We start from the raw sequence: 72089 nt of genomic DNA on the forward strand, positions 1-72089 counted from the left end.
GCAACCCATGCCTTGCCCATGCCTAGCCATCCCTCTCTCCTTCTTTCTCTCCCCATTCTACCCCTCCATCTTCTTTTAATTCCCTCCCTATCTTAAAAGTTCTACCACAAAATCCCCTAACTCCCTCTCATTTCTACCATTTGCTAGTAAGAGTGTAGGAAGAGATTAAGAGAAAGAAAAATATTAGAGAGAATTAGGGACCATCTGATCGTCGATCCAAGCCGATCCGACCGTTCATCCTTCGTTGTGAGTGCATGGGAGGATCAAAACCCTCCCTTTCTTTGTGGTTTTCTCCATTTTGGTGGGCCCACAAGGGTGGGACTCACCTTGATCATGTATGGAGTGTATAGTGGACCTTACAGTGGCGGGGGCCCCACCCCAATGGCTGGATCTCCTTCCCTTACTTCTTCTTTCCATTTCATTTCCCTTTCTTTCTTACTTTGATATTAGAGTGGGGCCCACAAGTGGGCCACGCTGTTGGAGGGCATGCCCCGTATGCTATCACAGCGTTGACCATCTTGTGTGGCCTACCATGATGTTTATTTTTCATCTAACCTGTTCATTAGATCACACAGATTTGGACAATGGAAATGACTCAAAATTATGTTGATCCAAAACTCATTGGCCCCATCATGAGTTGGCCATTCTAATGGATGGAGTGGATTTCCTAGGTGGGCCCCACCACCCCCTTAAAAACACAAGAGAGAGAGGGGCAACTGCACCTGTCGCCGTATGCAACAGCGTCTAGAGATGTTGTTGGGCAACATGCACGTTCCAAGGCCACCTCAGGCCTCTACTCGTAGGTCCCACCATGATGAATATGTTTAATCCATGTCGTCCATCCACTTTCTCATATCATTTTAAGCATTGAACCCAAAAAATGAAGTCAATCCACATATCAGGTGGGCTACACCCTGAGGTGCAAGAGGGTGGAAAGCCCTAGCACCACCATGCGTCATTGCATGGGAAGTTGGGGTGGGTTTCCACTTATGGTGTAAGACCCACATTATGACCCGTACCATTCCGTAGATTCCCACGATCCTCCCTATCGAATTCTGGCAACCCGCGACCTATAATCGGCATTTGCGTACGACCTTGAGTTGTACCCTGTCAACCCGAGTCGACTCAACCTGAGACTTGTACTCTAGCGACTGTGCCCTCACCGCGTCTCCCGCACCGAGGCGATACCCAGGCCAAGAGATGTGGGCCCGCGTTCAATTCGAGAAAAACACCGCGCGTTGCAAAACCCAAGAGAATTTTTATCCAAATGTTACATCAATCCCATCAAGGGTCAAGTACTCAAATCACTCAACCCATCACTCAACACATCACTCAACCCATTACAACCCATACCTCTATTACACAAGCAACCCCAAAAATCAACAAATATCTTACACAACCCATCTCTCTCTCCCATCTATCACTCCATCACCCATCCCTCTCTATCCTTACAACCCACTCTCTCTCTCATTTCTCAAACCCATCTCCCAAGCAACCCAAAAAAATCCCATGTCCAAGCTCTTCAACCCCCATGAGAGAGTTTTGTGTGTGACCCACTCCCTAACCCTCTCATCTCCCATCTCAACCCTTCATTCTTCATCATCTTCTATTGAGATCGAAGCCAAGGAGACTACCTTTCCAAGGAACCAAGAAGAAGTGGACGGTGGGTGACCTTGGACCCACATTTTCATTTTATTTTTTATGATTTAAGGGCCCACATATGGTGGGACCCACCTTGATGTATGCTTGTATCCAAGAGGGGCCCATAGTGGCGGGGCCCCTCCGTCATCACCGATCTCTCTCCTTCTCTCCCTCTCTCTTTCTCTATGATCAATGGCCCACCTATGATGTGTGTATTTTATCCATGTCGTCCAACAAGTGGGCCAACTTGATCCCGGTTTAGGGCCTACATGACCAGACGGTCACACAGGCCCGGATGAAAGGGAAAGATAAATATCAGCTTGATCCAAATCTGGTGGCCTACTACATGGGACCACCATGATGTATATGCATCATCAAGCTGGACGGTGGACGGTGGCTGGATGCTGTATATATATTGTATAAATATATGTATATATATGGTATGTATATGTTATAATATTATATTATATTATAATTATATAATATGATATAATATTATATATATATAAAGGTATGTATATATACATACAGATGTATATCTGTACGTGTGGGCCCCATGTGGGACCCACCTATTTTGGGAAATGGATTGGCTGGTGTAACACTGATCAGCAGCCAGCCATACGGCTGTTATATGCAGTAATTGCAGTGGGCCACCACCTGGCACCCACCTTGATGATGCGTTGCATCCACCGTCCAGCTCATGGACGGTGGGTCCCAACCATGATGCATGTGTATTATCGATGGGGCCATCGATCTGTTGAACTGCCAGCAGCTAGACGCTGCCCCAAGATGTCAACAAGTTCTGTGGGTCCCACGTGATGTGTATGTATATCCAAGCCGTCCAGATAGTGGGACCCACTACTGGACTGACATCAGCAAGTTCTGTGGGTCCCACGTGTGGTATGTGTTAGATCCAAACCGTCCATCCCTTGGTAGACCACCCTGATGTATTTATTCCATCCACACCATCCAGATGGTGCTGGACGGTGCTAGACAATGGCTGGACGGTGCTAATTTACATGGAAAATGTATGGATGGTGCTGATTTACATAGATAACGTTTAGATGGTGTTGATTTACATAGACAATGTTTGGATGGTGCAGAATTACATGGGAACTGTTTGGATGGCGCTGATGTATCTGGACAATGTTTAGGTAGTGTTGATCATCATTAATGGGCCATGTGCCCCATGGAATGATAGTGTACAGTGATACACATGTTACACCTACAACTATTGAAATGATTTTGGTGTGGTCCAAGCCCACTTGAGGACCATTGGTGCGGCCCATCCATGAGGCCGATCATGATGTATTTTGGCCCATGGGCGGGGCCCACCTATTTGTATTGTTAGTCCCATGTCGTGTGGCCTATTTGATGTATTCGAGGCCCAAATATGTGGCCCATTTGTTGTATATGGGGCTCAAGCAGTACAGCCCACTTGTTATATATGAGGCTTACGTATGAGGCCCATGTGATGCATTTACGGCCCATTTGATGAGGCCCATTGCGATAGGTTGGAGACCCATGGGACGAGGCCCATTGTGATATATCTGAGGCCCATGGGTGTGGCTCATTGAGATGTATATAAGGCCTATGGGTGAGACCCAATATGATGTATTCAAGGCCCATGGGCGAGGCCCATTGTGATGTATTCGAGGTCCATGGGCGTGGCCCATTGTAATACATTTGAGGCCCTTGTATGAAGCCCAATGCTATGTATGTGAGGCCCATGAGGGAGGCCCAAGGTAATGTATGAGTGGTCGTTACGTTGTGTATGAATCCCTTATGTGGGCCACTCCTTGATGTCCATATTGATGGGCAATGATGGTTAGATGTCCTCATTGTGACCTTCCCCTAGGCCTTGTTAGGCCCATTCGCATCATTCTCTAAGTGGGTTGACCCTAATTATTGGGCCCCATTTATATGCTCTATTTATTCTCATTGGGCTATCCCAAGATGTTGGGCCCCCATTAGTTGTTAGTGGGATTACTTCTTTTATTTTTGGAGTCCATCTAAGACTCATTTGGGCCCCCTAGGGCATCTAATGGGCCATGCAATAGTATGGTGAAGGAACCCTTTCCGGATCCCTAGGATTGTGGGTAGGCCGCTTAGGCCCAACCTAGATACAAGGGGAGTACATCATCATCATATAATATGCTTAGTATATATCCACGATCCATGCCCATATGCATCATATGTATGCTTAATATGAGGAGTGATTGATCATAGCACATGCCTTTGGGCAGATTATTATGGTACTCCCTAATAGGGGGAGTTGCCCACATGAGCACGTGATACGTGCAGGATTGCTGCATGACTAGATAGTGTGATTCACGCATCTCGCATTGTGTGACATGACTACTGTATGCCCTAACGACATCAAGGCCGTAGCCTTCACAGGTGTATCGTGGTTGGCAGGATTGGACACCGAAAATCTTGTTCTACATGGGGTGCTATAGATGTCCCTAGGTAAAATTCTGTAAACCCTTATAGTACCAGGAGGTTGCTCCAACGTCTAGACCAAGTGGATGCATGAGCGCCGAATGCTGAATACCAGAAGACCGCACTTTTCACTGTGTCGTGGTCGGTTAGAAGGGGGTGTGGCCTTACCCACCCAAGAGGAGGGGGCAAAGCTAGGCTGAGTTTGACCAGCTCAAGGAATGGGTTCGCTATCGACGAGTCGAGCCCGATATTAGCAGGCGGATAGTGATGTTTCTTCCACTCACCTTATTGCGCACGATAAGGCGGCAATCTGGTTTGGAGTGCACTAGACCCTGGTGATATTCCAGAGTTGAGTTGTATTGATAGGTGGACTCAAATGACAATTCATATGCTTGAGTTGCATCTCGCATCACATGGCCTTAGTATGGCCGACATCATTCATGCCTTGCATGGCCTTGGTACGGCCAATAGTATTCATGTATTCATCAGCATATTCTGTATTACTCTGATATTGCATAATTATATTACTACATTGCGCGCACACTTTAACCACCCTCTAAGCTTTTCGTAAGCTTATGCACGACCGTTGCACGTAGGTGACGTTGGATCGCAGCAACGCTGAGGCAGGAGCGTATAGCAGATCATCTTGGAGCTTTTGTCTATCATCATTGTATTTCCCTTTATACACACTGTACTTATAAGTTTTGATCATAGTGAAAATGTGATGGAGTTCTTGGTCATTGTTTGTGGGTTATGCCTTTGGTTATGCTCATTATGAATGAAATTGATGTTGAAAATCCTCCTTACAGGATCCCAGGATCAGAACCTGGTAAATGGGTGCCAGGAGCCAAGAATGGGGTACTACGGAGGCTGTCAGCTCCAGATTCGACGATCGGGAATTTTATGAGCCCGGTTTCTGAGTTTAGGGCGTGACATATGGGACTCACCATGATGTTTTGAATGGATCAACACCATTCATTTGTTTCTCAGCTCATTCTAGATGATGGGGTGAAAAATTAGACCGATTCATCCATTGAGTGGACCACACCACAAGTGACGGGGGGGTTGGGAACACCCCCTCACGTCACTGCATGCAGACATGTGGGGGGTCCCACTCGTGGACCCAACCATGATGTATATGACAAATCCACGCCATCCAATGGTTTCTCCTTATTTTAGGCCATGGGCCGAAATATGAGGTAGAACAGATTTTTTAGTGGACCACACGAAGGGAAACAATTCCCAATTGTTGAAACTTTCTAAGGCCCATCGTGGGCTCCCTGTGCATCCAAATCAGTCCAAATCAGGGCCTATTAGATCTCGTTCAAGCTGGCCAAGATGGTGGATAAAGTAGATCATATGTATGGGGCCCGCTTTTGTAAGTACTATTATGTTTAAAGCACATGTTACACCTGGTTTGTCAGATTTTGTCTTGTTAAAACATCTTAGCAAGTCATGTTCTAGTCAAGCTCAAGTTTAAGTTTAAGCTCAAGTTCAAGTTCAAGCATAAGCTTAAATTCAAGTTCAAGTTCAAGTTTAAGCTCAAGTTCAAGCTCAAGCTTAAGTTGACAACCAAGCTAGATCTACTAAAAGTGCTAATAGAAGATCAATCTCCTTTGTGATGTTCTAGTCCTATGAAATTCAGTCCTTACAGGTATTATAAACCTTAGAAATACCTAGGTGCTTTCAAAACCAATTTAAATTTGTGTTTTTATACTTATTGTAGGTTGAGTTTCAACTAGCCTAAGTTTTGCCTCAACCCGTCTAAGAAATTTTTTGACTAGTCCAAGCAACAGCTAAAGTATAACAGAAATTAAGTTGCACATTCGACCAATCGAAGGTTCCTCGACTCGAAGCAGGTTGAATTCATCTTGTTCAACCAGGCGAAGAGTCTATTTTACCAGTCGAAGACCTCCTTCGACCAGTAGAACAGGTCCCTCGACCAGTCGAAGATCTGTTAGATCTTATCCCACTCGAATTTGAAAATTTGTTGGAACTGAATCCAGTGCTTAGGCCAGTCAAAGACTACCTTAGACCACTCAAAGGAACAAACTTTCTGCCTATAAATAGAGGTTCTTTCTCAATCCAAAAATATGATTCAAGCCTATCAAAGTCCTTATTTTAGAGAGAGAGAGAAGCCTCATTTATTGTCAATCTATCAAGCGGTATTTATAATCTTTTTTTATAGTTTTTTCGTTAATTCCTTCATCTTAAAACTCTATCATTTTGATTCTAAAAGAGTGTTTACTCTTATTGAGATTTAAGGGTATTAATGCAAGTAGCCTTTGGTTTAAACTTAATTAAAATCAAATAGAACCCTGGGCGTTTTCTATTGGACTGAACATTGAACACTCGTCATTCAAGAAAAGCGTTCTACGGCTACAGATTCTTCTACATTGAAGATAAGTATTTTTCTATAATTTGTATTTGGTTTTTTTTTCTGAGATATTCAGAAAATCTTTGTTTTTTTTTTTACATAGCTAGAAAATCTTAGTATGGGTTTTTGTTTGTGATAGCCTAATAAAATCACCATTATATCAGGTTTTAAGGTAACCCTATGAAAACCTTATTCATAGTGAAAGTCGAGATTACTAGGTTTGTAATCTTGGGAGTGGAGTAGGTGTGGTTGTTTGAGAACAATTGTTGACACACCGAACCACTACAATTCTTGGTGTTGTGGTGAATGTTTTTATTACTTTTGTGGTGAATAATTGTAATTTCTTTTATGCAAAAGTTGTGAATGTTTGTAATAGATAGTTTTATTTACTCTTGCTTAGTTTGGAATTTTGATTCTTATTATATTCAAGAAATAAGGTTGTCCTGCCTAACTTGTTTGGGTGAAGGTTGTCTTATGAATCAGTTTGAATCAACGTTTTAATACTAGTGCGATTGAGATACGCCCCCCCACCCCAAGGACTTCTTAGGCTCGCCTTTTCAGCTTTGATGGTGGAAACAAAAATAATAATGATAATAATAAGGGAGCCAAGCACATTGATGTCATGTTAGGCAAATACCATGCTGGCCAAATATGGGTCTCACACGTGGGACCTATCATAATGTTTATGTGTAATCCGCATTGTTCATCTTCTCATCCTGGGCTGAAAAATGAGGCAGATCTGACTTTTGAGTGGGTGCTCTAAGGGAAACAAATGCCCAATTGTTAAAACCTTTCAAGAGCCACTGTGGGCTCCCCGTTCATCCAAACCAGTCCCAATCAGAGCCCATTGGACTTTTAATACATTAGCAATTTTGGGAGTTCTTTTCTTTCTGATTATTTAATCATAATCGATCATCAAGTGAATTATTTTAACCATTTAAATCAAGATCTGTGATAATTCATCTGTTAGATCACCAATCCAAACCATGAATCATCAATCCAAACCATCCAAATTGAATAATAACTAATTAATTTTTCAAATCTACCATTAAAATTATCATCTAATATATGTATCATCAAGATCTTAAGAATTTTTCATTGGACCACATGATCTTTCTATAGACAACCGTTTAATATGATCCTAGACACAATATCAACAATGCCATATAAAAATCTTAACTTAAACAAGGATAAAAAGGTAAGATCTAAGACCAAGAATTCTTGAACCGTTAATTTTAACATATTTTGTGGACCCTAGCAGAGTATAATAGCTTCTTATACTCTAGTAGATCTTCAATGTATGATTTTAAATTATTTTAGAATATTTAAAATCATAATATATATATATATATATATTATAACCATACATTTGAACATGGTCAATAGTATTATACACTTATTTTCTTACATTAAAAATAATTTTTCCCATGATCTTTATAATAAAAGTTTCATTTTGATATAATGATTGGACATAGAAACTTTTGGTATGACCCACACGATCGTGGCAGGTGCATACTCGATTTTTACACCCTACTTCATATGAATGCATGTGTACAATCTTTGATACATTGTCGCTTCTATGAACGCTTGTGATTTTCCTACAATTAACCATGATCATTTTAATCAATAAATCATTTTTACAAGATAGCATAAGATATAAACAATCTAATCATGCGCTTATATCAAGAAGACTAGTTGTGGGACCCACATCTCCATGGAACATACACACATATTATTTGCACCCTCATCCACCCTAAAACCTCTCACCCTTAATATGAGAGTTATATGCACTTAGCATTAGAGCTATACACGAGCAAAGTTAGCTCAATAGCTTGCTCGACTTGACTTGAAAAAGCTCGACTTGACTCCAATCGAAGCTAAGTTCGAACCGAGTTGAGCTGATTTTTGGAGCTGGAAATGAGTTCGAGCCGAGTTCGATCTTGCCCCAGCTCAACTCGGCTCGACTCGAATAATGCTCAAACTCGGCTTGACTTAGCTCGACTCAGCTCAACTCGGTACAGGGTATATATACCCTTAAAAAAAAAAACCTACCCCACCTTTTCAAAAATAATCCCGCCAGGCGCCCACACGACCCTAACCCTCTCTTCTTAGTTCCTCCCTCTCTTCATCCCTCTCTGTCAGTCTGACAGCCAGCGAAGCTCCTCCCTCTCTCTCTCTACTCTCTCCCTCATCCTCCCTTACCCGCACAACCACACCGACGCACGACCTCTCTTCCTCCCTCTTTGTCAATCCGGCCGGCGAGCCTCTCTCTCTCTCTCTACTCTCTCCCTCATCCTTCCTTACCCGCACGGCAGTACTGACGCACGACCCATCTTCCTCCCTCTCCATCAATCTGGTCACCCCTGCGGCCCTGCCACTACAACTCGCCCAGTACGATCACTCCTGTGGCCCTACCACTGCTTGGTCACCCCTGCGGCCCTACCAGCCATTGCTCGGTCGCCCTTACCGGCTGCCACTGCTCTATCAGTCCAATCGCCCCAAGCCAGTCCGATAAGCGCCAGCCCTGTTGTTGTATGCATTGATTAATTGATTAATTAATTGGGTAGGTTACTAATCCCATACACATGTAGATCATTACATATCCACACCTGACCATGCACACAAATATTAAATAGGTGTGTGAGATCAAAGGCCTCAGATCATAGGCCCAAAAATTCAGAGAAATGGCTTGAAATGTGTGTTCCAAAGATGTGAAATGGCCTGAAATTTTGGTTGTTGCCATTACTTTATTTTGAAATGTGTGTTCCAACGATGTGAAATGGCCTGAAATGTGTGTACAAAGTAAACTAGCAATTACTTTTTGTTGTAGCCATTACTTACTTTATTTTGAAATGTGTGTTCCAAAGATGTGAAATGGCATGAAATTTATATCAAAAGAACTAAAAATGTATCTCACTTGTGAATATATTAGATCTCATGCAGTGTTATAACGTAAGATGTGCGCTTATGGATGGATGTGTATAGCTCCACAGGCATGTGGAATTAGAAAATTCTGAATATAACGTAATGAGGTTGCTTAATAAGAATTAAATAGGTACTGGATGTAAATGTGTTATTGTTAAAAAAATTTGAATAAGTAAAAAAAAAAATCTCTAAATTATCATTTTTTTAAAAGGAAAAATCATACTTATGGAAAAATAACAGAAGTACTTATTGACAATAACTTGATTAATGAGATAGTTTAATGAAAACATAACTAAAAAGGATGTAAATACCATAACAAGGAATTACTAATTTGTAAACTTCTCTTTTTAATTTTAAATTATAAATACCTCTTAAATATGGTATTTACATTTAACTACTTAAGCTACATCATTAATGATAGGTAATTTTATCATTTTATATATATAAAAAAAAAACATGATGGAAATCACAAAAAAAAGGTAGGTAAATATATCCTTGACAATTATCTTGATTAATGATTGAGGTATCTTAATGAAAAGTTAATTTAAAAAGATACTGGTTGGTAAATATGATATTAATGAGGTAATATTTTGTAAAATTCCTAATAAAAATTGCTTCTTGTCTCAACAAAGAAGTGTCCAGAGAAGGGGTTAAGATCGGATTAACTGCTAATAGGTTGAGCAGCTAGAGTCCATTATATTCTCATTCATTTCCAAGCTCTCAACAACTCATTTGGTAGAAGAGGTGGTAACACCTCTAGCCGTGCTCTCTGAGCAATAGCTCCTTCGGAGCCCGCTTTCACGTCGACCTAAGGGTCTTAGCGTAGAACTACTAGATCTGTCCTTTGAGTCTAGAAGAGAGATCCAATATTTTTTTTTGTTAGCTAGTCTTAATTTATGTTTATACCTATTGGCTATTGGATATTTTTTTATAAATATTTTTAATAGTTATTTTTTCAGTCTACCCTTTTGTTTGCATAGATATTAATTATTTTTATTGTTCTAATTGTAGTATAGGATAATCAGTTGCTCATTTGAGGATTTCTATGTTGCCAGACATAGATTCAGTGTGTTCTTGGATGCATAGAAATTCTCGAATTGTCCCTTTTTGGACAGTTCAGGATTAGATAAATTGTAATGTCTTCATTTATTTCAATTTAAATACATATGTCTGTTCTGGTTTTGTAAGACCCGTATCCTAGCTTGTACCGTTCCGTATGCCTCTGCGGTCCTCCCGGTCGAATTTTGGCGACCCGCGACCTGTAGATTTCATTTGCACTTGACCGCGAGTCACACCCTATTTACCCGAGTCGGTTCAACCCGAGACCTATGCCATTGCGACCATGTCATCGCTACGATTCTGATGCCGCGTCTCGTGTGTCAATCCGACGTCTAGATCTCAAGATATGACCCGTGTACGATCATAGCGGTGGACTACACGTTGCGGGCCATGGTGTACACGTTTTCCCATAATCATAATGAGGATGATGTCATCCTAGGAATGACATCACCCTATTCTACAACCTAACCTACCCCCCTTACCTAGCCTACCCCATAAATGCTCTCTTTTTTTCAAAACTCATTATTACACCTCTTACAACCCATCCTTTCACTCTCTCTATCCTCTCACTTTCTCTCTCTTCTTCTTCACTTCCATTGCTAGCCATGGACGTCCTAAGCAAGCTCCATTTCCAACCCTCTTACCTCTAGATCCCTCCTAATCTAACCCTTAGAAGCCCATCTCCACCATTGGAAGGAGTCCTGGAAGGCTTATGAACCCATGGGAAGAAGAAGGAGAAGATCAAGTGGGTGTTTCTCTTTCTCTCTCTCTCCCTCTCTTGTTCATTTGTTTTGTCTATGAAGATGTGATTGTGTGGCCTACTTAATGAGTTGTGAATGTCCAAACCGCTCATCAAATGGACCTCACTTTGATGTGTGTATTACCCACATCATTCAACTATTTGGGTGACCCACCTGGACAACATATCCGTAGGTGGGGCCCAACTTAAAATGGATGTCTTAGACAACCGTCCAGCGTCCAGGGATGCTGGACATTGCCACTATGAAGTATGAGGACAGTGGGTGTACTATCGTCTAGAGAAAGAAAAAAAAAGGGAGCTTTTGGGATGGGCTGTTGATGCAGGCCCCACCTTGGTGTATGTATAAAATCCACACCATCCATTTCTTTTCTCGGCCCATTTTAGACGTTGAGCCAAAAGATGAGGCTGATCTGACAATCAACCGGGCCATACCATAGGAAATAGTAGTGGTTACCGTTAAAGAAACCATTTTGATGTTTTTATTTGCCAAATATGCTGCATATTGGTATTATTTGGCTTGTCTTGAGCCGTAGAAGTTAATGGACGGGACGGATTTCCCTGATGTGGGCCCTACCATGGAAAATCTTTAGAAAAACTATTTTCTTAAAAAAAAAAACAAGACAAGAGGAAGCAGCGCTGACGCTGCTGTCACTGCCAGCTTACGCTGACGGGCAGTGGACGAGCTGGGCCTCACGGCTCCAGCTGTGGGCCCCACCGTGATACATGTCGACCATCAACACCATGCATTTGATGGGTCCCTACAAACTAGGTGTCCATCCCAAAATCCAGCCTTATACGAGACTCAGGCGCGCCACACCATCTAAAATCATATGAAAACATGCCTAAACATATAAAATCATTTGGTGGGGCCTACCTGAGTTTTGGATGTGATTGAAACTTAGTTTGTACCTCTAATTTTATGGGACACATATAATGGACGGAGTAGATCTGGTTAATATGGGTCCCACCTAGGATAAAAAATAATAATAACAAATATGCATGTATATACGTTGACGTCCAGAGGAGTCTGGACGCCCAACGTTAAGTAGGGAGGGTCCCCTTGGCCCCAATTGTGGACCCTACCATGATGTATGTTCTACATCCATGCCATTCATTTAATAGGTCCCCTTTTTTGATACGTTGGTTCTAAAAATCAGTCATAAAAAGTTCTCGGATGGCCCACACCATCACCTTTCATGCCGTGGTATGTCAAGCCACATGGAATCAACTACTGGGGTCCACATGCAGCTTGGATCCACCTGAAACTTGGTTTGGACCCTTAAATTGGTGGGACACACACAATGAATGGGTTGGATTTGTGAACTACATCATGGTGGACCCCAGGACCACATAACTGTACCAAAAGTTTGGTGGACAAATAAACATTACAGTGGCTCAGTCCCGTGACCTTATAAACAGGTTGTATGGCAAGTAAACATTGCAGTGGGCCCCTGGCCCATGTAACTTTATCAACAGATTGGATGCAAGTAAACATTGCAGTGGGTTCCATGATCGTGTGACCCCATCAACAGGTTGGAAGAAAAATAAATATTGTAGTGGGCTATAAGACCTTATCAACAAGTTGGATGCAAATAGATATTATAGTGGCCCAGGTTGGATGATAAATAAATATTATGGTGGGCCCAAGGTCCACGTGACCTTATGAATAGATTGGATTGCAAATAAATATTACAGTGGGCCCTAGGCCCATGTGACCCTATGACTAGTTTGGATGGAAGATAAATATCATGTTGGCCCCAGTTTGGATGGACAGTATGTTGGGCCCTAGGTTGGGTGGAAAATAAACATTTTGGTGGGTCTTACTTAAGACCTATTTATGTATGTGTTGTGTCCACAATTGTGGACCTCCATCATGGAACATGTGACTTATCTATACCTTCCACCCCTATGGGACCCACTATGATGCATGTGTTTCATCCAACCGTCCAACCATTTTTGGAAAATGATCCTTTTTTTTAGGTTTGGGACGAAAATAAGTCAGATTTACTTATCAAGTGGACCATAGTGCACGGTGAGGATTGAACGGCTATCTTTGAAATCTTGAAACCTTATGATTAGATTACATGGGAAATAAATGTTATGGCGGGCCTTGAAAATTTTAGTAGTGGAAATCATTATCACCACTTATATTTGAGTGTGGCCCATTTGATATACATGGGGCCCATTGGTGTGGCCCATTTGATGTATGTATGACCATGTTATGAGGCCTACTTTGATGTATGTTGTGGCCCATTTGTCAGGCCCACTTTGATGTATTTTTATCCACGCCATCCAGGGTAGGCACCCCATTATGATATATATCATGGCCCATGGGTCGAGGCCCATTAGTGCTGCCTATTTGATACAACCCACTTGATGTGTACGAGGCCCATTAGTGCGGCCCATTGATGCAAGGCCTATTGTGACATGTATTGGGCCCATGACGTGTGACCCATTTGATGCGTATAAGACCCATGAGTAGGGCCCACATATTATGTATTTGAAGCCCATGAGCAGGGCCCACCTGAGGTTTATATATGGGCCCCATTAATGTGGCCCACTTGTATTTGAGGCCCACGGGTTGCGGCCCATGGGTTGTGGCCCATTGTGATATATACTCGGCCCATACGTCGTGGCCCATTGAGATGTGTTTCCGACCCATTTAGTGAGGCCATTGTGAAATATTCCTACTCATGTGATGAGGCCCATCGAGATGTATTTCTGGCTCATTGATGCGGCCCACTTGTTGGATTGACGCCCATTGATGCGGCCCAATGATGCGACCCACCGTGATGTGCATATTAGGCTAATGGTGCGGCCCAATGTATCGACCCACGGTGATGCGTAGGCCCACGTGCTGCGTGTGTAAGGCCCACCTGTGATGACTATTTGAGGCCACCTGTTGGATATTTGGGCCCACCTTATGTTTGACTCTACATGGGCCACTACTTGGGAGCAATGTGGGTTAAATGTCCACTTTGATGGGCGATGATGGTTGAATGTTCATATTGTGACCTTCCCATAGGCCATGTTCGACCAATCAGCGAGGCTGATTATTGATCGATTCTGATTATCGACTACTGATTATGATTGTTGTGGTCGATTGGCTGATTATCGATCAAGGCCAATCATCGTGGCCGATTGTGGATTCCGATTGTGATGTATATTTTCCCGTAGGTTGAGGCCCACTATGATGTATAAAGGCCCATGGACGTGGGCCATTGTGATGTATATGTAGCTCATGTGATGCGTATTAGCCCCATGTGACGCGGCCCATTATGATTGTACGAAGCCCATTGTGGTGTGTTTGAGGGCTAGGCTATGGAGCCATTGTGATGTATGTTAGGCCCATGTGAAAGGCCCATCGTGATATGTATTAAGCTCTTGAGTAAGGCCCATGGTGTTCTATATTTGGCCCTTGTGTGCGGTCATGGGTCCACTATATGTTAGGATCCATGAGGGCCATTCCTTGGGGAGCAATGTTAGTTAAATGTCCACATTGTCAGGGTCGATTGTCGATGCCGGTTGCTGATACCGATTATGAGTATGTGACAGCATAGCATCATGATACATGCCCATACGCATCATCTGCATGTTTGTTATGAGATGTGGTTGATCATTGCATATGTCATTGAGCATGTTGTTATGAGACTCCCTGATAGGTGGAGGTTATCTCACTTGAGCACGCAGTATGCACAGGATTGATGCATGACTAGATTGTATGACTCATGCATCTCGCATTATGATTACTGTACGCCCTAGCGACACCAGGGTCGTAGCCTCCACAGGCGTATCGTGGATGGCCAAATGGGACACCGAAAATATTTTGTTCTAGCATACGGGCGTCATAGATGTCCCTGGGTGAAAATTCCTAAACCTTCGTGGCCAGGAGACGCCCCAACGTCGAGACCGAGTGGATACATGAGTGCCCCAGTGCCGAATACCAGAAAGCTGCGTCTCCCAGTGTGTCGTGGTCGGTTGGGAGGGGGTGTGGCCTTACCCGCCCGAGGGTAGGGGGCAATACTAGGCTGAGTTTGACCAGCTCGTGAATGGGTCCGCTATCGACATGCCGGATAGGTATTGGCAGACTATTGGCTAGGCGGATAGTGAGGTTTCTTACGCTCACTTGGACTGTGCGGCTGGGAGAGTGGCAGTGCCATTTGGAGTGTACTAAACCCCGGTGATGATCCCAGAGATGAACCGTACTGATATATGGATTTAGTAAGCAGGAGTTGCATACTCATTCATGCATTCATTCATTCACTATCTACTCGAGTTGGTGGTATGCAACTAGTTGTTACGTGTGCCTTCGCAATGACCAGGATTTCGGTTGGGGCGCGCGACTAACCTGAGATCAGGAGTTTACCACATTGAGTCTGACTATCCAAATTTAGGTATGGGACTGGTTTGGATAGAAGTCCCTTGTGATGGACCCTATAGCCTGCGATACTACGTACTATCATCCCGACTTCACACTCCAGCATGGTCATTCCATTCGCACCGCATATTGCATTACATCCGCAGCATACGACATCTTGGGTTACTGTGCTTCTGCATTTATATGGTCTAGATATGGCTGACGTATTTGTGAACACAAGAAATTATATACCCCATTGCATTCTCGGCATTTGATATTTGGCTCTTTATGACTCCTCGTTTGCGTAGCTGTTATATATTGCATATTCTGATATTGATTGGCTCATGGACTTGTTCGTATTTCCGCTTACTCTATTATCGTATGATCTATGATCTTGTGAGTATTTCTGTTTACTCTGATAATTTCTGCTCTTGTCAGTATTTCTGCTTACTCAAATAATTCATGATCTTGCTAGTATCTTTGCTTATTCCGATATTGTATGATTTATGGATTACCAGTACTTCCAGTTTGTATGATAATGGCATTGTATTGAATACTTGGCACTTACCTTGTGCACACACTTACACCACCCTCTAAGCTTTCTATAAGCTTATGCACGATAGATGCGTGCAGGTGTTATTAGGTTGCAGCAGCGTTGAGCTTGGAGCGTGCAGTTGTATTCTGGAGCTTTGATTTCGATATATGTATTTTCCCTTTCAGCATTGTACTCAAATGATTATATTATTGGATATGTGATGATGATGTTGCCTTTGTGAATTGGGTAATCTTGTGATTATGCTTATTATGAGTTAAATGTACAAAAAAAAAAAAATTTTAAAATCCTCCTTGTAGGATCCCAGGATCGGAATCTGGCGTATAGACACTAGGACCCAAGAATGGGGTACTACAGAGGCTGTCGGCACCGGATTCGGTGATCGGGATTCCTGCAAATCCGATTTCTGGGTTTGGGGCGTGACAGGTTTCGTCTCTCCTTTTTCTCTCTGGATATACTTCCTGTATTTGTCTCCGTCGTCAAATGTCCACACTTTGTGTTGATGATTAATATGGAAATCAAATACAAGATTAATATATTCTGGAGAGATAAGGGAAGATGCTGCCGAAATTTTGGTGTAGCATTTAAATTGAAAAATGAAGGCATTACAATTTATCCAACCTTGAATGGATGACTGATTTAGACAGTTAAGTAAGTATGCCCATCTAGCGGTCTAGGTATAGCCGTATAACATATCAAGAACTTTATTTTATAGATGACTAGTTAAGACGAAAGCCCAAATACTCCTGAAATGGGTGTATCGGCCACATCTCCTCTAATCGTAAAGGAAGACACGTCAACTGCAGGCAAAGGGAAGAAGAAGAAGAAGAAGAGATCAGTAGTGTGGGATGACTTTGAAGAAGTCACTGTTAACGGTGTGACAAAGATAAAGTGTAATCATTGCAAAGGGTTATACTGTAAGATTCTAGGAGGATCTACAACACATCTAAACATACATTTGAAAATGTGTCCTAAGAGACCAAGACTCCCTTCTCCCAGCTAACAGTTGTTGTCATTTACGAAGTTAGAAGGGGATGACTCAAAAGGTGTAGTGTCCACTCATAAGTTTGATAAAAAGAAGTTGAAAAGAGTGGTATGCTAGATTAGTGATTCTCAAAGAAAAACCGTTCAGAATGATAGAAAGTAAAGAGTTTTGGTCTTTCTGTCAATTCCTTAATACTCAAGCCAAGAATTTCTCCCGCGTCACAGTGCAGAGAGAATGCATGAAGATGTACGCAAAGGAGAAGATGAAACTTAAAGAAGTTTTAGCTTCAGTGTCCAGAATAGGCTTGACATCTGATTTATGAACGGCGTCTAATCAAAGAAAATGATACATTTCATTAACCACTCACTATGTAGATAAGGATTGAAAACTCTACAAGAGAATTTTAAACTTCTATAACCTTCTTCCTCCACATACTGGTTTACTTATTTCAGATTACATATATAGTTATTTACAAGACTAGGGTATTGAGAAAAAAAATTCAGTAATAACTTTAGACAATGCTTCAACAAATGACAGTGTCATTTCATACTTACGTAACCAGTTTAGGGCTACAGGAAATTTATTTTTTGATGGAAAGATATTTCAGGTCAGATGTTGTGCTCATATTCTAAATTTGATTGTATAAGAAGGGCTGAAAGAAATTGACCTCACTGTAGAGAACATAAGAGAAAGTGTGAAATATATAAGGGGGTCGTCATCGAGACTGAGTGTATGGAATGACATCATCCAACGTTTGAATGTACTATATCAAAAAAAATGTTGAAGTTGAATGTGTGTATACGTTGGAACTCGGCCTTTAAAATGTTAGATACGGCAACGGAATTACAGCTTGCATTTTCTGAATATGCGACGCGTGACAGAACGTATTCTTGGTTGCCGAGCACAGCTAATTAGGCCAAAGCAAAACAAGTTCACATCTTTCTCAAAGTTTTCTACGATTGCACGAAGATTTTTTTCGGGAATCAATATCCAACCGTGAATCTGTTTCTTCCGTCTCTTTGGAAGATTAAGAATGCTCTACAGAAAAATGTCAGTGCGGGTCCAAATTTCATACGCCAGATGACAGTTGGTATGAAGACGAAGTTCGATAAATATTGGGACGAATGTCATCTATTGATGTCCTTAGCAGTTGTTCTTGATCCTCGTTATAATATGGAGTTGGTTAAGTTTATTTTCATGAAGATTTATCCTACTAATAGAGCGGCAACAGAGACGTTCAAGGTTCGTCAAGCCTTTGAAGATTTGTACAATTCATATACTATTACTTTACCTGCAGCGGGTGTTGTAGAAAGTAGAGATATGGATGTTTCTATACCTGATAATGAGGATGTGTTAAATGAATACATATCATACTTGGCATAAAAATGAATGGGAGTTGAGACTAAGGAATCAGATCTAGAAATGTACCTCAATGAGCCAATCATAATGTGATCCGACTTTGATATGTTGGAATTGTGAAAAATGAGGGTTAGTGAATCAAAATACCCTACATTATCTGTGATGGCACGGGACATATTATCAATACCAATTTCAGCAGTGGCATCAGAATCGGCATTCAGCACAGGGAGCAGGGTTGTGAGCAAGTATCGAAGCTCACTTGCACCAAATACAGTTGAAGCGTTGATTTGTACGGAAGATTGGTTGTGCCTGATATGGGAAGGAGATATGAATGACGACGAAGAAGAAGAGATTGAGATTCATGACGAGTCTCTACCTACAGATCTGTAATTATTTTCGATTTTTTTTTTTTTGTTGTTGAAACTTAAATGATCTGTAATACTATTTAACTTGAAACATGAAAGTGGTTGAATGTGGTTTGTAAGACTTTGATATTTATTTACTCACTACTGTTCATTTACTTTTATTTTTGATACATTTATATTGCTTTTATTTTGTTCCTATATCAAGTTCAAATTATTTTTTAATATTCTGATTTTTTTATTAAAAATTGAGTGTAGATATGTCGTCATCTGACCCATTAACAAACATTTGGGACTACGCTTCCCTAGTTGAATCACCACCAAGGTCTGGAAGAACAAAGATTATGTGTGATTTGTGTGGCGCAAAGTTTGTGAACAAGACTAATCGGTTTCGGTTACACTTGTCATGTTGAAGTGGTGATGCAAAACTATGCCCCAATGACCTTAAAAATGTCCAAATTCTTTTTCAGGCCCTTTTAGATTCGAATAGAAAACCTTCCACTTCATCCAAACCTTCTAATTCTGGATCTAGTACATGAATGATATCCAGAAATGATGCAGAGGAGGAAGCCAGATTAAAAGCTTTAGAGGAAGAACAATTCCAACTCACCTTAAAACGCAGTATGAAAGAAGTTTCTAGACTTTAGCGATATCCTCAAAGACAACACGATGTTAAAGCAGGATCGAGTACGACAAGCAAGAAGAAGAAGAAGAGTAACAAATTCAAATTCCTCACCCGTCTCGGTGAATTTTATAAGATATTGGGTACTACATACAATTTTTCACATAAAAAAAGTTTAAAAAATCTAGTTCAAAACATAAAAGAGCACGAAGGAAACATCTCTTCGCCTTTTGACTCAGAGGAAGTGAACCAATATGTATATAAAAAAATAGATAGTAGTTCGGATGGATCAGATGACAATACAAGAAGGCACTCATCTTATGGAGGTTATTAGTTGTAAATTGCCATTTTGAACAATGTAAATATGTAATTATAGAAGTTTTTTAATCGTAAATTATGCATTTTATATATTTTATTGCTTTGTTCAACTTCGAATTCCAGTTGATAATCATATTCAAATTCAAATAAATCTCAATTTATAGCTCGAACTCAGAACTGGATACTTGACTCGAAAACTCAAACTTAAAATAGGCTCGAAGACTCGAACTCGGCTCGAAATCGGCTTGAACTCGGCTCGAACTCGAATGAGCCGAGCACGAGCTGCTGTTCTGAGCTCGAAGGCTGAGCTGAGCCGAGCACGAGCTAGGACTCGAGCAGTCCAAGTTGAGCACGAGCTGGGCAAAGCTCGACTCGTGTACACCTCTACTTAGCATGTGTTTATCACATGTTACATGTGCATATGCATTTATGTAAGAGGAGTTTGGCTCCCCTAAATAAGGCATGTAAAACCACTTGTAAGAACTCACACTTTAAACATAGAGAGTGGGACATACGCAATGCAGGTCAAACAAGTTAAAGAATCATTTATCTCCACCGTACATCAAGTAACATTTATATTGTATTTTCCAAGGCCCACATGTTTTGATTTTTTGAATGGCCCATTTAGACGTTCCAATCGGTCAAATATGAATCATTGATTTGAGGTCCAACCTTTGCACATGTGTAGCAATATGGGGATGTTTCAAATCTAACCATTTATTGGACATTCTATTAAGTTCAAATTTCATCGATTCTATAACATGCAATGACTACTAAATATGCTTGAATTAAAGACTTTAGATGGCCTTGGAACCTGACTAAACCTAGACCATTTGAATGGACTACAAACCTGCCTAAATTGGAACCATTTGATAGTCCAACAACTGCCAAAATCTAGATCCAGATTGTTAAAATTAAAGGAAAGATCATTTTAATGATCTGAACTATTAAATCGACGATCGGGTCCAATCCAACCGTTGATCAAAGGATTAAAAACTAATAAAGGGATTAGATTTAAGAAAATTAAAAATCTATTTGATCTAATGTTAGATCGAATCATCTAATCAAATATCAATCAGGACCATTAGACCAAAATCATTGGAAATAAGGAAATAAATGGTCGGATTGGATAGATCTAAATATCCAATTGTCTTTAAGGTAGATCTTAATCCTAAGTCAAACTTAACAAAGATTAATACCTTTGATATATGGTTAGAAACATGGTAAATGGACTATTTACAGCTCAGATCTAAGAAATTAGAGACTTGATTGACCGATTTAATGGACTAATGTAGCAATCTTAGGATCTTACTCATTTTTGCAAGTGTTTTAAGAAAATGAACACTAATGAAGAAATTAACTTGATGCTTGTATTCTAGCCATGACTAAAAATATGAAATTTTTTATGCATCGTAGACCCGAATGCAGTCATCAGATCTATGAAGAAATGATCAAAATGTCAAAATGATCGAATAAGAAATGGAAATTATGGGTAAGTAGTCACTATCACGGATGAGATTTCCAACGTGCATTGTATAACATTACATGCTTACTTTTGCTAACTCTTATAATCTGTTAATATATATTTAAGTATGCAACTGTCTTATATTTGATATGTCATTCCGAGAACATCAGATAACTCAGGGATCGAGTTATCCCTTAAATTCTCGGGCAGAGTTCCCAATGGAACCCGAGTTGGTACCAATAGGGTCTCCTCCTTAGACTATAGTCGAGGCTGGGGAAATGGTTTAGCCATCTCTCGAGTGGGCCACTCATTGCCAGACTATACAATTGCACACAGTACGTGAGATACCTCAAGCCAACGTTCGCACAGGATATGAATAAACTCCTACACGTGTTGAGCTCGTATGGATCTCAGTCAGATAGGTGTTGGCAGGCCAGACGTTGTGAGCAACTATGGCCCTGGTTGTTCACTAAAGAAACTATTTATGTGATAATGTGGCATATTAAGATTCTTGTATATGCACGTGTATCATTCACATGTTGTGAATCAAGCGTACAACTACTTGCTAGGTTGTTAGCTCATTCTGTTAATTAGAAAACCATCAAGGACATGGAAATGATGACTTTGAAAGGCGTGCTCTTAGAGATTTGGTGTGATAATAAAGAATTTTTCATTTTATATTTATTTCTTTTAAATAATGATGTTTGAATTTGTGTTGGATATCAAACAGTAAATTATTGATACTTTTGACTAGATGCATAATGATTAATTAAGTTTACTATTTGTGATGATTATTATGGTTATGTGTATAATATTATTTCCTCTCATTGAGTCACACCCTTGCCTTGTCAATTGAGTCAAGCAAACTCCGGTTTCCAGAGCCAAGGTGTGAAAGGACTTCTCTCGAGTTGGCCCATCGGATAGACAAATCAGATCGTCCAGATGGATCCCACCTTGATGGAAGAATTCATATATATATATATATATATATATGGAAATGGTACTATGTGTGGGCCCCACCGGGATGTGTGTCAAACATCAACATCGTGCATTTAATGGGTCCCACTCTTCACCAATGTAAAACTTAGTCTCTTCATCCCCACTCCTTACACGAAGTTATGGGTCACCTAATGCCTAACATTGCCGGAGTAGACATGTCGTTGATCTATACATCCACAAACATAAACTCTCATCCAAGCGACTTATCGTCCTTTGCCACTTGGTCTTGCAACACACTCTGGAACCTAATTCTCAATCATTACCATCCTCAACTTAACTGAGCCCAATGGTTACTTATATGGGTAGTCCTTTGCTTGATGATCACACGAAAAAAATAAGCAAGTCCAGCTCTTATCCTGCCATTTGGGACTGCTAATATTGCCAAACCAAGGTCTTACACACCCAGTCGTTGCACTTCTTGTTGCACCTAATATTGGAACTCATCCATGAAGTTGGAGATGACTTCCTTCTCAAGCAGTCAGGAATCTCTAGTATGAGCGATGACAACTCCTTAACATATTCACAAATAATCATATACTTCAACATATTAAAATTCATCCACATCAACTACTTAGACATTCTCAGCATACAAGTGTTTATTGATCCCCAACTTGATTGGATCCCAAGTGTGGATGGTTCATATACCTCGTTCCACATCTACAGGACGCCTACACCACCATAAGTTTACCATGTTGGTGCCCGTTGCTTCAAACCTCTCACCCATGACCAGCTCGAGCTGACCCTTGCCTCCAATGCCATCATGGCTCGGGACCTCTCACTCTTAGGCTTGTTGAGAACATGTCCCTCATTCCCACAAGCTTAGTTGTTGTTGGGCATCTCCAATGCATTATGACCCATCTGCATCGTTGCTCTGATACCACTTGTCGTGGCCCAAGTGCTTCCCTAGGCATAGGGTGTGTGGCGCTTGCACTCACTACCCTGTTATCGATTAGGAAACTCAGCTTAGGAAGTGACTAAGCCCTAACTTAGGAAAATATGTTGAGTCGACTCAATAACTTGATCAGCTACAAGCAACTCGTGTTGACTCAGCCTTAGTCACTCACCCTATCAAGCCAGTTTAAATAAAATCTAAAATCGTAAGGCTTCATAATCAAATTCACAGCGTCTATTCTCTCGCACTTCCTCCCCACCAATGTTGTCAAAATCATTATCACATCGTAAATCGTAGTAGGGCTCCAATCGTATCTTCCTCCCCACCAATGTTGTCAAAATCATTATCACATCGTAAATCGTAGTAGGGCTCGAATCGTATTGAATCACAAATTGTATCGTAAATTGTAAGATTTTTATAATTTTCTTAAAAAATTTAAAAAAATGAAAATATAAATAAATCAGATTTTTTTTTAACTCATCAATCTTCCTTTTGCCATCAATGTGCACCAAGTAATACCATGTCATAATAGTGTTAAAGGACTCCAATGCTTCTTTTTTATGTGTTTTTCAAGAACCCTTAAAAAATATATAAAGGGTCCTTTAATAATTTATCTTCTCATTACCTTTTTTTAATGTAGAATCACGGTGGAAAAGCGGCCTTTGATAACGTAGACCGAAGAAAAAATATATTTTGATTTCTATGGCATCATTCCATAAATTTTGATTTCTATGGCATCATTCCATAATACATATAAGATATTTTTATTTCTATGACATCATTCCATAATACATGTAAGTCGCGCATGATGGTAACTATCCATAAAAAGATTACAGTTAAGTCATACATCAATTTGATGTTTTAACCTATTAAGAAGTAAAAAAAATCAAAAAATCAAAAAAAAAAAAAAAAAAAAAAAACTACATGATTTAATGTTGAAAAGAATATATATATCAGTTAATCTCTTATAAAGAACAAATAAAATAATTTACCTTTTCCAAACGATTCTTTAAGTCCCCTCCCTCTGATTTAAAAATATAAAATAAAAGCCAAGTGAAGCTTAAAATAAAAGAGAACAGGTAAAATTTGAATCGTAAATCGGGAATTTAATCATAAATCGCATGATAATTATAGAATAGTAGGATTCATATAAAAAAGGAATCCAGGTTAGGATTCAAATTGCTTTGCTTAATATTCGACTAAAATCGTGTATATTGTAAATTGTAAATCATAGGATTTTGACAACTCTTCTCCCCCACTACATGGTCTGCTAAAAATGGATAGATTGTGGCCATAACGGCTGTTATGTAATACGGGTGTAGTGTCCCATTTGGTAAGAGGAAAAAAAGGCTGCAACAGGCCTGTAACTGCCATAAAAAGTTTTTTGTCTTTTTTACATTTTTTTTTCCTTTAAAAAGCTTCAACCGTTACAAAGCCATAAAGGCTGTTATGCCTGTATCGCAATGGCCATAAGGCTGGCCGGTACTGCCACCGTTACTGTTATCCAATACCTTGCCTACGTTGTTGCTAGGCATCTTATTTTTTGAAATATGTTTACCAGTGTAATTTTTTTAAATACTTACTATTCTTATATATATATCAACAGTTGAGTCAAATCGGGTCAACTCAATGACCCAACCCGACCTGGATGAGTATCAAGTCAAGTTGAGTTTTCGGGTTTTTAAACTATGCTCTACACTTTCTACCATTCTCTGGAATCTCTAAGACTCCATGTACAGGAAGAGCATAAATTGCCTGGTACCTGGAATAACTCCTTGAAGATGTCTAAAAAAACTGTGACAGATAACACTGAAACACTACCAAAAAAGACCAAAAATCATTCAAGGCTTCTGTAATGTTGACCACTCCATTGGCCTATCTAACAAGCATCTGGAAGGATCTCTAAAGAAGTATTACAACCATAACAAAGTTATTGAAAATTTTGTAGTCATTCATTAATTTTCAAAGACCAAGAACCCAAGGAAATCAAGATTTGTCTGAGCCCAAAAATATATGGTCCCTTTAAAAGAAAAAAAAGAAAATAAAAGAGTGCAAATCGGCTCTTAAATTTACTGAATTTTCTTAATGATTGATGTCTACAACACTGCATGGATGCGCCATAGCACAGTTTTTTTTTGGTTTTTTTAACCATGGAGTGGCCTACAATTGGTGAGTGCAGATTGACCAAAGCGCTTGCCATTCATGAAAGTTACAGGGTTAGATGCCATTAGATAACATTGGACCTAACCTTCTCTTTTGGGAGGAGAAACCATTTTATTTATACTAATTAAAATGTTATTATCTGATTACAACACCAGCAATCATGAGTCATAGTTGTAACAGCAAGATATCATCCTCAGCAAATCAATCAGAATCGCGCCTCCTCTTTTCCTTGTCTCGCCTGTGTTTCCTCTTCTCATCAGAATCACGAGAACGTCGTTTTTCCCGCTTCTCATGTTTTCCATTTTTGTTCTCTTCCCGCTTTCTCTTCTTCCTGCTTTCATCCTCCGAAGCTTCTTCACTGATTCTCAGTGTGGGTTTGGACATTCTTCCTTCTGACCCATCAGGTGAAATGTTTTCATTCAAGGTAGCCGCAACAGAGCTCGATTCCCCCCAACTTCGGGGTGTTCTGCAATTATCAGAAGACATTTAAAATGGGTTTATGTCTCGATCAAATACCTTCATCATAACTATTTCGGGGCTGCTTTATGGATCTTATTTTCCAAATATTGAAAGAAAATGGAATGTTAATTTGTTTGCAGCAGAGGTCTGCTAGCCAGAATTTTCAAAGGTAGGTGGCTCCAGTTGTACAGATTCAGATATTAAAGCACACAGCAGAAACAGCACATTTGTGATCTATACATGTGGGGGTACAACCTTTCATTATAAAGTTCAATAAAGTGATGCATACGTGGTTAGATGAAAGGTTACAAAAAACTATTCAAGTTTAAAATGCTAAAAATAAGTAAATAACTACAGTACCATGGCCTAGACCACTAAAGGTGGTTTCAACCAAACACCATATGGGTGACAAATGTGTATGTCCAAATCATGGGCCCCATTAGAGATGAGCATGTCCTGAAAACAATAGTGTCGGATTATCCAAACCATCCAATTAGTCAACAATCCAAATTTCACAGATGATATCAGATGGTTGCAATTATCCAATCAATGTGATTTTGTGGATGTACTCCAGCCACAATCGAGCCCGCATTTTGGATGATCTGCATTGACAAACTTGTATTGCTTGGTGTAATGTGAAGTAGATGCCTCGATGCCATTCTTAAGAGGTTGTGGAAGTGCTAGTATATGCATGGAACAGTCTTATATTTGGTTATTTGACAGGATGATTAGAGCAGCAAGTATTATGTTTTTTTTAACAGTACCTGGAAAAGCCAAGGCCCTGAACTTGTGCTGCTTCACCGTGGCCAGCACCCAGGTCTTCTGCAGTGGATCCTCTCTTCACCAGCTCTGAGAACTCATGCTTGTCTAGGCGATTGCCTTGGGGTCGACCAGCACGCTTGGGAGCTAAGCCAAGGGCCTCACGCATTGCTTGCTCTTCCTCCTCCTTGATTCTTTGTATCTCTGCTTTGGCGGCCTCCATATCTATCTCGGACTTATTATCCCTCGCGTACCAGTGCAGGTCCTTACCTGATGAGAAAATTGACAAAAACAGATGATATTGTTTGTCAAAGAAAAATCTTCCATTAGCCCAAAACTGTCAAAAATGAGGATACAAAGAAACAGTTCGTCCCCAAATGACGTTTCACAAATGGATTATGCATATCAAATAAATACCAAAAACCTGAAAACTGGGCTGAGAGGCATGGTGGGCCGTAAAGGCCATTACAAGGCTATAAAAGCCGTTATGTGAAGGTAACGGTAGCAACCGTTACACGTTACGAGGTCGTCTACAAAAAGATACAAGCAAAGATAATGAGGGATCATAATAAAGACAAATACATCCGGCCCCAAGCTTTCCTCTATTAACCCTTTATAAAGTTGTTTTAAAAGTATACAAGGCTTTGAGTGAGCAAGTCAAAACGAAATGTTTGAAATTCTGATGGGTGGGGCTAAATTTACTTGGACCAATGGGAGGATTGAGCTGATCATGTATGGATTGGATAGATTTATGTTGTCATTTGCTTGGATAGATAAGTTTCCTTTTGTTTCATCATCTGGTCTCCCCAAGACCATTTCCAATCACAGTCCTATTTTGTTGGAGGTGGTGGAAGATAGTTGGGGGCCAAAGCCTTTCTGGTTCAAACTTATGTGGCTAGGAGTGGAAGGATTTGCTGATCTTGTTAAAAACTGGTGGCAATCTTTTAGCATCACAAGTATAGCTGATTTTCGGCTATCTAAAAACTCAAGTTACTTAAGGGAAAGTTGAATGAATGGAAGAGGGAGTTTTTACGCAAAAGAATGATGATGCGGAAAGTGCTTTCAATGAAATACATCAACTTGATATCAAGGAAGAGGGGGGAAAATTGATGCAAGACAATTAACCACTTGATCTAAAAGCTCGAACTGTTAGAGCATGGCGAAGCAATCTCTTTATCTCATAGCACAGGCCCTACATCTCATGGGTTAGGACCTCGGTCGAAACCCCCCTCGTGGGCCCCAAATCACATGGGTACCGCCTCACATGAGCCACCCGAATTACACGGGTGGGGCCTGCTTTTCACGAACCACCCGCCTCACACTGGCCGCCCACCCCGAGTGTGCCCCTGCATCACACAGGCAACCCCACTCGAGCCCGGTGTGATAATGCCCCTGCATTAATCACCCCCGGTGAGGAGTCTCGAACACGAGACCTCCCGCTCTAATACCAATTTGATGCAGGACAATTAACCACTTGCTTTAAAAGCTCGAACTGTTAGAGCATGGCGAATCAATCCCTTTATCTCATAGCCCAGACCTCACATCTCATGGGTTAGGACCTTGGTCGAACCCCCCTCGTGGGCCCCAAAACACATGGGTACAGGCTCACACGAGCCACCCGAATCACACAGGTGGGGCCCACCTCTCACGAGCCACCCACCTCACACGGGCCACTCACCCCAAGTGTGCCCTTGCATCCCACAAGCAACCCCACTCGAGCTCGGTGTGAAAATGCCCATGCATTAAAAACTATCTGAAGAAGAGCGTCAAAGGCATATTTCAGTGCAGGTAGTTTACTGAAAGTATTGAAAGGAAGAAGAGATCAAGTGGTGGCAGAGATTGAGGACACTGTGGCTCAAAGAAAGTAACAAAATATGCGCTTTTTTCCACAGTATTGCAACTGCTAGAGCATGACAATCAGATAAGCAGTTTCATGGTTGATGGTCATAGAATTGAAGAGAAGGATTAAATTTGTTCGACTAGTATGCGCTTCTACTTGGATAACTTGCCATTCCTATGCCTATCTCCAGTGGAGTAGGACTCCTGAGAAGCCAGTCTCGGAAGAAGACATTGACATTGCTATTGATTCCTTGGATAAACATAAAGCCCTAGGCCCCGATGATTTTCCTATAGCTTTTTATCAAGTCTTTTGGGAGGTGCTTTAGAGGGATGTGGTGGACTTTGTAAAAGAGTTCTACGAAACAAGCCGGCTTGCAAAGGGGATGGGGGCCTCATTCATAACAATCATTCCCAAGAAAGGAGCTGAAACTCTTAAAGATTATCACCTAGTTAGTTTAATTGGATGTCCCTACAAGATCTTGGCCAAAATTTATCATCCAGATTTAGATTGGTGCTAGCAATGGTTATCTCGAAGAATCAAGGCACTTTTGTGGCAAACAAACAGATTTTAGATAGTGCTTTACTTGCGCATGAATATACAGATTCGAGACGGAACGAAAAAAAGTTGCGGTATGCAAACTAGATATGGAGAAGGCCTATGATCCTGTGGACTGGGGTTTTCTTGAGTAAGCATTGAAAAGAATCGGATGTGGAAATAGATGGATTCATTGGATGTGTGAATGTTTCTCTTCAGCTAGTTTTTCAGTTCTGGTTAATGGCTCACTGAAAGTTTTTTTGAAAGCTTCGAGGGGTTTAAGGCAGGGGAACCCGCTTTCTCCTTTCATGTTCATAATGGTAGCGGAAGCTTTGAGCAAAGTGTTACTGAAAGGACAAGAAGTGGGACTTATAGCTGGATTCAAAGGAGAAAAAGATGGGGGAAGGATTTCTCACTTACAATTTGTGAACGATACAATTCTCTTTTGTGATGTAGAAATAGCAATGGTTGATAATCTAAGGAAAATATTGGGGTGTTATGAAGAGGTGTCAGGCTTAAAAAATAATGTGAGAAAAAGTGAGATACTAGGCATTGGGCTGCCCAAAGAAGAAATGCATGCCTTCGCGGATGTTTTCAGGAGTGGGATTGGGGTTTTTTCCGTCATCTTACCTGGGGCTTCCGCACTTGTGAAGCTTGGTGATACAAATATTTGAAAGAAAGCTATCTAAGTGGAAGAGCCGACATCTATTGCTGGTAGGTCATATCACTCTTATTAAAGAGACGCTTCCCAACCTCCCCCTCTAATTCTTGTCTCTATTTAAATGCCCAAAGACAATTCTGGATAGACTAGAAAAACTGAGGCACGACTTCTTATGACAAGGGGCAGAGGAGAAGCATAAATTCCACTTGCTTAAGTTGGAAGAGGAATGCAAACCATTATCAGATAGAGTTGCAGCCATGCAGGTACTAAGTGTTGGAAGATATGAATGTGGCACTCATAGGAAAATGGTTATGGAGATTTGGGTTTGAAGTAAGCAAGATGTGGAGAGAAGTTATTGTATCTAAATATGGTACCCAAGAGGAAGTGGAGGTGGGAGGTCAAGAAGTGATTGCATTATCGAGCTTTGGGCATTTGGAGAGCCATCAACTCAATAGCACCTTTGTTTAAGTCCAGTGTGGCTTTTTCTCTTGGGCATGGGTCACGCATACTTTTTTGGGAGGATTCTTGGTGTGGAGAGAGGCTTTCGGTGATGGATTTTCCTTCCCTTGCTAGGTTAGCCCCCATGGAGAATATATCAGCAGCATATTGATTCTCCCACATGGTTGCGGGTTGTGTGTGGTGTCCCCCATGTCGAAGAGCTTCATCAAACGAGGAGCCGATAGACTTAGCACAATTATTAAAGAGGTTTCATGACATTCATCCCTTTTCAATTTTCGAAGATCATATGGTATGGAAGGTGTCCACTACTAGGAAATATTCATTCAGATCCTTCTACAAGTTGCTTAGAGAATCACCGACTACAAGGAGACATTTTTTTTCATGCCTTTTGGTCCTACAGGACACCCCCTTAAGTGGCATCTTTCACTTGGCTGGTTGTCGGAAACGAATCTTAACAATAGAGAATCTTCAAAAACGGTCAATGATCCTTCCCAATATCTGTCTATTGTGTATAAGCAACACAAAAATGATGGATAACATTTTTATCCATTGCTCTTTTGTGAAACATATATGGCACATGTTCCTAGCAGCCTATGGTATTCAGTGGGCTATGTCAATTAGTTGGCAAGTTGTTTTGGGCATGGCATGGAAGCCCTATTCCTTGGCCTTCATTACCAACATGGCGCCTCGTCTTGCTAGCAATTCTATGGAAAAATTGGAGGGAGCGCAACAATCGATGCTTCTGCAACAAACGACAATCATGGGAAGAGATATCATCATAGTCTTGGAGAGATGTAGTAGAATGGGTATTTGGGATGTCAGGGTAAGGATGCAAATGTTAATGAAATTTCATCTATGTTCGGGTTGTGAATCTAGATCTGGGTTTGACTTCCAAGGTGTGTTTTTTCTGCTTTGATTTTTGTCAGTGCAGCCTATTAATAAAAACAGTTACTATTATCCTTTTTATAAAAATAAAAATAAAAAATGTTTTATAAAAGTCCCTAACTGACTCTAAGATTAGAACCCTAAACCTGCAACTCACTCAGAATAAAAACGGATGAATGTACACCTAAATCCCATTCACATCCATGCAACCCTTTACTAAATTAGTCATTACTCATTCAATTCGTGCTAGACATGCAGGTTTGAAAGGTAACTCAATAGAAGCGGATGTTTAGCACCAAAGAAGTGGCCGAGAGAGTAAATGACAAAATAAGGGTGCCTAAAACCATTATTGACTACTCTTGTAGGACATCAAATACCATCAGGAGTATGAGACCAAAACAATCTCCAATAGAACGATCAAGGCCCACTATGGGTTGCATCAATTCTCCAAAAAAAGACAACATGAATTTGATATTTCAATAGTATTTTTGAAAACTTAAAAAGCACATTATCTATCAACTCCAATGGATGCAATTAGCTCTCTTGAATTTTTCTGAATAACATATTTTAGCAATTTCTCAAGAAGTGATTTCTTTCTCTCTTTTTGTTCTTTCCTTTTTCTTGTTTTCAACCTCACCATCATCTAAGCCTTATCCCAACTATTTGGGGTTGGCTACATGAATCCTTTTCCGCCATTCTACTACATCAAGGGCCAAAACTTCAATGAGACCATAGGTCATCAAGTCTTTTCTTACTGCCTGCACCTATGTCCTTTTCGGCCTTCCCCTTGCCCTTTTACAGCTTTCAACTTGTACCAACTCACTCCAAACCAGCAGAGTTCTTGGTCTCCGTCACACATGACCAAACTAGTTAAGTCTACTTTCCCTCATCTTTACCTATTAGTGCTACTCCTAATTTCCCTCGAGTGCATTCATTTCTGATTTTATCCTTCCTTGTCTTGTCACTCATCCATCTCAACATCCTCATTCAGCTACACTCATCCTATGAACATGTTCCTTAGCTGCCCAACATTCTGTCCCATAAAGCATGGCTGGTCTTATAGTTATCCAGAATTGCCTCTTGATTCTATTCTCTAACCCTACATGTGGCATATATGCACTAAAAACATTGATTATCTCCTCTCAAACACAAGTTCTATTAACAAAATCCTAACACTCTCTTAACATCTACAACTTTATCCTTTAAATCATCTACCACCATCCCTAACACATTTCTATTATTGTCATTTCCTATATACCAAAGCTTCCATCAATTTATCTAGTGTTGGCATCTTTCAACTTGGTCTCCTGAATGCAAGCTATGTAAACTCTCCATAATTTCATCATATCTACTAACTCCATACTCTTACCTATCAATTTTGTATATTCCATGTGGCAAGACAAATCCTATTGTCCTGGACTAGCTTCTGTATGCACATGCATCCAAAATGGAGCGGGAATCCTTGCATACTTCTCACAGCAACCGAACTCTGTTGCAATGCGTTTAGCCAATTCTTGCACATTTCTCACTGCATCGGGACTCTGATGCAGCGCATCACTTATGGGGAAGCCCTAGCATGAATTTGGAATGTCATATTCTTTGAATTCATGTTCGAAGTTGTGGCATAAGTTTGACGCCAGCAGCCAACCTAATGCAATCCTCCTTTATCCAGGCTGGGAATTGACAATGAGAGCATAAAACTCCCACAGACGCATGTAATAGACTATTACATAGGTTTCATCACAACTGAGCATTATCTAATAGTCTATATTACATAAGTTGATTTCTTTCTCTTCTTTAATTTCTCCAGCAAGAAAAATGAAGACAATGGAGACTTTCCAGCATCTGAAGAGTCCTCCACCTTTCCACCACATATGTTGGAGATGTGCAACATGCCTCCCCAAATGCAATTGCCCATTGATATTGTAGGACTGCAACTGGATAAGACCCAGAGAAGGCACTCCTAGCTGTAGCTTTTGGTTGTTGTCTCATGAGGAAGTTTGGTTCAGAAAGGAAGCAGGAGGTTGAACAAAATCAAGATAGGAGTTCCAGCACCTTTTGTAAAAAGCCACTGTAATTAGCTGGGCCAAGGGGACTTATTGCCCCCATTGCAAATACCACCCTTTTTAACTTATTCGTCACCAAATCGCCTTTGTAACCTAACTGCTCTTTATCTACACTGATCGTTTCAAAGACTGACATGACATCAAGTGTAGGCCTTTTGAAATCTTCAGCAAATAGAGTGACTGGAAGAGCCAACAATCAAGTCTTATTTTTCCTTCTCATCCATGATGAATATATTACTAACCCAAAGCTTGGATATATAATTTATTTGTCTTCTTACCTTTAACAGAATGATGAAACACAAGATATTTTTATCCCATCTTGGAGCCGTGTAGCTCAAGATTTTTAGTCTCCAAAAGCTCTCATTTTTTAGAATATTGTCAAATTCCACCTTAAGATTATCCCTCAACTCACTTTCAGTTAGGGAAAGGGGAGCAGATCTTAGTCTAAGTTTGTACTTGCAATTTGAGCGGGAGTCCAACTGTCCAAGCCATTCTTCCTCAAGAAAGCAGAAATAGTTATTGTTCCAAACCTTCATCTTATTTTTGACTTGTTTAATCTTTCTCACGAAGATGAATCTGGCCCTCCCTTAAAATCCACTCTTATTCACCAATCTTCTACAACAAAACCCAGAACTTGAAGCCACATGTTTTCAAATTTGAAAGGAGATTGCGCCAAGCAGATACTGCCCAGATCTAATTAGATTGGACGGTCATTGGAAGTGAGCATAAATAGGATTGCTTCTGACAGTTTTGGATAATGTTCCTCCAGACTTCACAATAGGAAAAGCAGTAAAGCTTCCATTTAACTGTTCTTTCTGGCAATTCAATCATGTGAAGAACCCACCATTCGGTGGCACATCGATCAGCTCATTACTTTTCACATTGTCCAAGAACTGTCTCATGCTTGCAATCAACAGACTCACCCCAAAAGGTTCAAATATTATAAAAATAACATATGAAGCAAAAGATAATGAATCTTACAATAGCATGTGTAATAAATCACTGAAAGATGCAGGATGAAATCTATCATATGTAAATAATGGATACGATACCTTTCTGCCATCTTCCAACAGGAGCCTTGATACTGTGCCCAAGATAGTTCTCTCGATGCTTATCAACCTTCACATCATCCCACTTAAACTCTGTAAGATATGACCAAGCAAAACAGAAAAGAAGAAAAAAAAAAGTGAGAGCACTCAAGTTAATTATTTAATTGTTCAGATATAACTTTAATTAATAGCAATTAGCATATAGTAAAAAGAAATTCATATATGTCATTGAACAAGTTCCCAACAATACCAACAGAAAACTGCTTTCCAATACTGATGTAGGACAATTAACTATTTGCTCTAAAAGCTCGAACTGTTAGAGCATGGCGAATTAATCCCTTTATTTCATAGCCCAGACCCCACATCGTATGGGTTACGACCTCGGCCGAACCCCCCTCGTGGGCCCCCAAATCACATGGGTACCGCCTCACACGAGCCACCCGCTTCACGCGGGCCACCCACCCCAAGTGTGCCCCTCCATCCCACAGGCTACCCCACTCGAGCCCAGTGTGAAAATGCCCCTAAATTAATCACCCCAGGTGAGGAGTCTCAAACACGAGACCTCCCGCTCTGATACCACTTAATGCAGGACAATTAACCATTAGCTCTAAAAGCTCGAACTGTTAAGGCATGGCGAATCAATCCCTTTATTGCATAGCCCAGGCCCCCCATGGCATGGGTTAGGACCTCGGCCAAACCCACCTTGTGGGCCCCCAAATCACATGGGTACTGCCTCACACGAGCCACCCATCTCATACGGGCCGCCCACCCCGAGTGTGCCCCTACATCCCACAAGCTACCCCACTCGAGCCCGGTGTGGAAATGCCCCTGTATTAAATACTATATAAGGGTGCAATCACGTCATGAAGATGATATGATCTTGATATTGAAAACAAGCAAAAGATAATTACGAGGAATAAAAGCACAAGTTTTTAAGGAAAACTAATAATAATCTATATTGTATATAACACCAATAGCTTTGGGCATTTTTGCCCTCGTAATTAGTCTTCACAACATTGGTTAAGAGAGGGTAAACGTGTCATAGAATGAAGCTGCTTGTTGGGGAATAGTTGAAATTTTATCACAAAAGGCACCATCTCTCTCTCTCTCTCTCTCTCTCTCTCTCTCTCTCTCTCTGTGTGTGTGTGTGTGCGCGCGCGCGCGCGCAGCACGGACCTATGTGTAGCCCCCACCTCGCTCTCTCCACCATCCAAATCTCTCTCCCATTTCTCTCAATCCCCTCCTCGCTCCATGTGCCATATCCCCTACTAATAATAACTAGAGGTTCCTATAATGTGAGACTATGGTACAAGGTAAATGTGTCATACATCTAAGAAGGGGGGTCAATCCTATATGCAAGATGTTTGAGAGATAAGCTTATAGTTACATCAATCTTCTACACGCATTGCTCCAACATTGGAACCTCATGAAACTTAGATGCTTGATGCGGCTACACACATGGTCTCCCATGTATTTGGAATCTTCTACTTATCACAGAGCGTTTGTTGTAGGGAGTAAATTCCCCCATGTAAGCATCAGGTGCATACATAAGATGCATTCACAAAACGTCCGCATGTTGATCAAAATATCACATGTCACACGAATTATCGTTATATTTAAAATATTGATATATCATTCGTATCCCCCATATAAATTCCAATGTATTGATTGATTTTTTATCAGCTATAAGGACTTCTATGAGCAAGAAAAGGACCAAAGGCCAAAGCATACAAGCAAACCAGCAGGCCGATCAAGAGAGGGATCTTTCACCAAACCATATGGATGCTGCAAACCCGCCGCTTCCACCCGCACCATTAAAAAATAAAATAAAATAAGTTGTTTAACTCTACGGATCATGAAAGAACTGACGAACAAAAGTCCCTTGAAAGTGCGATTCTTTCGCTCCTTCCATATCGCCCATGGGACTGCAATAAAGCACATTTGCCACATGGATTTGCGCCTTTTACACGAATGTCGAATTCTCCAAGCATCAAACAGTTGCTACTTGCTAGATTGTGTTTGGCATGATCCCAAACTACCTGGAACTGCCTCAGCACCCACATCCACACTGATTACGAGAAACAACAATGGATTAGGAGATGGTTCACATCTTCAGCGTTCCTCAACCATAAGCAGCACCAATAACTATGATCATGTTCTAGCATTGAAGACAATCCACCGTTAAGATCTTATCGCTTTGATGCAGACATCAATGGTCCACGCTTTAGAGTGTACCCGTTGTTGACAGAGTACTGGAGTGGAGAAGTTGATATGGATGGACATCGGGTCCATCGGACCCATTTTCTGACGCGCTATGAGTGCAGGAGCGGCATGACTACACCCTGACCATAGGCCCATGGGGCGAATTTCACACCTTATCGTGCAGGTGTTTTTAGTTGTAGGTGTTTTTTAGTTTTTTTCCTTGCTTTTAGGGACTTTAGTGCACTTTTTACTTTTCTTCATCTTTTTGTTATTTTCTTTGTTTTTAGGGGCTTTAATGCACTTCTACTTTTTCCATGACTTATATATACATTGTGAGAAACTCTATTTTAATTATTGAATGAATAAGAGTCTGTATATTTTTTTTCTCCTCTTTTATCAAGAGATTAGGGTTCCAGGATTGGCCTTTGGTGTTGAGGATTCCACTACGGTTTCAGGTTTCCTTCTTTCTAGACCTTCGAGGTGCAAGAAATATAAGAATCATCCGCCTTCTTTTTTTTTATGATAAAGGATCCATACTTTCTTCATCTTGAACCCTCCTTTCTTCATCCTTTTCGTTCATCTCTGGATATCCCCTTTTGGTTTAAACGGAAAAGAGGGATGGCTAGTCAGGAGAATCAGATCCAAACTTGATTGTGGACTGACTTATGCTAAATCTAGGATATTCTCATATCCTTATGTCCTCCCTTTTTACTGTTTATGTGATTTTATATTACGGGGCATGATCCTGACAGAATGATCTCATCTCTGCGTTGAGATTTGCTTAATCTGCTTTGATTGAAAACAATTAGTTTATTAAATTATTTATTTGAATCCCTTCGCCCTGGTTATACATGCATCTAAGGTTAGGCCATCACGTGTACCTTCATCACGCTTCCAGTTAGCCACACAAACACCTTGGCCCTGGTGGGGCTTAGATCTCCAAACCCAGCCCGTCAAAGCTACCAATGCTCTCTCAAGGATCAATCATTTGGCTAAAGACTTGACTGATAAGGTTTTGTAAGGATCCCATCTCCAAAGAAGAAAATCCTCCTCTATATCAATCTCAATTGATGACAGATCCAAAACTTTTCTAACTGAAGGTTTTGGAAGGATCCCATCTCCAAAGAAGAAAATCCTCCTCTACATCAATCTCAACTGATGACAGACGATTCACAGTCCCAAAATTTCTAACTCTTCCACTTACGTGACATCTCTTCTAAGCATTGGGCTCTAAATAATTGTACCATTCACTGCTTTGAAATAGTTTGCTACTTTTGCATCCTTGTGAACTGCCAACGAATAAAGACAAGAGAATACAATCTGCAATTCAACTTCCCTACACCACTTGTCGCACTAAAAGCTAGTATCACTGTTGTTGGCTATTTCCATCGTCTTCCCTCGCAAGACTGCATTTTCCATAGCCATAATGCTTTCCCAGCAACTAGAGGATCAAGACTGCATTTTCCATAGCCATAATGCTTTCCCAACAACCAGAAGATCTATATCAATTGGATTGAGGGATGCATTTACAGTCACAACACCATATTTATCCACAATCACCCGTCTCCAAAAAGTGTCTTTTTCTATCACAAATCTCCATATCCACTTGCCTAATCAAGCATCATTTGTAACTTTTAACGGTCTAATACCATCACCATGCATCTTTCCACTCAAAAAGATGAAATTTGTGCTTTTTGTTCCTTGCCATAAAAAATCTCGCTAGATTTTTTCAATGCGCACAATGACCCACGCCTAACATTTGACTAGAGATAAGTAGGTTGGCATCGCAAACAGAGATGCTCTGATGAAGGTCAGTCACCTCATACCTTCCTTTCCAACAGCGAGTCTTCTTTCCATCCTTACAATGATGGGATGCCACAACAATTTGGAACAATTGCCCACATACTGGAAGCCCAGGATACGTGGATAGAAGCAAGCTAGACTTGCATCCCATCATGGACACAAGCTCTCTTGGCAAAGAATGTTCTACGTTCAGCCCTATCATCTCATGTTTACTTAGGTTTGCTTTGAGGCTTGAAATTACTTCACTACACCCAAGGATATATCGAAGGTTCAACACCACCTCCATCTGCATCACTGAAAATTAATGTATCATCAGCAAATTGTAGATGTGAGACATTGAGCCCATTTCTTCGCATATTGAATCCCTCTATCAACCCACCATCCCTAGCTTAAGATAAGATTTTGGTCAGAGCTTCCACAGTAACGACGAAATGAAAAGGTGAGTCTCCTTGCCTGATTCCTTGCGACCCACTTGAGTATCCTTTTGGAGATCAGTTTCTTAAAATTGAATATTTTGCTAACCAAACGCATTCCTACATCCAATTTCTCCAACGGACCTTGAGACCTATTCTCCTCATCATATACAAGAAATCTCGGTCCACGTTGTCAAAGGCCTTTCAAGATCAATCTTGCAAATGTAGCCTATTTTCACCCCTTGTTTCTTTGGTAAATGCATTCGTGAGCTATAGGAGCACCATCTAGAATGTGCTACCCTTTCACGAAAGTGCCCCAAGCAATGGATATCACCGTACCAAGCACGTTTCTAGGACTGATAAGCTTAAAGTTAGCAAGATTTTCCGCTGCCTCCTTTTCGGAATTAGGGCAATGAAACACCCCAAAATCCTTCACTAATCCTTGATATCCCTACAAAACACCATATAATGTGGAAGCCATTTGGGCTAGGGCCTTATCTGACCATAGTTGCTCGACCACCCCCCAGACTTCATCTTCTTCAAATGGCCTCTTCAGAGCACGCGCCTCCCTCCTCTACAAATATCTGAATAAACTTGAGATTATCAAGGGAGGGCCTATAGCTATGGTTATGTGAGAACAATTTGTTGTGGTAATTAATTATGAGATCCCCAATTGCATCCGCCCCTCCACTATCCTGCCATTAGCTTATAGGCATTGGATTCTATTTACACCCTTGTGTTAGCTATGTAGTGAAAAAATGTAGTTCTCTCATCCCCTTCCATGAGCAACAAAGATCTCGATAGTTGTCTCGACATTGCCTCTTCTTTTCTCTTTCTTTTTTCTTCTTTTTCTTCTTCTTTTTTCTTTTTTTTTAATTCTTTTTTTTTTTTTTGAAAAGCAACAAATTTTATTAAGAAAGCCTGACTTAGTGTTGAGGCACAAAGTTTATTAAACATTTAAGTTGCATAACTGCGCAACTAGGTTGAGTAGCGCGGCCACATGAAAAGGCAATATTCAGGAAGACAGTTGAAGGACAACAGTTGAGCCGAAGGTGAGTTCATATATCCGTGCAACGAAGATGAGTTGTACGGCTGAATAAAATCCAAGAAGGGAGATGAAGGGGGAATGGTTCGAGTCATTGAGAAGAAAATTGTTGAGTAGCAGTACAACTAGGATCACGCGATCTTGGTAGAAGGTTGGTCCACACGCGCAACTTGATTAAGTTATGCGGAATCAGGGTGTCACACGTGCAGATGCCTATAAATACCCCATTGACCCTCTCATTTGGGTACTTTTGAGAGTCCAAAGCCCCCCTCAGAGATCTTGTCTGAACAAGTGAAAGGTACCAAGGAAGACCTGCGCAACAACTCTTCCCCGAAGTTATGCATTGACCATAGTCGGTGTATCCTGGGGGTGGAAGAAATCAAAGAAGAATTGAAGTAGAAGGAAGCCTTCTAATGAGTTGCGCGACCACGCAATTCAGCAGTCTTATGCGGCCACACAACTGCTCTTTAGTAAAAGCTGGGTTGAAAGCATTTACAGACTCAAGATGATTCTATTCCTATTCTGAAGCATGTAACGAGGGGTTTCAAACCCACGCAAATCTTCTGTTATTTCGACGGACACTCTACAGGGGCCAAAATGCTGCCAAAATTACTATTTTTAATTGTCATTTAATGCTATACAATTAACTGCATCCTGTTTTAGAATCAAGGGCAATGTAAGGAATGTAATAAGAACTCAAATTAATAAAATCTTTAACAATGAGCATTCATTCATTTAAGGTTTCCCTATTATGTACAGATATTCCAATCACCAAAACAGCATTTCATTTTAACAAAATGGTGACTCTGCTAGGGGATCAAACACAGAATCTCTTATTGGAATATATGTGCCTAATAATAGCATTGAAATAATTGGAAGATATTCGTCATCAAAAGGCGTCACAAAGGCACCAAAATGGCTACTCTTGACAAGAACATTCCTCCATCTCTAAAGCAAGATACAGTTTGAATCAATCAGGATAACTAATGTCGGCTTGTTTAATGATAGGTACACTATTCTTGTGAAATTGTAATGGCTTTTCTTCTTGCTAACGTGACTGTCTACTTCACGCCCAATTGATTTGTTGTGGCTTATGTGGACAAGGCCGAATGTCACCAAAGAAGGCACTGGAAAGGGTCGAGTTAACTGCGGTTCGATGCAAACAACCTCAATGGCAGGGATTATTTTTGCTTCACCCATGGCGCAGAAGGTCGACGAGGAATGGATAGTGGTACCATCCAGAAGAAGAAAGGCCCAATCTCCTCCTGCGAAAAGCCCGGTCCCATTGAGCGCAATGAGAGGGCTGATTACTCGGAATACTACAAGGCACAATCCCGCCTTAGCTCCACCCTCACTCTACCCAGGAAGGACTGAAATGCTCTTCACCCAGCAAGATTTTCCCGCATTACCGACAACGATGCAAAATACATCCATTGCAACCTCATCGAGAGTCCAAAAGGAAAAAGGGAAACTTGTTCTGATAGGCGAGTCTTCGCCCATGATACCCATAGCAACGGACGCGATGTTGGTTTCTACATCGAAAATGTTCCGTTTTGAGCCATATGGTTACCCGAGACAGTAAAGTGCTAGTTTTGGGTCGAGCAACAGTTCTTTCTCTTTAACGCCACCAATGATGGCGTATTCATCCTCTCCCTCTATGTCAGGAGTCAGGACAATCAACGAGTAGGAAGGCAACGGTCTTTATGGCAAGCAGCAATCAGACCCATCCGTCTTCAACAGATGAACGTCTAGCCAAGATGGTACGCACGTAGGCTCTCTTGATGGAAGAGTGGAGAAACCTTAGAGAAACATTAGCAGCACTAGCCGGCAATGCGACTCAGGCTACTGATTCCCCCATGGCGACTTCTATAAATGACAGCGGATAATAGGCGAAAGGGTCACAACCGCAAAGAGTTGGATCTCATGAATCCGTAGTCGTCATCATTGGCACCGTAACTCAAGAAGAAGTTCAACAAGTTGTCGTTGAAGTCGTTCACCTAGAAAGGGAGCAAGAACAAAGAGGAAGATTCCAGTTTCAAACGCCGTATCCTCACAAAATTGAAGAGATACCCAGTTCCTGCTAATTTTAAATATCCAGACTTCCAGAAGTTTGACGAAGATGGTTCACTGGAAGAACATTTGATGCACTTCATAACAACCATGGAAAATTTCTCTACAATTCCACAATATTGTTTACAATTTTTTGGGTTATCCATGACGGGAAAGGCCTCTAGATGGTATTCAACCATGGCCCTGCAATCTACACATACATGGGATCAGATGCAAGACGCCTTTATGACAAACTTTTTCTCCTTTAACAGAGATGTTGTCCTAACCGAATTGGCATATGTCCGCCAAAGAGAAGGTGAACCGGTTGAGAAGTTTATCGATCGATGGAAGAACCTAGGTGCGTCATGACGATAGTTTCCGGGAGAATCGGAACAAGCTAAAATGTGTTTGGGCTCTATGCAGCCAGAAGTAGCGTTCAGCCTAACAAGCGCTGATATACAAACCTTTCGTAATCTCGCTACTAAGGCCCACGCCCTTGAAGTCATGGCCAAAAAAATGGCCGCCTTCTGAACAAAGCCACCACGTCAAAGCTCCGATAGAACATTAGCAAACATCTTTGATAAAGGGAAAAGGAGATGAGACTCTCGAGGCAGACAAAGAGATGGCGGAAGGGAAAGCAGGAACAATTATGAAGGTAAAGCGGCGAATAAACGGCCTAGACAATATGAAAACCATGAGGGGTATGCATTCGCAAGAGAAGACGTGCTCCCTATGATGAACCAACTACTGGCCGCAAGGACAATTGAATTACCCCAGCCAAAATGTCCCGAAGAGGTTGAGAAAATAGAAGTATTATTGTCGTTATTATCGTATACTCGGCTATCCGAGTGAAATTTGCTACACTATTAAGAACATACTCCAGAAGATGGTTGATAGAGGTGAAATCGAGCAAGCCAAGAAGGTTGTGGCAAACACAGTGTCTGTGTGGAACATATTTAACGTGGCACCTTTCGCCCTCCTTCCGGAAGTACTCAATTTGAAGGTCAAGAGCGAAAGTTCGAAGCAAGATGAAAATTCGTCAGTAGCTCATAAGGAAAGAGGGGAGAATTTAGAAAAAGAAAGACCGATGAAAGATCCTATAAAAGAAATCGTGATGCAGACTATGACCATATCCACAGTCTTTGATGATCGTCGCTAGAAGAGGGTAAAAGTGGTTTTGGGGGGTCAAGGCCCATCACCCACTTATGCGTCACAGGGCTAAAAACATGCCAAAAGCCGAGGTTATTCTATTCTCTGGAGTGGAGTCTCCCATAGAGCACTTGCTACAGTACGTCAGACACAGCATTCGTCGTGATTCCAACAAAAGATACTTGATAGAACAGTTTGGCAGGTCCTTAACGGGTCCGACTAGATTGTGGTTTGAGTCAAGAACTCTAGAAGGAGTCATTAGTTGGAAACAGGTTTGTGATTTATTCCTGCTCTGATTCTTCGTGCCAAAAAGAGCCATGCTGCTAACAGAATTGGTAAGATGGGAAACTAGCGTCGAAGAATGCCCTTACCGATATGTTAAAATGGAGAAATGTTGTTAACAACTTGTACAAGCTTGTGGAATACTCTAAGACTCAAGTGACAGAATCGTGTGCGAAAAGTGTGAAGTTGTATGAAGCAAGATATGAGCCTCACATGCTCTTCAGCCTTACGAAGGAAGCGGCAGTTGTGGGGCCAGCCCCTAATAATGCGCTGCCTATGGTACACTTCTTCAGTGAGTCACATGCAAGACAGGTGCAACAATTACTAACTTCAATATCATCTCAACCCTTTGAGACAAGGCAATCTGCAAAAGTGAGACGGATTTCGGAATTTCCGAAGTTTATGTTGTACGCAGGAGAAACAAGGTCACCATTGGAACATTTGATATCTTATGAGAAGGCAACCTATTTCAAAGGAAACGTCTCGGCGGATTATCTGTTAAGGAATTTTGTATACTCGTTGGCAGTATCAAGTAGGGCAATGGCTTGGTATTTAGCCTTGCCGGCGGAAGCTTTTCGGTCATGGGAAGAAATGAAGGAAGCCTTCATCCTGCAATTTTACAAGTATAACACTCAAGTTTTGGGAATGCAATTGAGACAAACTGTCCAATATCCCCAAGAAGATGTAGAAGATGTGTTAGATTTCATTCGACGATGGTGGAATGTACGTTCCTATTACCTCTCGATACCTGTATCAGAAGCAGCTATGGTGGAAAAATGTATCCAAGCGACCGTCCTCAAACACGAGTTATTCCCAAGGAACAAAGAGTTGTCACATAGTACCATGGTATTCCAAATCGGTTACGTAACAGCCGTTACGGCCGTTACGTAACGGTAACGGTCTAACCATTACGTGTTACGGGGTCGAAACGGCCGTAACGGCCGTTACAGAAAAATGTGCTGTAACGGCCCCGTAACGGTGCGTAACGGACCCGTAACGGTCCAGGAAGTGCATTTTTCAAAAAATAAAAAATGGTCGTAACGGCCAATACGGGGGCTGTAACGGCCAATACGGGGGCTGTAACGGCCGTTACAGCCCGTATCATAACGGTAATGGTGGTGGCCGTTACGGCCACCGTTACCATTACGAAACACCTTGTCACATAATCTTTTAGAATTTGTTAGAAGTGTTGGTAAGGCAATTCCATGAGGATTGTAATATAGCTACTATAAAGTCAATGAAAGAGTCGGATAGCTCTCCAGTGAAAAGTGCTAAGGAAATAGTTGTGGTAACTTTGCACTTGGGAAAGAAAATAGTGAGTCCTTAGAGAAAGCATGGTCCAACAGCATCACGAGAAGGAGCTTCAAAAGGCTCCCAAGAAAAGGAACCCCTATGTAGTAAAAGAAATAAGATAGATGAAAGATTACGCACTGAGATACAGCCGGCCTTGGGAGTGACTTATGATGTCATCAGTCACCCAAAAAGGATCCCTGCCTAATTAAGCATATACGATGCTTTACACTTGTCTAAGGACTTCCAACAAATGTTAATTCAAGCTTTGTCAGATGACGGAGTGAGAGAAGCACTACTCGCCAAAATGGAAAACATAGAAGCGGGAAGAGATGATAGTACACGTTAGAATGCCATATCTGAAAAGATAGAGGCGACCAACTATATGCCCGTTATTACATTTTCTGATGACAGCTTAATGATGGGCAAGAAAGAGCACAACCGACCGCTTATGGGTCACTAGCTACATTCATGAGAAGCAAGTCAAGCATATAATGTTGGAGAATGGTTTTGTAGTAAATCTCCTACCGTTAAGTACGCTGATATTTATGGATATCTCTTGATACATGCCACAAAAAGTCCCTTGCAAGTTTCTCCAATTTTTTAATGACACTTGCTAGAAAATGAAAGATCGAGATTTAGTAGTATATGGCACAGCAACCAAAGTGAGCCAACCCGACACACTAACAGCTCAGTCAATTCCTCTGCCTCTCTATTCTCTATTTTCAAAACAAAAAATGCTCACTTTTTGTGAGATCGATTCTCATCCCTTGTATCCTCAAAACACATGAATCATTGAATATACATTTTCAAAGTCATAATCAGTTGAGTATTTGTATCATAAAGATTTTAAGTTTTGTACACGAACTAAAAATGTGCTATTTGGAATTCGATAAATTTGCCCTGAAGCCTCCAATAAGCCCTTAATTATGGGCCTGTTTGGATTGGTGCAGCTCAAGCTAAGAGATCCCTAGCAGGTAACTATGCCAAATCACCATCCACAAAGGCAAGTCCTTACCATATGTCCTGAAGGAGCTAGGCAACAGCACATACTTGATAGAGCTTCCACTAGAAATGGAATTCAGCCCCATCTTTAACGTGTAAGTCCTTAACCGTTTACTCTGGACGCCATGAAAACAAGAATAGAGAAGAACAGTATCCAAATACTCAGGGTGACGCACCAAGACACCAACTTAATAGGAAGATATTTCTTATCAAGCAATGATGTCAGCCATGATTGAACATCACAAAGATTTCAGTAGAAGATTTAAATGCATCAACCAAGAGCATTATTAGGATTACTTTGCCATCAATTCAACAAAGTCAAATGCTTCCACGCACATGCAGAAGAAAGGAGCCAATTAGGGCTCCATTTAATCACACATAGCAGGTGTCCTTATTTGTCTCTAAGTAATTTTCCTATTTGTTTCCAACTAATTTTAGGAATTTTCCTAATTGGGTCTTTTGCACTCCTGGAAAGTCCAATTTGTGCAAAACTCATAAATAGGCCCTCATGGCCACACGTATAACACATCAACGATATTTTCAAAGAATATTGCTGAGAATTTTTCTTTTTCTCTATGTCAGAAGACTTGATAAAGGGTTCATGTGACCTCTAACATCGGGGCTAGAGGACTTTTGAGCTTCTGCCCGGCGGACTTTTATTTATTCTTGTACCTGTTGCTTGTGTTTCTTCTGACAGTACACTCATGTTACTGATTTGAACCTCAATCTTGTATGTAGAATTCAGTTTTTGCAATTAGTTTCATTCTATTTGATCTTGTGTTCAAAACATTGTGATTGTAAGACTGTCGTTCATCATAGGTGGACGCACTTGGGCCCCACAGAAGAAATTCCAAACACAAAATGAAGTGATAAGATATCATTGAGTTGATCAATGCTCCGAGTACCCTTATTCTAAAGTACCAGCAGTTAAGGAAGCATAACAGCTAAAAGAGCAACTTTTTTCGTTCTTTCTAGATTTACATATGAAGCTTGAGCTTGGCACAAGAATATCACGAGACAGATGAACGAAAATCAACAGGGGAACTATGAATTGTGGGAGAGGAACTAGTCGTTTCAAATGCAATAGAGAAACGTCGCCATTTGATGGAAGTTCAACAGAATATGCGAATAGAACAACTTCTACGTTCTCTACGCATGATCAAAAACCCTAATTCAAATCAGCATGCTTTAAAAATTAATTTAAAAAAAAAAAAAACGTAAAATTAAGATAGAATTTTTTTTAAAGGCCAGATCAAACAGAGAATATGAAAAATCCATGGTCTAGATCTCCGCAACCAATGGTAGATGACGAAATAAAGGGCATGGAGTGGGAAAATCAGACGAGAAAAATGGATTCAATCAATTTGAATAGCTAGGTTAGAGAGAGAGAGAGAGAGAAAGAGAGAGAGAGAGTACGATCTCGACCGCCGCGGACACCTCCTCTGGAAGGATGATACATTTCTCTCTTCCCAGAAAACGATGGACTCCCCGAGGAAAGTAGAAAAATGCCTCGCCTCGCCTCTATCTCAATCTCTCTCGCTAGCTCGTTACCGCTCAGGAACGCGCGCTGCCGCGGGTGTACTGTAGGTGCGGAAAAGGGAAACGGATTGGCTACTCCCCGGACACATGGGACGCGGATTTACTGCGAAAGGCTTTCGCAGAAGTTCCTGTACTGGAAACCTAGGTGGGGCCCACCGTGATGTTTGTGAGAAATCTACTCCGTCCTTTATTTTTAGAGATAATTTTAAGATTGAGACTAAAATAAAACAAGATACAAGATTCAAGTGAGCCGCACTAAAGGAAAAGGTGGGTGGGGAAACTCTTACTGTTGAAACCTCTCTGGGTCGACAGTGATGTTTAAATGTCATCCATACCGATCGTAACGTCATTCCTATTCGGATGAACTAAGGATAAAAATATTGCCTGATTCAAAACTTCTGTGGCCCACGAATATTTCAACTGTAGACGTTTAATCCCTCACGTTTTTGCCCACTTGAGTATTGGATCCGCTTCATTTTTAGTCCCATGACTTAAAATGATCTCACAGGAGGTATGGCCGGGGTGGATCTCTCACAAACATCACGGTGGGCCCCATCTAGGTGAACTTACCGCCAAAGGCTTTCCCAGGAAATCCGTGTCCCTGCCCCCAGCCCGGTGCCTGGTGGTCGGTCCTATGTGGCCCCACCATGATGTATTTGTTTCATCCATTTTTAAAGATCATTTTAGGCCTTGCTGCCAAAAACGAGAGGTTTATAAATCTCAGGTGGACCACACCACTGGAAAACAATGGTGATTGGGATATCCACCATAAAAATCCTCCTAAGGCCTGCTGTACTGTTTATTTGACATCCAATCTGTTGATTGGATCCTAAAGACATGGATGAAGGGGAAAAAAATATTAGCTTGATCCAAAACTTTTATGCCCCCAAAAAAGTTCTTAAAGTTCAACCTTTATTCAACATTGTTTCCAGTAATGTGGTCCACTTGGGATATATCTCAATTTTTTGTTTCTCATACCATAAAATGATCTATAAAAATAGATGGACGGAATGTATGAAACACATATATCATGGTTGTCCCACAGAGCACCGACCAGCAGCCATTGGCTGGGGAAGCGGATTGCGCACTGAGTAACTCATACGTTAGCATACAGAGTAAACTCTGTGGGGCCCACCGTCACTCATACATTTTATCCATTCCTTCCATCCATTTTATCAGAAAAGTTTAGAGCTTTTGGCCAAAAATAAAGCATATCCAACGCTCAAGTTGACCACACCACCCGAAACCATGTAAATTGAACATCTACCATTGAAAAGTTCTTGGGGTCCACAGAAGTTTGAGATTAAGCTGATATTTTTTTTTTCCCTTCATCCATGTCTTTTTAATCTTTTGAATAGTTTAGATGAGCATAAAATTTCAACGTGGGCCTTAAAAAGGTTTCAACGGTGGAAATTAATATTTCCACTGTTTACTGTAGTACAGTCCACTTAAGCTTTGGATACACTTAAATTTTGGGATCAACCACTAAAATTATCCGGAAAAAATGGATGGGCGGTGTGGATAAACAATATGCATTCACAGTGGGCTCATAAGAGTTTACTCAATACGATAAGAGTAACTCAGTACGCAATCCAATTTTATTGGCCAGTGAAAGGGGAGTAGCCAAGCCGTTTCCATGGAAAAGAGGGGTTTTTTTTATCCAAATGGCCCCTCACTATGACCTAATTATGTCATGATCCCATACGGAACAAACTCAGGCTTTTTAATTACCCATCTAATCTACCTTTTCATTTTTTAGAGGACGAAATTCCCCTCTAATCATTTTTTTAAAAAGGGATGTGGCGCCACCCAAAAAATAATTTGGCTCACCCTTTGGTTGATCTAATCCATTTATTTTAATCAGACAATTATGAACCCACATAACAAATTTTCCAGTTTTTTGTTTCAAGATGTCTATGGCCCGCAACTACACTAATGTTGTGCATTAATTTTGAACTGTTTCTTTCAGTGTGGTCCATTTTTGATGAGTTTTACTCTAAAAATAGGACCAATCGCATGAAATTAAAATACCTTACATGTGGACCAGTTGGATTTGCTTCCCAACAACCCAGTGGGCCCCATATAAGATGTACATGGGTTCAAAATGTGAGGCCCATGCTGTATAAGGCCATTTAGTGATTCCTTCTTCATTTTTTATTCTTTCTTTTCACTTATTTGGAACAAGTGAAGCCAGAGCTTCTTCGACAGTTGGTTGTTATCTAGCTGATGTATGTAACCTCCGGGCGACGACGAAAAACACCGATTAAGATTGTAATGGATGAATGTAAGGGTTAGTGTCGTAGATGAATGTAAGGATGTCGAAATAGTGTAACAATTGAAATATAAGAATGTTGACATGAGGGAATGAAATAATATTAAAATGAAGGAATGCAGGAATGTTGAATGAAAGAATATTGACATGAAGGAATGAAAGAATGTTGAAATGAGGGAATGAAGGAAAATTGAAATGGAAGAAATGTTTGAAATAGATGAATGTTGTAATGAAAGAATGTTATAATGGAGGAATATTTACATAAGACCGTTGATATTCACTATGAATCGTCGATATTAACAGAAGATTGCTTATATTCATTATGGATCGCTGATATTCACAAATGACCGCTGATATTATATGCAATCCACGGTGAATATTAGTAAACTTAAATAGCAAATGACCGATCTTGAATTTCGACGACAATAAGAGGAATTGAAGATGAGCAAAATCAAGGCTGATATCGAAGACAACACACGTATTACTGAGCTCGAGAAATCAAAACTTTCAAGAGATGAAGCCGCAATTGTTTCCTTAAAATAGGGATTGGCCGATGTTCCTGATTAGGCCAGGCTTATTATCGATGTTGAATTAAACACTCCAGCTGCACAAGTGCAATCCAAGCAAGATCTACAAAAATACATGACTGGCTTGGGAATTTTTGAAGAACTATAATGCTTTCTTAATTGATATGTATTAACATTTCCACATATAAGAAATTTTAGTATCCTTTACAAAGTGATTTCTAAGTGTGAATGTCACATAATAACAGATGTTTATATTTCAACTCCATGCTCTGATAATTGAAAAGCATAATATAATAATCATATATGCCAATGCATGTCAAGTTTTTCATAAATCAAGTCAGGCTTCATTTACATATCTCAATATGACCTATGACTTCGAAATATAATGTAGTAATAGCATTTTCTTTTGTTAGTATGCCTTATATGATATTTATATTTTTTAATGGGCAGAATTATCTTAGAGTTCAGTTAGTATCTAAGGTGCCAAACATAGTTTAAGCTCTTGAGTAGTTGGAGTGATCACAATTTAAGCTCTTGATTAGTTGAAGCAATCATAATTTAAGTTCTTGAGTAGTTGGAGAGAATAGGGCTCATGCAAATGGCCTTTGTAACTCTCAGGAGTTCATTGAAGCACTTCAACCTATGGAGTTCACAAACCACAGTCCATCAAAGGGGCCCATTGAAAATACCGGGACGGTGAACTCTGTAAGATTTGCGCGCAAGGTTGGCCTCAGTAACTTTCTAGAGTTCGCAGGGCTCATAAGGCTACCTGTCGGGGTACCAGATCCAAGGCCTCCAATCCATTAATGAGGGAGAACTCTCTTGGAGGTCGACCCTTCCCCATGAGTTTCAATTGAAATCAAGTCAGAAACCTGGGGGGTCTTATGCATGATTAGCCTATCTATGGATGAACCAAAGAGCTCACACTGCGGCTCTATGTTTCTTCGCCTGCATAACCTGGACTTATTCATGAGGGGGCATTTTCTCTCACCCATCCACATGACGCTATCAAAGAGCAATATAGATGGTATTAGTCTCACTCATGGTTGGCCTTTGTGGGCTTTAAGCAGCTAGCTCTTTCCGCTGCCCACATGGGTCTAAGCATAGGGATTTTTAAGGCCACTGGCTCTCACTACTGCTCGCATAATATTTACAACTAGAGGAGGGTGAATATGACTTTTTAAAAAATTATGCAAATAAAAAATCCTAATTGTTTAACTTAAACTAATTTATAATTAAACTAAACAAGACAATTTAACTCTAAGGCTTCTAAGCCAATAGAGGGTCCAATTACATAAGTTACACTAGATATGCAAGTAAAGCAATTAGCCTATAAAGATAATGTATATAAGTGTGTGAGATGTGATTCTTATCAATCCTAAATATTCATCTAATTATGCATCATAATTAAGCATTTAAAGTACATGAGTATAATTAAATAAATGTGTAAAGACAATCTCAAACGTGATCATATATAGTGGTTCGGCTATGTGCTTACTCCATTCCCGGTTCACGCACTCCACCCTAAAGTGTGCCAGATTTCACTATCCAATGGTTTTAAATCAGATTAACCATAAACCTTCACAACCTACATAGGGTATCGCCTACACAAGGCAATCAACGCATGCCTACATAAAGGATTCTATGCGTATTCTCTTATCAGAGGCCTATGAAAGGTCTTCGCAAGTTTGAGTATCAAACTCTGAATCACAATCCTACACAAGAAAAGGTTTTCAGATCCTATAGACTCTAATAACTTACTTGTAAATAGGTGAGCCCTGTTTAGCACATTCTGAAGACAAACTCCCTTGTTGATGAAGAGTCTTCAACTCCCTTAATCTATAACGGCTGTAGATGTTCCCAATGCAAGTTACTTGTTGTTGAGTCAAGGTACTTTGGTGAATCTCCTCTATTAAATGTGGGTCTTTAAGTGAGGATGATATTCCCAAATGTCAAACATTCACAGAATTCCAGCTCAATGATTTTCAATAAATGAGTTGTTGGAAGATCCTTAAATGGTGGAGTTCATTCTTTAATTCAGTCTATTGATATTCCAATGATTACAGTTAGAGCTTGTTTGGACAGTGGTATTAAGTTGTATTAAATAGGATTACATTACTAATTCCATTATGAAATTCTAAATGGAATGTTTGGAAGGAGTGAGACAAGGGATTAAAATTAACTTTGTATGCTTTGGAAAATGAGCCTTGTGTTGGATAATGGATTTTTGCTCCATCCAAGTTCAATCCAAATGCAATTTGAAAGTAAATCCTGGGATTTACTTTTTAATGTATACATTCTAAACATAATATTAGAAAACTTGGGATACACCCAATCCAGCGACAATACCTTACATGTGCATTTATTGTAACTTTTACAGTTCCATCCACCTTAATCCCACCTAATGCAGCTGGCTAAATAGGCCCTTAAGATAGGGTTGAAGGACGAACACCCATGAAAAAAGGGATTTAAGATGGTGGGTGTTTTCCTATATCAATTACTCTCTTAAATCTTATTATTTTTCTGAATTCAAACTAAGAAACCAAGCCTCTTTTTATAAAATTTTGTCCGTGTTCAATGTCATCGAAGGTCACCTTCGATGTCATCGAGTAACAGTTCGATGACATTGGGATTTTCATTAAAATTGCTTAGAGCTTGCTAGACAATTTCATTCAATTGTTCAATTTATCGAACATGATTCAATGTAATCAAAATTTGAATTTCGATGTCATCGAAGGTGATTCAATGAAATTGAAGAGTCCAATTCATTTTCTATGAAACAGTTTGGACAAGTCAAGTCCATTTTCGATGTACTTGAACATACCTTCGATGTCATCAAAATTTGAATTTCAATGTCATTAAAGAGAATTCAATCTCATCAAATGAGTTCATGATTTTTCAATAGAACTCTCTGGACAAGCCAAGCATTGGTTCAATGTCATCGAAATTTGAATTTCGATGTCATCGATCATTTTAAGTGAATTTCAATCTGAGCTTGTTGGAAATATGAGTGCTCATTTTCGATGTTATCAAACAAGTAAGTTCAATGTAATCGAGATTTGATCCAGATTTTTAGTTTGGTTGCTGGACAAAAATGAGTCCATTCTCAATGTCGTCGAAGGCTGCTTGATGAATCAAAAGTTGTATAAAACTTGTGATTTTTTCATTTGTTCTTGCAACTTGTTTTTCTATTTTCTAATCTTCCAAAGATATTTTCCTAGTTGATTTTAGGATAAATTAAAACATTTTTAAGGGGATTATTACTTGAGGTGTTTTGGTCATGGGATGTGAGGTTTAGTTTACCATTGAAGATCTTTGAACACCTCCACTTTGTTAAGTCTTCAGCTTGTAGTCTTTCATGTGGGGCTCACTGGACTCTACGACTCAACTGTTACGTTAATTGACAAACAATGACACTTTCAAACCTTAGAGACAATGACTTTCGTCAAGGGAGACTTCCCCTTTTCTTTTTGAGTCCATTGCGAAGCCGTAACTAGAAGGCCGAAAAATCCTTCTAAGTGAAGGAAGTAACTCTTGCTTGTCCCGGATACAGTGGGGGTGGAGCTAATGTAGAGTTTTGTTTTGCAGCATTACGTGTAACTAGCCCTCTTAACTATTTGCAATGGGATCGAGCTTTTAGTCGGAGGGGATTGGGCTCTTGCTCTCCTAGATAGCACGACCATCCATTCTTCTTCATCATCTCACAGTACCAGCGATACAGAAATTACCCCAGTCATTACCTGTGACTTGTTGTCCTTGGTTGGAGTTGGTTGGATCTTCTCACCTAAAATTTTGGGCGATGTCTGCATGTCGTGGATGTAATCGATGAAAAATCCAGTAGGTGTAAAGTAGAAAATCGTATTCTTCAGGAAAAAAGCCATTATGACTGGAAAGGATCGAAGTTCCTAGAGAATATATAACAATATATTAGTTATGCGGACTGAGTGAAATATACTTTATTTCATAGATGAAGGGGAGGATGTTCCCATTGAGAGTCGCCATTTTGGCACCTTTTCAGTGCCATTTGAAGATAAAAGCTCTTTTGATAATTCCGAAGTTCCGAAGTTAATATTGAACATAAATAGATTCCCTAGCAAAATCGTCATTTTGTTTCGACAAGAAACGAATGTATTGTGATTGGGGGTATCTTGTTCAATAATAACAAAGAAAAATGAAAGAAATTTCATCATTGGATATTTTATTAATCCTGGAATTCTTTTACATCTTCATTTATCCATTGATTCCAATATAAATTATATATGTAATGATTATAGCAACATAAATGAGAATAATTCGAACAATGATTTTAACAGGATTTCAGCCTCGAACATATCCATCTTAATGACATAGGAATTGTGCAGATTCGAAAAATCCTTCATTCCTTTTCTGATGTACTTAGGATACGACTACGGATGCTCATTTTGAAGAAGATAGTCAAATTCTATAAAAGATTGCCAAATTTATGAGGAATTCACCAGTGAATATAAACGAACTCCACTGCGTTCGCGACAAGATCGTTGCGCACCATGTAACAACACCTATTGCGCGCCATGCAATGGGTCCACTACATTAATTTTCTTCCTCTTCTTCTTCTCCCGTGGAATACATGGAGAATGCCTTGGAGAAATCTCAAATTTCTTCTAATCCTCTGGAGCTCTGCACTTGCAAATGAATCAAATGAGGAGGGGAGGGGGTATTTATAAGCAACCACACGTGTGAACCCTATTTCCACACAATTATAGCCTTTTACGTGGTCACATAAAAAGTACATTGCGTAGGCAAGAAATCTCTTTCCTTTCTCTTTCCTCTATCTTGATTCACATTCTTCTATTATTTCTCTTTCTTTAATTTTTTATGCTCCAACAGGAGCAACCATCTGTGAGAAGGAATCCGCTGAGGGATCGCAGGTTACCGGCGAGATACAGGGATAACTATAATATTGCATATGCCCTCATTATGGATGAAGCGGATTCGTCTACTCTTCAGGAGGGTCTTGATGAGCCAGATGCCGAAAAGTAGAAAGATACGATGGATAATGAGATGAACTCATTGTACAAGAATGAGGCGTGGGAACTGGTGGAGCTTCCTGTTGGCCAAAAAACGATCGGATTCAAGTGGATCTTCAAGAAGAAACATAATTGAAACAAGGCAAGGTTGGTAGTGAAGGGTTATGCTCAAAAAGAATGTGTCGACTTCACTGAGATATTCGTGTAAGTTGTGAAGCAAGTATCTATTAGATTCGTATTGGCATTAGTTGTTCAATAAGATCTCGAGCTGAAATAAATGGATGTGAAGATTTTCTTCCTGCATGGGGAATTGGAGGAGCATATCTATATGAAGTAACTAGAAGACTTTGAAATAAAAGGGGTAGAGAACAAGGTTTACTGGTTAAAGAGGTTATTGTACAGCCTAAAATAGTCGCCTAGGCAGTATTATAAAAACTTTAATTCTTTCATTGTGAGTAAGGGGTTTACCAAGAGTAAATATGATCATTGTGTCTATAAAAAGTTTAATTCTTTCCTAGTGTTGTATGTTGATGACAAGTTGATCGCCAGTCATAACATGTCTGAAATCGATTTACTGAAGACTCGGTTATCAGGGACATTCGAGATGAAAGATCTAGGTGCTGCAAGGAGGGTTCTCTGCATTGATATACACAGAGACAGGAAAATGAGCAAGCTTTGGTTATCGCAGAAAGAGTACCTTGAGAATGTATTGCTGAACTAAGGGTTGGACAAGGCAAAGCCAGTCAGCGTTCCTCTGTAAGTGCTATATTGAAAGCCCCTCTATGTTGTCAAATTTGTGGTGCCAAAAACACTGCTTGTACTTTGTGAAATTACATAAATGCAAATGTTCAAGACACAGTATGGATGAAGCATGTATGGATGAAGCGAGTCTTAGTGTATGGATGTTGACTATATTAGTGAAGCACAATGCTTAACTCAAGATATGTCAAGCCACGATATTGTCTTGCAAGATCGACTTCGAAAGACAAAACATGTTTACAAGTCAAGACTCAAGAATGTTCAACTGAATTTACAAGTTACAAGTCAAGATTCAAGATTGTGTAATTGAAGCTTTTAAGGAAAAGCTACATCAAGATTTCAAGCTTCACTCTCTTTAAAGGTTACATATCTTAAGGGTTCAATGTCCTTACTTCACTATTAAGGCATATTTGACCTTAGGTTAATGTTTAGAGTAGGTCATTTCGGATACATAATATAAATGTTTTATATTTGGGAATCTGGTCTGCTCTAAGACTAGTCCTGGATCTTTTTCAACTAGTCCTAGCACTGCTTCGACCTGTCTAAGATTTTTCTGGACCAATCGTAAGTTTGTTGTAAAAATTCAGAATTTTTTGTTAAGCTTCGACCAATCCTAAGGTCTGTTCGACCAGTCGTATGAACAGTGTCGACTGTTCCTTCGACCAGTCGTGAACTTACGACTTAAACTACAACGATGTATTTTGCTTGGCTTCAAATAGTTGTGATCAACTTAAGACCAGTCGAAGGTGTCCTTCGACCAGTCGTATACTACCTACGACCAGTGGTGAAACTGCCTTATCTTATCATGCTCAAATTTTCAAATATCTATTGGTTCTAAGATCAGTCGTAGCAATCTCTGGACCAGTCGAAGATGTGATTTGCTCACCTATAAATAGAGCACGAATCTCTGAACATTGAGGACATCTGAAGTAATTGTAATCCGGCCTTCTGAGAGATAAGTTTGTGCTCCATTTTAAGCTAAGTGTGCATATTTAATATTCTCTTTCTTTAGCTTTTTAAATTGATTTTGTTTCTTGTATTCCAATCTAATCTGAAAAGAGGAAGTGTTATTTTCCTTTTTTTTGGAATCAAAATCAATTAAAAATAGCCCATTTTGGTTTAATTTAAAATCTATTAGAACCTAGAACCATTATGAAGTGAGTATTGGACATTAAACTTTAGCTGAAAAGATAGTTGATTTCCTTAAGGAGCTCTTAAAATCTAACTCAATGGGTCATTACAAATACAAGAAGACCAATTATACTTCTAAACCCAAAACAGTTATGAAATGGGTTCCTAAGGTTACTTGCTTGGTTGCCCACACCGCTTTCAAAGCTATAAGTCATTCGAAGTGGTACCTTGATAGTGGATGCTCCAGGCATATGACAGGCGATAAGGCTTTATTCACCGATCTTAAAGATATAACTGATGGATCAGTCACATTTGGTAATGGTAGCAACTGCAAGATTATTGGTTAAGGTACGATTCAACTCTATAACCTCCCCTTATTTAAAAATGTTTTATATGTTAAGGGACTAAAACACAACCTGTTAAGCATATCTCAAATATGTGATAACAATCATAGTGTGAAATTTTTTAATAAAAGTTGTGAAATTTTAAACAAAAAGGGTTCTTTATTAACTGGTCGCCGGACTTCTGAAAACTGCTATATTGTAAGTGATGGTAGCTCATCTAAACAATTGTGTTACATGGTCCATACTGATGAGACTGAATTATGCCATAAACGCCTTGGACATGTACATTACCGTAATTTATACATATTGAGCAAGAGAGAATTAATAAGAGATCTACCAAAATTACAAAAAAGTAGACAAAATATGTGGTGAATGCCAGTATGGCAAGTAAACAAGGAGCTCTCACAAAAAGGTGAACTCCAATGCCACATCACGACCACTCGAGCTTCTCCATATGGACCTTATAGGACCTACCGGGATGGAGAGTCGAGGAGGCAAAAAATACATACTGGTAATCATGGATGATTTTACCAGATTCACTTGGGTAGCCTTCTTAAGGGATAAATCAGAAACTCTTGATGAAGTAAAAAAGATTCTCAAATGGATCCAAACTGAAAAAGGCTCTCAAGTCTGTAAGATCCGTAGTAATCATGGATCTGAGTTCGAGAATAGCAGTTTTGAGAAATTCTGTAACGATCAAGGAATATCGCATGAATTCTTTGCGCCCAAAACACCACAACAAAATGGAATTGTGGAAAGGAAAAATAGAGTGCTTCAAGAAATGGGAAACACAATGTTGAATAGTATGAAGCTCCCTAGAAATCTTTGGGCTGAAGCCGTAAATACTGCATGTTATATTATCAACCGAGTGTATACATGTAAGTCTGATAATAAAATTGCTTATGAACTTTGGTTTGATAAGAAGCCTACTGTCAAATACTTTCGAGTTTTTGGCAGCAAGTACTATATTTTACATGACCATGAAAATCTGGGAAAGTTTGATACAAAGAGTGATGAAGGGATCTTCTTAGGATACTCTTTAAACAGTCGAGCATATCGTCTTCTGAACAACAGGACTGGTGTGATTCAAGAGTCCATCAATGTAGTCATTGATGATCACTTAAATACACCTGCCCCAATTTCAGATAATGATGAAGTTCTTTTGATTGACAAACCAGATACTTCATCAAATCAAGTTAATTCTGCACTAAGGATTGTCAAAGATCATCCAACCAATCAGATACTTGGAAACCCTCTCACTGGTGTGCGCATTCGTAGACAATTAGAAGACATACGTAACTACGTGTGTTTTACATCCCAGATTGAACCGGTAAATGTGAAAGAAGCGCTTTCTGATGAAAATTGGATAGTAGCTATGCAGGAAGAACTTAATCAATTTGTTCGAAATGATGTCTGGTATCTTGTTCCTATACCTAAAGATAAACATATTATTGGAACAAAGTGGATTTTCAAAAATAAGTCTGACGAACTTGGTAATATTATTCGAAATAAGGTAAGACTGGTTGTTCAAGGGTACACTCAAATAGAAGGCATTGATTACGATGAAACCATTGCCTCAGTTGCTCGCCTTGAATCAATCAGACTTTTCATATCCATTGCATGCTTTAAAATTTTTAAAATTTATCAAATGGATGTAAAAAGTGCCTTTTTGAATAGTGATTTACATGAAGAAGTATATGCTGAACAACATATAGGGTTTGAAGACCCTAAATTTACTGATCATGTATACCGTCTTAAAAAGGCTCTATATGGTCTAAAATAAGCTCCCAGGGCATGGTACGATTGACCAAGTTTTTACTAAGTCATAATTTTCAAATGGGGAGTGTCGATAAGACGCTCTTTGTTAAGAAACATAACGATGATATCTTAATGGTTCAAATCTATATTGATGATATTATTTATGGATCAACATGTACCAACATGACTGTTGAGTTTGCAGATTTAATGAAATCTAAATTTGAAATGAGCATGGTTGAGGAATTAAATTATTTCCTAGGGTTGTAAGTAAAACAACAATCTGATGGTATTTTTATTTCTCAAACTAAGTATGCCTTGAACCTGATTAAAATGTTCGGATTTGAGAATGCTAAGAATTTTGATACTCCTATGAGTACAACTTTGAAACTCTCAAAAGATTCTGCAGGTAAAAATGTGGATCCGAAATTATATCGGAGTATGATTGGTAGTTTATTGTATTTAACTGCTAGTAGACCTGATATCGCTCTAAGTGTTGGTATTTGCGCTAGATATCAGTCTGATCCTAAAGAATCACATTTGATTGCTGTCAAGCGAATTATGAGATATGTCGCAAGTACTGTTAATCTCGGTCTCTAGTATCCACTCGAGACTAGTGTTCAATTAGCTGGGTACTCGGATGATGACTGGGCTAGTAATCTTGATGATAAAAAATCAACCAGTGGTGGTTACTTTTATATTGAAAATTGCTTAGTTTCTTGGTTTAGCAAGAAATAAAGTTCTATATCACTTTCAACTACTGAAGCTGAATATATCGCAGCTGGTAATGCATGTACGCAATTTGTTTGGATGAAACATATGCTAAGTGATTATGGAATTAAATAGGATTCTATGTTATTATATTGTGATAATTCCAGTGCTATAAATATTTCAAAAAATCCATTTTAGCATTCTTATACCAAGCACATTGACATTAGATTTCATTATATTCATGAATTAGTAGAAGAAAAGGTTATATCTTTGGAATATATCCCTACCGAGAATCAACGTGTTGACATTTTCACTAAACCGCTCGACAAAAGTAAGTATAACAAATTGAAATTTGATCTTGGTATGTGCATTTTAAAATGATTATTTATGTCTATTGTATCATATTGTATATATTTCGTTTAGATTTCAAATTTTGTAAAATATGCTGGAAATCAGATTTTTGGTGGTACTCGACCAGTCGAGGATTTCCTCGACCTGTCGTGACACGACTGGTCGAAGAAAGCCCACGACCAGTCGTAAATCGCACTGTTTGACTTAATTTGGAGAAATTTTCATTTCTTCTTATTTCAACTTCCTTCTCCAACAAGCCGACGCCCGACCAGTCGAACGCACCTTCCAAATCCGTCGAGGTTAGTATTCCATTTGCTTATTTCTTGTGGATTTATGCCAAGGTTGCTTCTATCTCTTATTTGAAGTTGTCTATTTCTAGTTTTGTTGAGATTTGGAGTTTTTCTTCACCCAAATCTGATTTGAGAAAATCCATTTCTCAATCCATTGCAACACTTTGTTTCCTTCATATCTTTGTTGCATATGGCATGTAGAGGTAGAAAGACACCATCCCGTGGTCCATCTTCTTCCAAATCTACTCCTATTACCAAGCGTCATCTTCGGTTCTACGAAGAAGATCCATCTTATGTACGGGACATTAGATTGAGGAATGTTATTGTAGAACGTCCTGTTTCTGTAGATTATGTTGCACCGTATGATATCATTCCTATTCTTCAAATTGTAGGTTGGGATAACTTATTGCATTGGGGTGGGCCAGCATACCGGTCCATTGCCCAGTCTATGTTCGCTTGCATATGTGAGTTTTCATTGGAAAATTTAACTTTTAAAATAGCCACAAGAGAAGGACCATTTGACGTTGATCGTCATTTAATTTCAGCTCTTATGGAAATTCCTGTGAATGATGAGGGCATTCACATCCATATCTTATTTGAAAAACCCTTAGAAACTGAAAAACGTATGCTCACTAGAACCTTATGCAATTTGGATGTACATTAGACGCATAAAGGGAATGCACTCCCCTCAAAGTTTTTGTTACCTAAATACAGAGTTCTTCACAAAATCTTTGTGTCTAACTTGAATCCTCGATCGGGTAATAAATCTGAATTGACGTCCTTCATGGTTCGTGTTCTTCATTCTGTTGCCAGAAGTGTTCATGTTTGTTTACCATCCTTGATTTGTCACTCCATTATTCAGTTTCGAATCCATCCAAGTCACAATGACATCCATTTTGCTTATTTGATGACTATGTTAGCTACACATATGTTGGTTGACATGCCTGTTGGAGATGCCCGATCTATCATCTAATATTTAACAATTCTAACCTTAATAAGATGAAGCTGGATTTGCTTCCTGGCCAAGGTGATGGTAATGGTGGTGCTAAAGCTGGAAATGAGGAGTGTAACGCCCTGACAATCGGGGGTCGAGCACAAACTCGACTCCCGAGTTCCAATGCATCACTTATGCAACATAGATAATGATGATTAAATGTTGTCCATATTAGTGCATTAAACATGAATGAGATTATACCAAAACAGCATATCATACTCCAGAGATAAGTGAATTTTGCAAGCGAAAGACTGTATTAGATGTATAAGATATATGAACTGTAGTAAGTCTCCGAAGTATGATCAGGTTATTAGGTTAAACATGTACATGTATACCCCCAAAATGTACAAAATGAATATACATGTGTGCTCCAAAATACAATTATAACGAGTGTAATGATATCTAGTCAGCATCCCTGTAAGCCCCATCGATCAGAATACAGTCTACATAGATACGCCTAATAGCTACATATAGGAGAATGCCTCCTCATCATCATCTAAGTCCGGCTCCGCCATCATCTGAACCTACAACAGGGTCTGGTTGGTGTGTACAACACCGTCCCGTAATGTGGGAGTGAGTGATCAACTCAGTGGAACAATAAAGCAAAGGTTAAAATGTTATCAATTTAATCAAGCAGTAACGATAACGCAATACAACCAAATATCCCTAAGTACTGCGATTAATGCAAGAATGATATGAAATAATGATGCATGCCCTCGCCTGCGCTCCCTCAGCGACTTCATCTTACGATCGCGCATGAAACACTGCCTCAATGCTTGACCTGCTACGCCAAACGCACACATAATGCGGTGCATGAGCGTGATTACCAAGTTCTTATTAGTCCTTTTCATACAGCAAGATTGGGAAGCTAAGGTACCTCCCTTATATCAATTCCCAAACAATGATCCATTCTAGGGTCGTCAATCCTAGTAAATCTCATACGATGATACAATTTTAGGTCACTGCAAAGGGCTCGTCACCTTATCAGTGTAGGCCTAGTGTACTCATGTTGCTACATAAGGGCTTGTCGCCTCTACGCAGTCTTAGTGTAGGCTCGAGGTCACTACAAAGGGCTCATCACCTTATCAGTGCAGGCCAACAACTAAAATACAGCGTCCCATACCACCGTATTCGGCTCACGAGTCTTTGTTGCTCACTGGTCACTACGGGGAGGCTCGTCACCCCAGCATAGGCTGACAGCTCGACCACGGTGTCCCATATCACCATGCCCGGCTCATGAGTCTTAGCGGATCGAGGTACCAAGGTTTAAAAGAGTTTTCACTGGTGAGTTTGGTACCTTAGATTCAAGCAGTAGCGTCCATACATGGTGAAAATACATCGAGTCAATCGGGTTACTTGACAAGCTCGACTAGTATGAGCGCACATCAAATTATCGACATGAAGTGCACGAGCACTCCGTGTGGCCTAACCACTGTCGACAACTAAAGTACGACTCAGGCTCATCGAACATGTCCTGTGGGCAAAAACAACCTCAGCCACCAAATCAGAAACTATTACCGATTGCCTAGACTATTCCATAGTCCCAAATACATTCAATGATAACAAATAATCATACAAGCTAATTAGAACAGTAATGGATTAACAATTCCAATCATACAAGCATTTGAACATTTGATGGATTTCAACTTAAACATGAATTCACACATAAGCAGTGTCTAAGTAAAACAGTCAAAGAATGTAAGTTACATAGAGGAAATCATACACATCGTTAAGGTAGTTGAGAATCTCTTCCCAACGCCCATATAAAGTATAATATATTACACACTTGTTCATTTAGACATTTCTACAAACACTTAGACTACATATTCCAACATACATGATGTATGTTGGTGATAGCACATATTAGGACAAATCCTTTCGCCAAGGAGTTGTTACATATACAACTAGCACAAACACATGACAATTAATCATGGCAAACACATGTTCAAATTTCATACATATACGATACTTTCTACATATACATGGAATACACTAAACTCAATATAATTCATATATATCAGAAACGCGATACAAACATCACATTTGGCATGTGAAATTACACCCACATCAATAATAAACCATTAACCGACATTGAAAGCCTTGAAAAACATAACCTATATGTTTATAGTCCGCACCTTTCGCCGGTAGACTTGTAACGAACTCTGTTTTAAAGCTAAGTCTTTGTCTACGGCAGATTGGCAACCTATAACATAAATTAGGTTAGCTAATTCATAACTTACACTATCTGAAACCCTAAAACAGATTAGGGTTAGGTTTTCTTACCTAAGAACGGGATTGGTATCGCCCGTATAGCGACACAGGAATGGTGGCTAAGCACGTGGAGCGTCAGGGAAAGATCCCAACATCTATCTTTCACTCTCTCTCTCTTCCTCACTTTCTTCTTCTCTTTTCTCTCTTCTTTCCCTTAGGGTTTGCAAAATTTGTATAGCATATGAGAGGGAGTGTTTAAGGTCCTTATATAGGCCCAGGTTTGATGGGAATGGCCCCAGGGCCAAGGTTTACTTAAGTTATATCCAAATATGGATTGTTTCGGTCCAACGGAGCACTTCTAGTAGCCCCTTTTCCATGTGCGGTCGGACTTAAGCTCCCTGACCATGGATCTAGGTCAGGCTGAGTTTTCATTCCGATTGGGTTTACAGATCAGCCGTGGTGGACCAGTTTCAGTTCAACGGTCACGGTCACTCGATCAGGGTCACAAGTACACCTACATGTGTGGGACATTTCTCCTGATCTGAGGTGTATTTGGGTCAAATTCTGATGGTCTGAATCCTTATATTTGGCCCGCAAATGACATGACTCAGATTACTTAAATCCATATTTTATTTCTAATAATAATCGCGTTTCTCACACACTTCGCTCCGGGCTCAAGTTGTGTGTTTCTGGACACTGCTAGAACTTGATTTCTGAGGTGGTTGTCAAGTCCAACTAGGTGGTCATAATCGTATAGTTTCGGGGTAATCGGACTTTCGACGTGCGGTCTAGGTCCGATATGAAGTTTCGATGTGCTCCCAAGAGCAACTAGGTTTAATGATTGACTCAAGATTTTAGGGTAATATAGTGTCAACGATTCTACAAGTTTTGGGTCTTTCAGTTCGTATTTATAGTAATTCAATCTAATTCTACTGAGTATTCGGTTTAGTACTTAACTCAATTATGCCCTATTTACGACAGAATAAGCTTTTAGGGCAGTTCTACACCCCTTTCTGACGCTTTTAGGTAGTATATCATTTTTATTATTTTTTTAGTAGTTTTTTATCAAGTCTACTTCATCTCTACCAAATTTCATTAGGTTTCGTGTTGTAAAAAAATTCTAAAAATTCTAGAAGCGGCTGCTATCCAAACTAATGGTTTTCGGATAGTTGTCACAACGACCTATATTCAACTATATTAAATAATTTATTATATTTTTTACTTATTTTTATATGAAACTATACTTATCAACCTTCAATCTAAATTTTGAATCACCTAAATCAGAGTTATAACGAGGGAGATATGACTTTTCAAAGTCGGACGTATATTGTAGAATTTTTTCTGCCGAAAACGGGCCGCCGGCCCGCTGTGGCCCTGCCAGGCCCGTATTTTGGCGAGGCCTTGACGAACTGGCGAGCCCCTCGCCGATCTCTGGACCTTCCGGCGAGGAATCGCCGGTGGGGTGAAGTCCTCCCCCCCGGGGGTGCCGGATACATGCGGGACCCACCCTGGGTCCCCCTACAAGTGTCGTTTGGCCCCCGTGTCTTTGTGAGGCATTTTTGGATCCAATTTGCAAATCGGAATGAGTTTATTTGACGTGCAATATATGATTTTGAGGTAAGAGACGCTAATCTATATACTAACCTATTTATTTTGTTAGATTCCAAAAGGATAAGGGTCAAAAACCCATTTTATCCATTTAGTTACTATTTATGGTAAGTTTTAGTTTTAATATTGTTCTTCATCATTTATACCCTAGGATTGGTATGTATTATGAATGTTCTTAAAAAACTTTGGAGGATAGAATGGTGAAAGGTGAGATTTCGAAGGAAAATGGTTAAAAAGGGACTTTACGCTTTGGGATTGAGTTTTGGAAAGTTAATAAGGTGTTATGATCGATCCATTGCCTAAGGACATTTATTTTCAGGTTAACAAAAATCCGGGATGTTACAAGGAGGATGCTGGTGATCTTCCTCATGATGACATTAACATGGATGATATTTTTAAAGAACTTGAATCTGATTCTGGTAACGATCCAGATTATGAGCCTTCTGAGTTTGATGCGTGTTTACGTGCATTGGAGGAGAAGGTTGAGAATATGCATGTTTTTAATGTCACGCAGTTCAAATATATGCACAAATATCTTAGGCGTTTGAACAAGGGCATGCATCAACTTGATCCTTCCATCCCCACTTCTTCATCTGGCTCAGATTAGTTCTTTTTATTCTACTGGACTGTAATAACATTATTACTCTTCTGCTCTCTCTGTTTGTGAGATTGTTATTGCTTTTGACTTATCTCTGTTTATGATTTTTTTTTTTACTCTCTCTTTCATTTCAACTCCTCCGCCATTTGATCATTGCTTCCTTTGTCCTATTGTGACAAAAATGGGGAGAATGGATGTCTATAATATTGGATTTATGTGATGTATGTTACTCAGGGGGAGTATGAGCATGTATGTGCAGAGGTGGACTATATGTTGAATTGATTATGAATGTGGGCGAGTTAATAATAACTGGTGCATGACTCTTTAACCATATATTCTGCTTTATGTAATATATCTTGAAAGTGTGTTTTGTCACTAATTTGATAAAGGGGGAGATTGTAAGTGTAATGGTTGAAAGCCCCTTTATGTTGTAAAATTTGTGGTGCCAAAAACACTGCTTGTACTTTGTGAAATTACATAAATGCAAATGTTCGAGACACAGTATGGATGAAGCATGTATGGATGAAGTGAGTCTCAATGTATGGATGTTGACTACATTAGTGAAGCACAATGCTCAACTCAAGATATGTCAAGCCACGACATTGTCCCGCAAGATCGACTTCGAAAGACAAGACATGTTTACAAGTCAAGACTCGAGAATGTTCAACTAAATTTACAAGTTACAAGTCAAGATTCAAGATTGCGTAATTGAAGCTTTTAAGGAAAAGCTACATCAAGATTTCAAGCTTCACTTTCTTTAAAGGTTACATATCTTAAGGGTACAATGTCCTTACTTCACTATTAAGGTATGTTTGACCTTAGGTTGACCTTTAGAGTAGGTCATTTCGGATACATAGTGCAAATGTTTTATATTTGGAAATTTGGCCTGCTCTAAGACTAGTCCTGGATCTTTCTCAACTAGTCCTAACACTGCTTCGACCTGTCTAAGATTTTCCTAGACCAGTCGTAAGTTTATTGCAAAAATTCAGAATTTTTTGTTAAGCTTCGATCAGTCCTGGGGTCTGTTTGACCAGTCGTATAAACAATGTCGACTGTTCCTTCGACCAGTCGTGAACCTACGACTCAAACTACAGCGATGTATTTTGCTTGGCTTCAACTAATCGTGATTAACTTAAGACCAATCAAAGGTGTCCTTTGACCAGTCGTAGACTACCTACGACCAATCGTGAAACTGCGTTATCTTATCGCGCTCAAATTTTCAAATATCCGTTGGTTCTAAGACTAGTCATATCAATCTCTGGACCAGTCGAAGATGCGATTTGCTCACCTATAAATAGAGCATGAATCTCTGAATATTGAAGACATCTGAAGTAATTGTAATTCGGCCTTCTGAGAGATAAGTTTGTACTCCATTTTAAGCTAAGTGTGCATATTTAATATTCTCTTTCTTTAGCTTTTTAAATTGATTTTGTTTCTTGTATTCCAATCTGATCTGAAAAGAGGAAGTGTTATTTTCCTTTTTCTGGAATCAAAATCAATTAAAGCTAGCCCATTTTGGTTTAATTTTAAATCTATTAGAACATAGAACCATTATAAAGTGAGTATTGGACATTGAACTTTGACATTCGAACCTCTACTCCGACTTAGTTCTTCCGGGTTGCTACAAAGGAGAAATTCAGGTATTTTATATTATTGTAATTTACATTCTGTTTTTGGTTTCTTTTGAGATTAAGTCAGAAAAATCTCATTGTGTTTGGTTATCTGAGGAGAGCCAGAAAACTTAGAAAGTGTGAGTTTTTGGATTATGTAAGCCCAAGTTTAAAAGACACAACTGTGAAGGTTTTAGGTGAACCTATGAAACCTATTTTGATAGTGAACGCTAATATCCCCTGTGTGAGGATATTAGGAGTGGAGTAGCATTCTGTGTGGTTGTTGTTTAACAGTTGGTGAACACACAGGTGAACCACTATAACTTCTTATGTATTATAGTTTGAATGTTTGCTTAATTTCCTATCTTTTATCATTCAAGTTGTGGAATGTATGTGTGGATGTGAATGTTGTAATATTTACATTTCAAGCACAGTGGGGAATGTTGTAATAATTTAGATTTAAATTCTTGTAAATTTTCAATTCTTTGTTATTTATTTATTCCTCTTTAGTTTGAGTTTTTGATACAAAGAAGGTTCTAGAAATAAGATTGTCCTGCCATAAACCCTTGGTTTTTATGGTGTAAGATTGTCATTAGAACTGCATTTGTTTCAATCTCTTAATACTTGATTATTGAGGATGCTTTTCATTTTATGCATTGTGAATTGATTTATTTTATTTGGTTATCATTTTTTCGCTGTTATAGTCTAAATTTGGCATAGTCCTATTCACCCCTCCTCCCTAGGACATGTAGCTTGGCCTTTTCATCCTCATCTACTCATTTTTAGCTTTCTTATAAACAATGTCCTAAAATCGATGAAGAAAAATAGAATGTCTCGTGTTCCTTATTCGAATGTAGTGGGTAGTTTGATGTATGCTGTGGTTTATACTAGACTGGATATTTCACATGCGGTTGATGTTGTTGGCAGATACATGTCTAACCGCAAAAAGCAACACTGGGAGGCAGTGAAATGGCTACTTCGATACGTTTGAGGTACACAGAACTATGTCTTATCTTTTAGAAAATCAGGGGCCAAGTTAATTGGATATGTGGATTCTGATTACGCGAGCAATGTGGATTCTAGAAAGTCGACTTTAGGGTACCCGTTTATGCTAGCGGGTGGAGCGATTAGTTGGATGTCGAAGCTTCAGTCTATGGTGGTTCTTTTCATAATCGAAGTTAAGTATATGGCAATAACAGAGGCATTCAAGGAAGCTATTTTGTTGATAGGAATGATAAATCAGTTGGGGCTTCATCAGGAGGCCGTGCCGGTCATGAAATTTGTTTTGAATATATAAATGATGATTTAACTGCTCCATTATTCGGCTGGATAGGATAGGACTTTGATTCCAGTTGTGTGATCCAATTGAATCAAGTAAATTAACATTAAGGAATCTATAAGTGGATCTTTGCACTTTAGTATTCTATTTCTGATAGTTTCTTTCACAATTACTCTTTAAACCATATTTTTGTAGTTAGATTAGATTCTAATTCTAGTTCTAACGTATTTTAAAAATTACACAATAGTAAGTCCCCGTGGGTTTGACTTCGTTCTCACTGAGTTGTTACTACATCCTAACCTTGCACTTGTGGTTGTCATAATAGCTAATTGAGTCGGTTGCTGAAGGTGAAATTCAGCAAGAGTAAGATACAAACCAAAATAATCAGCATGATACCCAAGAGAGTATAGTCAGGAATAGAGAGAAACAAACCATTAGAGCCATGATTCAATATGAGTTCGAAGACATGCTTCATTTGCATTGTTCACAGGGAGTAGAGATCCCTCCACTTTTCAAGAGACTAAGTATGTAAAGGATGGCGATAAGTGGATGTTGGTTATGGCCAAGGATATGGAATCTTTATATGGGAATCAAACATGAGGGTTATTGAAACTTTCTTACAATCAAAGGGTTATAAGGTGCAAGTGGGTATTCAGAAACATTATTATTATTAGGAAGGACAAGAAGGAGATACTCTTACTTAAGTCTCTGTTAAGCAATGAGTTTGATATGAAGGATCTGCGCACTATGAAGAAGATCTAAGGCATGAAGATACACAAAGATAGAGAGTCTAAAAAGTTGTGGCAGTCTCAGAAGAGTTGTGTAGAAGGTGCTAAAGAGGTTCCACATGGAAAGTTTTAATCCAGTTAACATGTTTGTAGCAAGTTACTTTAAGTTGTCTGCCACGTTATGTCTAAGCATATAAGAGGAAATTTCAGACATGTCATGGGTGTCATAAGGGAGTGCAATGGAAAATCTCATGTATATGATGGTTTTCACAAGGCCAGATATTCAAAGGTAGATAGTGTAGTTAGCAGATATATGGGGAATCAAGGTAAAATGCTTTGGAATGTTGTTAAGTGGACTCTTAGGTATCTCAGGGGGTATAATCAACACTAGGATCATGTTCGGGGGACATGAAGCTTTAAGTAGAGTTTTAGTCTATGTAGATTTGGATTATATAGGAGATCTGAACAATAGGAGGTCCACTATGGGATATGTTTTCATATTAGTAGGCAGACCAATATATTGGAGATTTACACTACAGTCTACTATAGCATTGTCTATAACTGAGGTGGAATACATAGCATCGACAGAGGTATCAAAGGAGGCATTATGGTTGAAGGGTCTGATTGGAGAACTCAGGTTGAAGCAGGAAGCGATTCGGTTACATTGCAATAGTAAGAGAGTTATCCATCTAGCGATGAATCAAGTGTATCATGCAAGAACCAAGCACATCGACATGAGGTTGTACAAGATACAAGAACTCGTTACTTCAGGAGACGTTCTATTTTAGAAGATTCATATGAATGAGAATGTCGCGGATATGTTGACGAAGCCAGTGACCACAAAGAAATTCAAGCATTATTTGGGCTTAATCAATCTCACTAGCCATTGATGAGATTGGGCACCCTTGCACATGGGTGCGGATAGAGCTACATTCCAGGTGGAGGATGCAGGAGCAGTTTACGCTCAAGGTAGAGGCGAGTATGAGAGATCTTTAGGGTGATTGTTTTGAGAGACAGATCAGGGCATTGTCGGTCCAACTGACAACGTGTGAGATGGATTTCTTAGTTGAAAAGCAGGGTTGTGTTGGTCTGACTAACAGTGAGTTTTCGGTCTGACTAATGGTGTGGTTGGTCTTACCGACGAACTCCGATTTAGTTATGCGGTTTTACATAAATCGGGGTATTTAAGCTTAATTGTGATTAGGGCTTGGTGAGAAAGAAATGATGGTTTTCTCTTTGAGATTAGGGTTTCTCTCCAATTACAAGTGTTTTTTCTCTACGGGCAAGGGTTTTGAAAGGTGAGAGGGCTCTTGACACTTGTAAGGGCTTAGGAATGAATTTTCTCAAGGGTTTTGGGTTTTCTTAGGTATGCATTGAAAGGGGAGATCAAGTTGATCCTGTAATTGAAGAAAGTGAGTGGTGAAACTCTAAGGTTTTGATTATAGTGGAGATCTCTATCGTTTTATGCTCTGGTTTTTTTCTCGTAAGAGTTTTCCATATAAAATTTGTGTGTTTTGTGTTTACTTGCTTGATTGTTTTGGTTATTGTAATTATTTTGATTGTTTTATCTTCATTAAACGTTCTTTCACAAAGCGCACAAATTAATGATGGAATTAGATCTGAATTTCTAATACGTAGGGTTGATCTGGGTTTGTTGTGGGCTTGAAATTACATCAAGATGGTGTGAGAGAAGAGTCAATTAACTCTAATATTTTGTAAGCACCTTATGTTATTTACCACTCATAAATCACATGGTTAGAATAATCAAATCAAAGTGAGATCTATCTAATAATGTTTCAAAATAATAATTAGACCTACTTTATTTCTCAGTTAATCTTGAGTGTCCATTTAATACTATTAATTGAAAGCTTAGGATAATTCAATTGCCATGAATGCACAGAGATTAACCTCATGGGAAGCTTCCCATGAGGTTGAGCTCTATGGTCCCCACCATGATCTACATTAGACATTCACCCCTTCTAGAGTTGGGCATCGAGTCGAGTTGGACCGAGTTAGGGCTGACTCGACTCGATCCAGTTTTGAAATAAGCCTGACCTAAACTCGATCCGACTCGATACCGATCCAGCATGCTTGACTCGATCCGAGTCCGGTCTGGCCTGGACTGATCTGGACCAAGTCCAATCCTGTCCAAAGTACTGAGTTGGGTCGAGTTGGATTGAGAGATGAGGGAGGGAGGGACCGAGAGTCTGGATAGGAGAGAGGAGGAGGGTGATGGTGGTGGGTGGTTATCAGGCTTAGAAGATGAGGAGGATGAGGGAGGGAGAGAGAGATTTTGGGATCGGGTTTAGGTAGGGTGCCGAGCAGGGTTAGAGAGTTGGGTTTTGGATCGAGTCAGGTCTAACCAGATCGAGTTTCAGGTCGAGTCGAGTCGAGTTACTAGGTAACTCGAACTCGACTCGGTTTGAGTTCGGATTGGGCGAAGCCTATTCGGTTTGGACCGACTCACCCATTTGGTTCGGGACGAGTTGGACGAGTTGAGTTAGCCGGATCGAGTCATCTGGTGCCCACCTCTAACCCCTTCAATTAGATGTACACCCATGGTGGGTAATGAGCCTAAAAATCAGGCCAATCCATGGCTTAAGTTGACTACAGCCTAGACTATAATCGAGAGGAGATGCTCACAGATAATCAAACATGCTAATTTTTTGTTAAATTTTCATTCACTTTGCATCTAATTTGAGGCCCAAATTTTTTACGGTTTATATTTTTATTACCTGTGCATCAAGTAATAAAACCACATGAAATTTCATTACAATATAACTTGGATAGTTTATATTTTTATTACTTGAGATCAAGTATGTAATTTCATTACAATAGTTTTTAGCTTTTAATCACATAATGGGTCATGAGAAAATGTTGTATTATTATTATCTAAATTCAAAATAACTTATTATCATGCTATATTTTATATTTTTGGAAGAAAAAAAAATAAAAAAAATAAAAAAAAAAAAAATATATATATATATATATATATAGAGAGAGAGAGAGAGAGAGAGAGAGAGAGAGAGAGAGAGAGAGATGCTCAGTTGTGCTTTGTGAGAACTTATTTCAGGTGATATGAACCCAAAATCTGATTTGTTCACTTAATATAGTACCCCATGAAACCTTTAGGGCCCAACTATTACC

The 72089-nt window shown here is 39.7% G+C and overlaps 1 protein-coding gene across 1 annotated transcript; it reads right to left on the bottom strand.

The window, feature by feature from the left end:
* Positions 1 to 25353: 25353 nt before the first annotated feature.
* LOC131234360 (uncharacterized) lies at positions 25354 to 46830 on the bottom strand. Its single transcript, XM_058231178.1, has 4 exons — positions 46646 to 46830; positions 33995 to 34084; positions 26503 to 26767; positions 25354 to 25745 (listed from the first exon to the last, which is right to left on the bottom strand). The coding sequence occupies exons 1-4, from the start codon at positions 46686 to 46688 to the stop codon at positions 25481 to 25483; spliced, it is 663 nt and encodes a 220-aa protein (XP_058087161.1). The 5' UTR covers positions 46689 to 46830; the 3' UTR covers positions 25354 to 25480.
* Between the last annotated feature and the right edge of the window lie 25259 nt (positions 46831 to 72089).

The sequence above is a fragment of the Magnolia sinica genome, chromosome 19 (genome assembly GCF_029962835.1).
Source record: "Magnolia sinica isolate HGM2019 chromosome 19, MsV1, whole genome shotgun sequence".
In the NCBI taxonomy this organism is placed as follows: domain Eukaryota; kingdom Viridiplantae; phylum Streptophyta; class Magnoliopsida; order Magnoliales; family Magnoliaceae; genus Magnolia; species Magnolia sinica.

What these genes read in the sequence shown, in the direction of transcription:
- LOC131234360 (XM_058231178.1), bottom strand. Translation starts at nt 46,688, where the DNA reads ATGTATCATCCTTCCAGAGGAGGTGTCCGCGGCGGTCGAGATC. An exon ending in TGTCCGCGGCGGTCGAGATC is followed by an intron (nt 34,085 to 46,645) that starts GTACTCTCTCTC and finishes CATATCTTACAG; the next exon opens with AGTTTAAGTGGGATGATGTG. An exon ending in TGTTGGAAGATGGCAGAAAG is followed by an intron (nt 26,768 to 33,994) that starts GTATCGTATCCA and finishes TTTTCTCATCAG; the next exon opens with GTAAGGACCTGCACTGGTAC.